Below are 72,089 nucleotides of genomic sequence, written 5' to 3'. Positions count from 1 at the left end.
ATTCGGAGTCCACGCACGGTCAAGAGCGCCACATTCTCCCAGCGTCCATCGCCTCGATTCTCGAGCAAGATCAAATTTGGCGTCGTCTGTGGGAAAGCACCTGCATCTGAGCTGAGAAGATGGAAAAAGCTGGACGCCTTCGCACCGTGAAGCTCACTCAAGAGGAGCTCGATATGCTTATGTAAGCTCGAGCAGCCAAAATAGTCAAGCAACAACAGTAAAAGGCGCTGGCTGATTGACTGGCGCAACAGGCCACGTCAGCGTCAGGAGGCCGAGCGGCGCAAAAGGATGGGTCGGAACAACTCTCCATCTGGGGATAAAATAGAGGGCCGACCGGCACGCAGGGAGAAGCACCCCCTGCGCGGATACCATTCCATCGGGCTCTGTTCTAGATGCCCTCGAAAATCGCACAAGCGAATCAAGAGCGGGGATCTTCTTCGGATGAAGCGCCCGTTCGAGATGCCCAGAAAGGCAAAACGCCGCGAGGTGACACGCCCCCCGAGCAGATCAATCGCTAGTTCTCCGAAGCAATATTGCAGGACCCGTTGCCGAGGCACTATACTCCGCTGACGATCGGAGAGTACAACGGATCAACCGATCCGGATGATCATTTGGGCAAGTTCGACAATGCAGCTACACTTCACCAATACACAGATGGGGTGAAGTATCGGGTCTTCCTCACCACACTCTCCGGCTCAGCGTAGCGCTGGTTCAGAAGGTTGTCGGGCAGATCAATACAGAGCTTTAAGGATTTCCGAACTGCCTTCCTGCACCACTTCACGAGCAGTAGGCGCTACAAAAAAATGAGCATCGGTTTATTTTCTTTGAAGAAAGGACAAAGAGAAGCTCTCCGGACGTACATCTAGCGATTTAACCAGGTAGCTATGGATATCCCTTCGGTCTCATCTGAGACCATGATGAATGCCTTCACCCAAAGGCTCATCGAGGGAGACTTCTTCCAGTGACTCATCTTGAAGCCGCCCCATGACTACGACCACATGCTCAAGAAGATTAATGAGTATATAAATGCGGAGGAGGCCCAGGCCGTGAGAAGGAGGAGGCACCAGCTGAACCCTCGGTGCCAACCGAACGACGACCACCGAGCAGCCACCAACTGCCGAAAGGGCCAAGAGCCGAAGGCCGACCTCACCAGGAAACGAGGGCGTATGCCGTACAGCATGTGACTTCCGACCGGCCAAAGACATCGAAAGGCAAGGTATGGACGCCCATGTTTTGCTCCTTCCACCAGTCGGTGTCACAAAACACACACAACTATCGCGACCTGACGCCGATCGCCCGTCCAGCCCCGAGGGGCTATCGTCGTCGATCGCCCTCTCCTGATCGGCGACACAGGCATCAATCCGCCGGTCGATGGGAGGATGCAAGAAGATCACCCAAGTGACAACGCCACCATCAACAGTCCAGCATCGACCGCCCCCTAGCCTCTCGCAAGCAAAACAGGCCATATGCTCGGTAGGAAGAAAATATAAGCAATATCGCTCGAGGAGAAATAAACATCATCGCTGGCGGGCCGACCAGTGGTGACTCTAACCGAGCCAAGAAGTCATACGCTCGGCGGCTGGAGATTCACACCATAGGTTGTAGCTGAGAGAAGTCGAACGGGCCCGAAATTAGCTTCGGGCCCTATGACCTCGAGGGAGTAGAAGTCCCCCACGACGACGCTCTCATCATCCGAGCGGTAATCACGAATTATACCATTCATCGAGTTTTTATTGACACAGGGAGCTTGGTGAATATAATCTTCAAGAAGGCTTTTGATCAACTCCAGATCGATCGCGTGTCTCCAGCAGAACCACGATGTATTCGCATGGTCGACGCACGAGCTTCTCGGGATCTCCCCAAGCATCGCGCAGCATGAGTTGCACGTCCGACTGGACGCTCGACCTGTAAAGCAGAAAAAGAGAGACTTCAGCACCGAGCAAAACCTAATAATTCGGGAGGAAATAGAGAAGCTGTTGGAGGCTGGCCACATACTAGAAGTGCAGTTTTTGAGCTGGCTCACAAACGTGGTGCTGGTCTCGAAATCGAGCAACAAGTGGTGAGTCTGCATCGACTTCCGGGACCTCAACAGAGCATGCCCAATGGACTTCTATCCACTGCCTTGGATTGATCAGATGGTTGACTCCACCACTGGGTGCGATTTGATATGTATGCTGGACGCGTATCAAGGATACCACCAAGTGCCGCTCGCCCGGGAAGATCAGGAAAAGGCCAGCTTCATTACGACTGACGGAACGTATTGTTATAATGTTATGCCGTTTGGACTAAAGAACTCCGGAGTCACCTATCAGAGGCTAATGAATAAAGTATTCCGATGGCAGATCGACCGCAATATGGAGGTATATGTAGATGACATATTAATTAAATGCCTTCGAGTTGCTAACCTATGTGCAGATATCAAGGAGACCTGTCAGACACTCAGGACATATGGAATCAAACTGAATCCTAACAAGTGTTTGTTCGGCGCAAAGAATGGGCGATTCCTGGGCTGCATCATCATTGAGCAGGGCATCAAGGCCAATCCTAGCAAAGTAAAAGCACTACAAGACATGCCGCCGCCAAGAAATTTGAAGGAAATCCAACGTCTCACCGATCGGATAACATCGTTGTCTCGGTTCATCTCCAAATCATCCGATCGGAGTTTACCATTCTTCAAGATATTGCGCCGAGCCACCAAGTTTCAATGGGACCAGGAGTGCAACCGAGCGTTCGAAGAGCTTAAGGAATACCTTAACTCATTACCTATGCTAGCTAAGCCAATTGTCGACGAACCACTCCAAATTTATCTATCCTTGGCCGAGCACACGGTTGGCTCGGCGTTGGTCAGGAAGAATGGCGAGGAACAACTAGTGTTTTCTTAAGTCATATATTGAAAGACGCTGAATCTCGCTACACCGGTCTTGAGAAGTTGGCTTATGAATTGGTTCTCGCCTCTCGGAGGCTCCGCCCATACTTCCTTGCGCATTCCATCATCGTGATGACCAATAGACCCTTGGGTAGAGTCCTCCTCAATCCAGAGGTGTTCGGTCAGCTTATCAAATGGATGACAGAACTCAGCGAGTTCAACATCCAATATCAACCCCGGACAACCATCAAAGCACAATCCTTGGCAGATTTCGTTACTGAGGTGCAAAATCCTGAGCCGGAAGCCGTTTGGAGGATATATGTGGATGACTCATCCACTCGGCAGGGCAGCGGGGTCGACATATTGCTCATCTCGCCCCAAGAGGAGTGGATGCAGTTGTCCGTTCGACTGGATTACAAAGCCACGAATAATGAAGTCGACTACGAGGTGCTCATAGCCGGCTTGAAGCCGCCCGACACGTTGGAGCCATCAAGGTCCTCATCAACTCGGACTCTCAATTGGTCGCTCAGCAGCTGACCGGGACATTCGAGATAAGTAATGCGCGACTCAAGCTCTATGCTGAAGCCTTCGAAAAACTAAAGGCCAACTTTCGGGAGGTTGTCATACATAAAATCCCCCGATCGAAGAACCAAGCTGCGGACGAGCTGGCCAAACTAGCCAATTCATTATTGCCGATCGTCATACCACAACCGATCGAGCAGGTATGATTAGTGGCTCATGTCGACCTAATGGAACGACTCTCCTTTCCAAGTGACTCGAGAATGGCTCTAGTGGAATTCTTGTGGTCAGGAGCTACACCGTCCGATCAAGAGGAGGCTCGTATATTGAGGAGGAGAGCTGCTCAATTCACCCTGATTGGGGATTAACTCTACAAGAAGGCCTTCTCTAGGCCTCTGCTTAAGTGCGTCAGATCAGAGGACGCCGATTACATACTGCGGGAGGTACATCAAGGGTCCTGCGGAGGACATCCGGGCGGCCGCTCACTGGAAAGAAAGATTCTATTGGCTGGATACTTCTGGCTGCCCCTCCAAGAGGATGTTGCCCGGATGGTGGCCACCTGTCTGTCCTGCCAGAAGTATCATAGCCTCTCACACTGACCAACCTAGGAGATGAAGGTGTCCACGGTCTCTTGCCCATTCGACCAGTGGGGCATGAACATTGTTGGGTCATTCCCCATGACGACAGGATAGCACAAGTTGGTGCAACCTTAGGTCAAGGTTGACCTAGTTGACCAGACTCGAGTTGACTTGACTCGAGTTATGTTTTGATGTTTGATGAGTTATGACGATGTTTGACATTAACAGAAAAGTTGTATCTTGATGTTTGACAAGGATACAAGCTTGGGAGATTGTGGGTGCAACTCGTGGTCAAGGTTGACCTGGTTGACCCGAGGTGAGGTGACCTGACTCGGAAAAGTCCAAGCAGGGAGCTTGGCACGGGAAAAGTCCAAGCAGGGAGCTTGGCATGGGAAAAGTCCAAGCAGGGAGCTTGGCACGGGAAAAGTCCAAGTATGGAGACTTGGCACGGAGAAGTCCAAGTATGGGAACTTGACATGGGAAGACGGAGAGGGCTCGGTAGCTCGTTCTCCGGACAATGGTCAGAGAGGGCTAGGGAGCTCGTTCTCTGGACCGGATGGAAGTCGGAGAGGGCTCGGTAGCTCGTTCTCCGGACTGTGGTCAGAGAGGGCTCGGTAGCTCGTTCTCTGGACCGGATGTGGAAAGTCCTGGTGAGTGGAGCCAGGCAGTTTGGAAGTCCTGGTGAGTGAAGCCAGGCAGATTGGAAATCCTGGTGAGTGAAGCCAGGTAAAAACCCTAGTAAGTGAAGCTAGGTGAAAGTCCTGGTGAGTGAAGCCGGGCAAGGGAAAATCCAGATGGATCAAGGGTGATCGGACATCTGGTGTTGGGAAGTCCAAGTAGATCAAGGGAGTGATCGGATACTTGGCACGAAGAGGAAAGCCCAAGTGGGTCAAAGGGATTGACCGAACACTTGGTGGAGAATTCTAGCAGGTCAAGGGAGTGACCAGATGCTAGGAATGATGAACCAACAGGTCAAGGTTGACCGGATGTTGGTGTAGAAGCCTGAGGTTTAGGGTCGGAGTTTGGATCGTGCGGGACCGATCGGATACATCGATAGCCCGATCGGTCACCGCACCGATCAAGAACCATCCGATTCATCAGAGTTATCGATCGGCCGGAGACCGATCGACAACGATCGAGGCGCAGCAGTTCGGAGAGAGAAGCTCGATCGGTCTACGGACCGATCAGGAGGTTCTCGATCGGCGTGGACCGATCGGAGGTTCCTGATCGTGCGTGGACCGATCGAGAACAAGCGAAGGCTAGGGAATGGATCGGTCCGTGGACCGATCCACATGGAGCCCGATCGGTCCACGCCGATTCAGCACTAATGACGCAACGGCTAGATTTCTTCTGTGTTTCTTCGCTTTCTTCGTAGGTTATAAAAGGAGGGCTGCTGCTGCGAGCCTCCTTCCTTCGTTCTTCTTCTTCTTCCTTGGATTGAAGCTTCTGCTTCTGTGCTCTGAGGTTCTGAGCTTTGTTGAGCTCGCTTCCGAAGCTTCGCGTGAGCTTCCAGTCGTCGATCAGCTGCTGCAGTTGGGTTGTGAAGTTGCTGCTTCATCGCCTCCGGTCGACAGAGAAGGCAAGCGAGTGTTGCATTCATATTGTTGTTTGTATTTGCTTCTTGCTTTCCTTGTACTCCTTTCTTGTTGTTACAAGTATTGTGGCGAGGTTTCTCCACCCACAAGGAGCATTTATTAGCCGGTTCTCCGGGGACTCATCCACCGACGGATTGATAGGCTTCGTCCACCTTACGGACACGCCGAGGAGTAGGAGTTTATCTCCGAACCTCGTTACATCGGTTTGTTTGAGGTTCGTCTTCTTTCCCTTTCGTTTCTGTGTTTATTTTTCGCTGCGCTAACACGTTTTGTAGAAAGAAACGACGATTTGGGGTCGGCTATTCACACCCCCCTCTCTAGCCTCCGTACGAAGGATCCTAACAAGTGGTATCAGAGCAAGGTTGCTCTTCATCGGATTAACACCCGAAGGAGCACAAGCTAGAGAATGGATCGACTCGGAGAAGACATCACGTTTCCACCCTTCTACGAGTGCTGCGACTTCGCGTATTGGAAGGTAAGAATGAGGTATTTTCTTATGACTAACCTTGAAAATTGGAGTTGTGTTCAATTAGGTTTCAAGCCTCCGATGGACAAGAAAGGAGAAACCCTAGAGAAGAAGGAGTGGACCAAGGAGCAAATCCACCAATCAACCATCAATGATGAGGTAACAAAAATCATTGAATTTTCTTTACCTAATGATATTTTGTGTAAGATAGGAGGATACAATAATGCCAAGGAGTTGTGGAACAACTTGGCCAAACTCCATGAGGAGAGCCCCACTTCAAGCCATGAAGAGGAGCCTAGTGAGCCAAGTAGCTCACATCGTGGAGGTGAGGAATTAGAAGTTGAGGGCTACTCAACATCTAAAGAAGAAGAGGAGGTGAGTTCTTCTTCAAGATCGGAGCACGAAGAAGAAGCTTCTACCTCCGGGAGGGATGAAGAAGAGAGCATACATCCATCCTCAACCCTAGGTAACTCAAACACTTTAAGTTCAAGTAAATTGCATATAATGTGTTTTGAGTGTAGGGAATTTGGGCACTACAAGAGCAAATGTCCAAAGAGGATTAGAAAGACTCCACCGACACCAAAAGTCAAAGGCAAGGAGCACGTGGTGTGCTTTCAATGCAAGCGAAGGGGACATTATCGGAGCCAATGTCCAAGGGGGAGGCAACCTCACAAGGACAAGAGATCGAGCACATGTATAGGGGGAGCTAGGGCAAACCCTAAGGTAATCTCTAAGGCACATTCTTGCAATTCTAGTAGGATGCATGCTAGTAGCCTTATTGCTATTGTCAAGAATGATAAGCATGTTAATTCTAGGAACCAATATATGTGCTTAGGTGCCAAAGATGTTAGTCTAGATAAGGATAACACTAGGAAAGCCAACCCTAGGATTAACTCATCTAAGGTAAGGGAAACCTAGATAGAAATCCCAAATCAATTAGACACATGCCTAGGAATACCTCAAAGAAAAATGAAAAATTAAAAATTGAGGTATTAGAGAAGGAGAATCAAGTCTTGAGGTCAAGACTTGATACTTTGGAAAAGACTCTTAAGAACTTGGAGAAGTCATCTCTAGGGTTTAAGGGTCAAAAACCAATGTCCAAGGACAAGAAAGGTTTGGGTCACAAACCTAAGTCCCAAGTGGTCAAGCCCACTTATCACAATGTTCCATTCGATTATGGAACAAAATCTAGGGCTAGGAAGACCATCACCAAGGTCACAAGGGGAGTCACCCCTAGAGTTGATCTTGATGAGTCCCAAATGACCAAGGCTTTAAAGCCTAAGAGGGTCATTAGGAGGGTTGCTAGGGAAGTCATCCCTAGTGAATACTTAGTGAACCCAATGAGCTCCAATAGGTATTGGGTTCCTAAGAGCGTGATTCCATCACGCTAGATGAGTTAGGGTGTGCCAACCTTACTTGGATAGATAGTTAATCTATTCATAGCAAAAGGTGGCATTTGAGGAATTTTCAAGGGGTAATCAAGCCTTGAAAATGAAATTAACAACTATTCCTAAGGTGATTAGAATGTGCCAATCAAATTTGAGGAGTTTTCTAGAGTCAATCTAATTGGCACATAATGATCTAAAAGTCTTGAGGATATGATTTTAGGTCTATCACACTTAGGAATATAGAAATTATGGCAAAATGATCAAAATTATCAAAAATGGCAACTAAGGCTAGAATTATGTATTTTCTATACCTTTATATGTTATTTGTCATGTATTGTTTGCCATATGCCATGTCATGACATCATATTTATTTTATGATCATTTAAAATGTCATGATAATGCTTAGGTTAGTTAAATGTCATGCTTTATTTAAGTTTCATACTTTATGCCATGACATCATGACATTGGCACATGTTATTATGTATGATATCATTTTATGCCATGTCATCATTTCTTGCATTTGTAATCAATGAAATTGATTTAAGGTTAAAAACACAATTTGATATGGAGATCAAATTCATGTTTAGAAAAATGCATGAGAACTTAGATTAAGCTAACCTAAACCCATATCTCACATCAAAATTGACTTGGATGTGTTTGATACACCTTAGATGTGTGTGAGATATTAGGATGATGAGTTAGGAACAAGGTGCATAGTTCTTGTACCTAGATGAGCCTAATTCGAAATTGGGGATCATAGGGAAAGCTTATGTACAAGTCATGTACATTTAGCCCTAAGATTGTGGTCCTAAATTAAAGGGTTAAAAATCATTTCAAAATTGATTTGAAAAACCTTGATGAAGTCATTCTAGTGATAGCATTCATCATTGAGCAAGATGATACAAAGATGAGCTAAACTTTGAACTATTTCAAAAGTTTTTAAACTTTGTATCAAGATTTGAAAATGGAAGTTATTTTCATCTAAAATTATTTTTCCATGATAGTATATGGTATGAGGAATGTATCCTCAAAATTTTACGATTTTTGGAATTTTTTGTAATTTTCTGTGAGTTTCTGAATTTCTCCCGGGGAGAAAAATCAGAAAATCTCTTATTTCAGAGGCTGGATCGGTCACCGGACCGATCCAGAGAAGTCCTGATCGGTCTGGTGACCGATCAGTGACGATCCAGAAAGCGAGGATCGATTTGGGAATCGATCCAAGGGGTTCCTGATCTGTCTGGGGACCGATCAGTGCGTGCCGAATTTCTGATTTTCAGCAGGTGTCTGAAATTTCAGTTTTTGGGAGTTGAGTTTCGGATCTCTAAAGGATTAAAACTCTCCAAGACATTGTTGGTGCAATGGCCAAGGGGGAGTTGGCCTTTAGGGGGAGTTTTACCTATTAGTCAAGGGGGAGTTTTTACTCCTTAAGACTTTTGAGGATTAGTGATAAGGAATTGTCACTAAGTTGAGTGTTGAGTTTAGTATCAAGGGGGAAATTAAGGGTTTCAATGAAAGGTATGAGACTTTCATTGGAAAAAAACTCTTGACCTTGATTCCCTCTTTTTGATGTATGTCAAAAAGGGGGAGAGATGTCCCAAGGGGGAGAATGGGAGAATGTTTTGGAAAACCTAAGTTAGGTTATCAGGTTAACCTAACTTGTTTATGGGTTTTGTCAAACATCAAAAAGGGGGAGATTGTTGGTGCAACCTTAGGTCAAGGTTGACCTAGTTGACCAGACTCTAGTTGACTTGACTCGAGTTATGTTTTGATGTTTGACGAGTTATGACGATGTTTGACGTGAACAGAAAAGTTGTATCTTGATGTTTGACAAGGATACAAGCTTGGGAGATTGTGGGTGCAACTCGTGGTCAAGGTTGACCTGGTTGACCCGAGGTGAGGTGACCTGACTCGGAAAAGTCCAAGCAGGGAGCTTGGCACGGGAAAAGTCCAAGCAGGGAGCTTGGCATGGGAAAAGTCCAAGCAGGGAGCTTGGCACGGGAAAAGTCCAAGTATGGAGACTTGGCACGGAGAAGTCCAAGTATGGGAACTTGACATGGGAAGACGGAGAGGGCTCGGTAGCTCGTTCTCCGGACAATGGTCAGAGAGGGCTAGGGAGCTCGTTCTCTGGACCGGATGGAAGTCGGAGAGGGCTCGGTAGCTCGTTCTCCGGACTGTGGTCAGAGAGGGCTCGGTAGCTCGTTCTCTGGACCGGATGTGGAAAGTCCTGGTGAGTGGAGCCAGGCAGTTTGGAAGTCCTGGTGAGTGAAGCCAGGCAGATTGGAAATCCTGGTGAGTGAAGCCAGGTGAAAACCCTAGTGAGTGAAGCTAGGTGAAAGTCCTGGTGAGTGAAGCCGGGTAAGGAAAAATCCAGATGGATCAAGGGTGATCGGACATCTGGTGTTGGGAAGTCTAAGTAGATCAAGGGAGTGATCGGATACTTGACACGAAGAGGAAAGCCCAAGTGGGTCAAAGGGATTGACCGAACACTTGGTGGAGAATTCTAGCAGGTCAAGGGAGTGACCAGATGCTAGGAATGATGAACCAACAGGTCAAGGTTGACCGGATGTTGGTGTAGAAGCCTGAGGTTTAGGGCTGGGGAGTTTGGATCGGTCTGGGGACCGATCCAGTGATACACTGGATAGCCCGATCGGTCTGGTGACCGATCAGGAGTCGATCAGAAGCCGAACAGGAGCGAGGCGCAAGAGGGGCTGATCGGTCTGGGGACCGATCATCACAAAGCCTGATAGGTCCCCAGACCGATCAGGAAGTTCCCTGATCGGTCTGTGGACCGATCAGGAAGTTCCCTGATCGGTCTGTGGACCGATCAGGAGGTTCCCTGATCGGTCCATGGACCGATCAGAGACGAAACAGAAGCGAAGGCTAGGAATGGATCGGTCTGTGGACCGATCCACATGGAGCCTGATCGGTCCACAGACCGATCCAGGCACTAGCCGTTGCGACGCAACGGCTAGATTTCTTCTGTGTTTCTTCGCTTTCTTCGCAGGTTATAAAAGGAGGGCTGCTGCTGCGAGCCTCCTTCCTTCGTTCTTCTTCTTCTTCCTTGGATTGAAGCTTCTGCTTCTGTGCTCTGAGGTTCTGAGCTTTGTTGAGCTCGCTTCCGAAGCTTCGCGTGAGCTTCCTGCGTTTGGGTTGTGAAGTTGCTGCTTCATCGCCTCCGGTCGACAGAGAAGGCAAGCGAGTGTTGCATTCATATTATTGTTTGTATTTGCTTCTTGCTTTCCTTGTACTCCTTTCTTGTTGTTACAAGTATTGTGGCGAGGTTTCTCCACCCACAAGGAGCATTTATTAGCCGGTTCTCCGGGGACTCATCCACCGACGGATTGATAGGCTTCGTCCACCTTACGGACACGCCGAGGAGTAGGAGTTTATCTCCGAACCTCGTTACATCGGTTTGTTTGAGGTTCGTCTTCTTTCCCTTTCGTTTCTGTGTTTATTTTCCGCTGCGCTAACACGTTTTGTAGAAAGAAACGACGATTTGGGGTCGGCTATTCACACCCCCCTCTCTAGCCTCGGTACGAAGGATCCTAACAGGGTCATTCCCCATGACGACAGGATAGCGCAAGTTCTTGCTCATCACGGTAGATTACTTCTCTAAATGGATCGAAGCCGAGCCGTTGGCGAGAATAACTGAACAGATGGTCATGAAGTTCATCTAGCAGCATATCATCTGTCGGTTTGGCATCCCGAGCCGGTTCATCTCAGATAACGGAAGGCAGTTTACCAGGCAGGGACTCAAAGAATGTGCAGAGGATATGACATTCAGCAAGCCTTCACCTCAGTGGCCTACCCTCAGAGCAACGGGCAAGCGGAGGTCGCCAATTAGGAAATCCTCCAAGTCCTGCGCACTCGGCTCGATCATATGGGAGGTAGTTGGGTCGATGAGCTCCCCAGTATGCTGTGGGTGCTCCGTATGACTCTTAAGGAAGGTACTGGGTCAACTCCTTTCCATCTGGTATATGACGGTGAAGCAGTCATCCCCGTCGAAGTCGGAGTTGAGTCTGATCAGCTACAGGACTATGATGAGGATAACACCGAGCGGAGGCTACTGGAGCTGGACTTGGTGGATGAATCGCGTGCTAAAGTTGTCGTCCGGTTGATGGCCTACCGCCAGAGGATGAAGCAGAACTACAATCGGAGGGTGATCCCGAGATCATTCCAGGTCGGCGATTTGGTATGGAAGAAAGTAAAGTCGATCGGTGACGTCACCAAGCTAGAAGCCTCGTGGGTTGGACCCTTCAAGGTCGTGGAGAAGCTCCGTTCGGGCGCCTATTACTTGGAAGATGAGGATGGACGGTGACTAGAGTGGTCATGGAGCATAAACCATCTCCAGCCTTACCGAGCCGGGTGAGAGTGTGCAAGTGTAATAATCAATGTAGCTTTATATCCCTATGCTCCTTGTCTGCAGAGCAGAAATAAAGGATTCTAATTTGAACTCTGTGCCGAACGACACAACAAATCGTCGAGCGGCGACGTTAAACCCAAGTCTTCGTCAAATCATCGAGCGATGACGTTAAACCCATGTCTCCATCGACGGTTGAGTGGCGATCTTAAACTCAAGTCTTCGTCAAATCGTTGAGCGGCAACGTTAAACCCCTGTCTCCATCGAAGGTCGAGCGGTGACCTTAGACCCAAGTCTTCATCAAATTGTTGAGCGGCGACGTTAAACCCCTATCTCCATCGATGGTCGAGTGACGATCTTAAACCCACGACTTCGTCAAATCGTCGAGCGACGACGTTAACCCCAGGTCTCCATCGATGGTCGAGCGACGACCTTAAATCCAAGAGAGCATAAATCGTAAAGATAGACGATGATTATAGCCGAATGAAAGGAACAGGGTCAGACATGCAAACAAAAGAGAAATATTTTTAAGAGAAAGCCCGCCGAGTGGACAGACAATTCATTAATCAAAAGAAAGGATCGCCGATCGGCGTACATACAATAAGACTTCAAAAATTTCTACAAGACGGGCACTCAGCCTCACTCTATATAATCAAAAACATCAACAGGCATTGAGTCGTTCAGTTTACTGCGACTGATGATGATGTCCGTCATCTCGGAGGGAAGGTGGTCGTCCGTCTTGAGCTACTGAAGCATCCCGTCGATGGCCAGCTCGAAGACATTAATGATCCGCTGGACAACCTTGTCGATGAACTGGTCTGAGCGGAGGTAAACTTGCTTCAGCACCTCGAGACTGTAAGGGATCGGTGGCCGGCTTGAAGGGGGGTTGGATAGCTAGGCCACCCCCAATTCCTTTCTTCTCTATAAGACGTTAGTGTGTAGCGGAAATATGAAAACTAAAACAATGAATATAAACAAGAATACAAACATTAACACGATTCCTTTACGTGGTTTGGAGATTGCTTGCTCCTACTTCACGGCGTGTCCTTGAGGTGGATGAACCCTTGACCCTTCGGTGGATCAATCCCCGGCAATCTCCGGCTAGCTCTTACTCCTTCTCGGTGGAGTACAACCTCTCACAAAGCTCTCTTCCTCTTACAAGATGAAGACTTAGATTAGGAGGAAGAGAATGGCTTGGAAGCTTTGGACAATTGCCAAGGAGTTATTCAACAAGTATGAGTAACCTCCTTCAAGCCCCAAACCTTCCTATAAATAAAAGGAGAGAGTTGATCATCATATCAACTCATCTCGGCACCAGTCGATTGGCAAAACCATCAGTCGACTGGTGCTACCGTTAGAGATAGCCAACGGCTACTTCGTAGCACTAACGGTTGGCCAACGATCATTTACCAGTCGACTGCTAATTTTAGTAGTCGACTGGTCGCTGTCGACTGAGCGAACAGAATGCTTCTGTTCGCTGCCAGTCAACTGCTAAAACATGCAGTCGATTGGTGCAGTCAACTGCTAAAACATGTAGTCGACTGGTGCAGTTGACTGCTAAAAGTTGCAACTGACTGGACCGCACCTTGTTACACATTCACACTTATCCTCTCCGGAGTCACCCTTGAAGTCCTCTTCCTCGACCTTCGTCCCTCAGATACACCCGAGCCCGCAGCTCCTCTCCATGCCATCCTTCGCGTTGCCTTGAAGTCCGCTTCCCTCGGCTCCACTCCGTTGCTCCTCGTCCGGTGGTCACTCGGATGTCTTCCACACCATCCTTCACCGACTCAAGGATCTGAGCCCTAGGATGAGCTTCCCAAGCTTAGCTGCACCAAGCTTCTCATGTGTGTTTCACCAAGTCTTGCAAGACCCAAATACACATATCAAACACATATGAAAGTCTAACTTAAACTCTTTGGCACACACATCAAAACCATGATCATACCGATCAAGCATAGGTTGATTGCACCAACAATTTCCCCCTTTTTGATGTGTGACAATATGTTTAAGTTAGACATAAATAATAACATTGAAAATTAAAAGCAATATGTAAACATGAAGGATAATACACAAGCTCCCCCTTAACACCTTAACATTTGCTCTTTAACCTTAATTTTCAAGTCTTGCACACAATTAGGTTTCTAACTTAAACCTTCCCATTTCTCCCCCTTTGACACCATCAAAAGTTATACCAAACATAGACTCATACCAAGGTATCAATGTGGACTCAAAATGACCCAAAACCAGCTCTTGACAGTGCTAGAAAAGAGCTACCAGTCGACTGCTACCTGTCGCAATCGACCGGCACAAACCAATTCGAATTTTCAACATTCAGAAGCCAACTTTAGAAATGCATAAAAAATTCTAGAAAATTAAAAAAATCATGAAATTTTGAAGACATATTTATTTTAAGGGACTATATCTAGGAAAAATATGTTTTCATAAAAATTCATCATATTTTTGAAGTTTTAATAAAAATTCAAATACCTTGAAAATCACTCAAGTTTGTATCAAATTAAACCTTAGTTTTGAATTTATATGTTTCAAAATAACTATTCACTATAAATAAAACATAGAATTGTTTTCAAAATATTTGAAATGTCTAACTATGATCTATGGGCAAGATATCCTTTAATTAAACATTTTCTTTCCCCATAGTTGACTTATGATCACTAAAAATTGATACATTTCATAACTCATCAAAATGTCATAAGCATATGTGAATTATTTGTATCATTCTAATATCTCACATTTATGGTTAGAAAATAATGCAAATCATTGTGAGATAAAGGTAACCTCTACTTAGCCCTTTTGATCATGAATTTCTATCAAGGCTAAGTGTTCCCCCTTAAGGTCTCAAGTCAATCATTTTCAAGGATTTGAATTATGATTTTCATGGTTGACTTGACCTAAAATCCTCTAACCCTTGAGGATTGATTTTGGCACCCAATAGAAATTCTTTCTAATTAGATTAACCAATATTTCTTGGGGATCCATGTTCTATCTATGGTCTTGGTTTTTGATTGCCCCCTAGCAAGTAGACAATGGTAGGTCTTTTCATTGTTAGGTTCATTGTATCCTAACCCATTTTTCTTAAAACTTGCCCTTTGGCTCCCAATTATCATGTTTAGGGTTTTGGATCCAATTTCAAATTTTCTAAAGGCATTGGTAAGATATTCTACCTTTTCCCTTAATTTCCTATTTTCCTCTTCTAAACATGAATCATTTGAACTTGTAGAAGAAGCATGTATCATTGTCCTTAGAACACATGGATTCTAATTTTTCATTAAGCATGCAAATGCCATTCTTCAAGGTTTTATTTTTCCTTTTTGCCTTGAACAAATCTTCATTTGTACTTTTAATAATCTTAATTAAAACATGAGGAGGAAGATTGTATACCTCACTTACCGAGACGTCCGAATCCAATGTTTGACTTCCCCCTTCACTTGAGCTCCCTTCTTTATCTTCACTTGAGCTCCTTCCTTCTTCTTGTTCAGATGAGGTGGAGGCTACATCATCAATTCTCATTAGAGAAAAATGGGACACATGATGCTCTTCTTCCTCCGATGACGATGGATCATCCCATGTTGCTTTTAGATTTTTGACTTTCTTCCCTTTTATTTTATCTTTTTCTCCTCCTTCTTCCTTCCTTCCTCCTTCTTTAAGAGGGGACAATTATCTCTTATGTGTCCTTCTCCTTGGCAATTATAGCAAATGACCCTCCTTGTTCTACTTTTGATTCTTGAACTTTTCCTAGCATGAGATTTGTTAGTTGAAAACTTTTTAAATGTTCTTCTCATTTTCCTTACCATATACGCCTCTTGATCGCTATCCATTAAGGCGCTTGATTCTTCGGAGTCGGAGGATGGTGGGGATGAAGATTTCTTCTTCTTTCCCTTTCCCTTGTTTCCCACAAGGGCTACTCCTCTTGATCTATGGGCTTCTCCATCTAGCCCTTCAAATCTAGTTTCGTGGAGCTCCATTGTTGAGAAGAATTCATCTAGAGAAGATTTCTCTAAATCCCTCGAGATGTAGAATGAATCTACAATTGAGCTCCAAGTTGTGGTTCTTGGGAAAGCATTGAAGGCTTTCATCATCATGTCACGATTTGAGAGTGTCTCACCTACACTTGTTAGTCCATTAATAATTTCCTTAATTCTAGAGTGTAACATTGATACCTTTTCTCCTTTCTCAAGCTTGATGTTATTGAGTTGAGATCAGAGAAGGTCTCTGTTCGCCAATTTTGCTTCCGAAGTCCCTTCATGAAGCTCCACTAGTTTCTCCCACAAGTCCTTGGCACTTGTGTAGTTTCCAATCCTAGTCACTTCTTGTTGGGGAAGAACATTTAGTAGGTGATGCATTGCTTTGGAGTTTGCTAAATGCTCTTCCTTTTACCTCTTGGTCCATCTTGTTATGTCGATTGTCTCATTGCGGTCATCCTTGGGCACTTTAAGACCACTTCTCATGATTAGCATAATGTCGAAGTTGGTATCGAAGAATACCTCCATTCTCTTTTTCCACCAAGAGAAATCTCCTTCGAATTTGGGTGGATGAATGCTTGAACCAGCCATTTTGATGAATTGCTCTTCTCGGCGATTAGTCCGTTGAAGAGCTTCCTTGCTTTGATACCACTTGTAAGGGATCAGTGGCCGGCTTGAAGGGGGGTTGAATAGTTAGGCCATCCACAATTCCTTTCTTCTCTACAAGACGTTAGTGTGTAGCGGAAATACGAAAACTAAAACAATGAATATAAACAAGAATACAAACGCTAACACGATTTGTTTACGTGGTTCGGAGATTGCTTGCTCCTACTCTACGGCGTGTCCTTGAGGTGGACGAACCCTTGACCCTTCGGTGGATCAATCCCTGGCAATCTCCGGCTAGCTCTTACTCCTTCTCGGTGGAGTACAACCTCTCACAAAGCTCTCTTCCTCTTACAAGATGAAGACTTAGATTAGGAGGAAGAGAATGGCTTGGAAGCTTTGGACAATTGCTAAGGAGTTATTCAACAAGCATGAGTAACATCCTTCAAGCCCCAAAGCTTCCTATAAATAAGAGGAGAGAGTTGATCATCATATCAACTCATCTCGGCACCAGTCGACTGGCAAAACCATCAGTCGACTGGTGCTACCGTTAGAGATAGCCAACGGCTACTTCGTAGCACCAACAGTTGGCCAACGATCATTTACCAGTCAACTGCTAGTTTTAGCAGTCGACTGGTCATTGTCGACTGAGCGAACAGAATGCTTTGTTCGTTGCCAGTCGACTGCTAAAACATGCAGTCGACTGGTGCAATCGACTGCTAAAACATGCAGTCGACTGGTGCAGTTGACTGCTAAAAGTTACAACCGACTGAACTGCACCTTGTTACACACTCACACTCATCCTCTCCGGAGTCGCCCTTGAAGTCCTCTTCCTCATCCTTCATCCCTCAGATGCACCCGAGCCCGCGGCTCCTCTCTGTGCCATCATTCACGTTGCCTTGAAGTCCGCTTCCCTCGGCTCCACTCCGTTGCTCCTCATTCGGCGGTCCCTCGGATGTCTTCCACACCATCCTTCACCGACTCAAGGACCTGAGCCCTAGGATGAGCTTCCCAAGCTTAGCTGTACCAAGCTTCGCATGTGTGTTTCACCAAGTCCTGCAAGATCCAAACACACATATCAAACACATATGAAAGTCTAACTTAAACACTTTGACACACACATCAAAACCATGATCATACCGATCAAGCATAGGTCGATTGCACCAACAGAGCCTAGCCGGCTCAGCTTCCTGGTTGGTCGCTAGAGCCAAGCGGGAGGCCTCCAGGGCGTCCTCAGCATCTTTAAGCTGCCCATTCAGAGAGGCTTCTCCAGCCGTGCGACAGTCCTGCACGGTGATCAGGTAGTCCTCGGCTTCTTTGAGCTTTTAGGAGAGCCATTGAGCCTCCTAGTTCTTTAACTCTAGATCAGAGATGGCTCATTTCTTCCTTGTCGTGGTCAAATTGATCTTTTTATCATAAGTCTTCACCTGTGCCTCGAGCTGGCCCAGCCGGACTTCCTGATTGGCAAACTTCTTCTACTCAGCCTCGAGAAGCTTCTGGGCCTTCTCCAGATCGGCCTTTAACTCGGCGACTGATGGCCCCTGGGAGGAAGATGCATCGCCCGAGATCTTGAGCTTCTTCAGCTCATCCTCCATGAAGGCAAGCCCCTGGCACATGATCATGCTCCCCACCCAGTACTGCAGATAAACATGCAAATGTTAAGCACCGATCGGAGGTAAATTATGAATTGATGAAATACGTACCCCAGTGGACATCTGCAGGTGGTTGTTGCCAAGCGCCCCTGGTGACATCGTTGCCGCTCGGGCCCTCGCTTCCTCCCAAATACCGAAAAGTGGCTCGCGGATTAGAATCTTGTGCTCGGGGATATTCAGATGGGTGCACTGCTCGAGGTAGTCCTCTGTTGGAAGGTTGAGGACCGCCATCACGGATCGCCGGCTGCTCGGGTCCTACAAGGAGGAGGCCACCGGATCAGAAGGAGCGGCAGCAGACACGGGATTGATCCTGGACTGCAATGGTCTCCGTTGGGTCGGCGATAAAGATGCGACCGGTGGGCAGCAAGGGTCTCTGGTGGCAACTCGACCAAAGACGAGGTCCGGTGGGATGAAGTAACCTCCACCGTTGCAAGGAGGGTCACGCGAGAAGAGGTGTTGACCCTCTCGGCGACCCCCACCGCCGAGGTGGTAGAGCGGGGTGGATTGCCCGTGCGGCGCCTCTTGCACCTAGTAAGTGGCACTTCATCACCGGAAGACTCGGAGCCTCCGGTCCGAGCGGCGGGCTGTGCTTCAGGTGTTGGGAGCGGGTCACCAGCCGCTTCAATACCGACCGTTTAGTCGGTGGTACCTTCGACCATAGCGGGTGCCTCCCCTGTAGGTGTGCCCTCGTGGGAGTCGACCGGCTCTAAGCCGAGGCTCGCCAACTCCTTTGTAACGACCGCCTCAACCTCGGCATCTTTAAGCTTACTATAGCCGGCCACCCATGCTCGCATCATGATTTGGGCTACAAAGGGAAAAAAGGGAATCAGTTAGACTCAAAGGAAAGAGCCCAAGAAGTTTCTTACCTAAGCCACGTGGGAGTCGAGATCGGATAGGACTCAGGCCGAAGATGTACATGACACCTTCCAGCAGCAGCTTATGGATGTCATATTTCTGGTCGGCCAGCATGGTCGCTTCATGAAGGTGTAGGACTGTTAGATTCGATAGAGGGGGGTGAATATCGATTCGAAAAAACACCGAGTAAAAATACGCAGCGGAAAAGTAAATGAACACAGTTGTTTTTTACTTCGTTCGGAGCCTGTGACGACTCCTACTCGAAGGCCCGTGGTCCTTGACCACTTTCGTTGGGCAATCACTAGCAATTCGAATATAGTTACAAGATGAATACAGGAAATGCTAATGAAACAAAGTAATACCGACAAAGATATAAACCAAAAACCGAAGGAGCACTTTGTCGGAGCTTTGTCGGCATCGCAGGAACGTAGAGCAGCAGGATCAGCAGTAGAAGAGTTCTCAGATTGATGATTGATTCTGAAGCTCCTGCCTGGGGCTTCTTTTATATGTTGCTCCGGGCGCCTGGAATGTGACGTAGCTACACAAACCGTGATGCTCCACGTGGCGACGACTCGGCTGGATATAATTTGCCTTCCGGGCGCCCGGACCTCCGGGCGCTCGGATCCCCTCCGGGCGCCCGGACCACCTTGTTCCAGAAAACTCCCTTTTCCTGCAAAACAAAGTTAGTCCGAGGCAATATATACCCTGCAACATAGATTATTAGCACATTTATAATAGTATGAATTAGCACAAGTTAGTATGACTTAGATTCCGTCTTTCCGAGACCGGAATCTATTCACGATCTCGACTTAGATATCCGAAATGGATCTAAGCCGGATCGACGCCTAATGTTCCCTTCCCGGGAACGCGTCCTCGCAGTCACTCCCCTCTAGTGACTTATCTCACTTACCTGTCAGACGTCCGGTCAGTCCTTCGACCCGTCTGGACTTCTTGCCAGCTATCCGGTCAGCCCGTCGACCTAGCTGGACTTCTTGCCAAGCGTCCGGTCAGCCCGTCGACCCGCTTGGACTTCTCGCCAGCTATCCGGTCAGCCCGTCGACCTAACTGGACTTCTTGCCAAGCGTCCGGCCAGCCCGTCGACCCGCTTGGACTTCTCGCCAGCTATCCAGTCAGCCCGTCGACCTAGCTGGACTTCGTGCCAGACATCCGGTCAGCCCGTCGACCTATCTGGAATTCTCCTGTACACTCGATCAGAGTGTTAGATCAACAATAGACTAACTTAACCTGATTTGTCATTCATCAAAACCTGGGTTAAATCGTTAGTGCTAACCGCACCAACAATCTCCCCCTTTTTGATGGAATGACAACCTGGTTAAGTTAGTGAAAACATATGCAAGAAAAAATAAGCATTTAAAGGGTTTTTAAGTTAGTTTGTATTTTCAATTCTGGTTTAGCTAACTTAACCACTTAACCCTCCCCCTTTGGCATTCATCAAAAATAAGCATGGATTAAGTAAGCATAGACTTCAGACAAAGAAAAAATGCAAGATAATCTGGGGGAGTTTAAACTTTTGAAAACTTGTTTAGAGCATTAGCTTTTAGATTTTAGAAAAATAGCTAAGTTTAGATAAACAAAATCTCAAGCACAAGTGTATAAGTTCTAAATTTCAAGATCAAATTTTAAATTTTCAAAACAAGTTTCAATTATGAAATGCTTTTCAAATAAGTTTTCAAAAATTCCAAGACTGAGTTTAAAAAATTTATTTTTCAAAACTGATTGAAAAATACTAGAAAAGTTCAGTTTTCTAGAATACGAGAAAAGTACTAATTTCAAAATCATGGTTTAAAATACTAGAAAAGTTCAGTTTTCAAGGACTAAGTAAAAAGGATAAAAAGTTTGCGATTTAAAACAAACAATTGTGAGTTGATTTAAGAAATTTTTCACAATTTTAAACATTTTGAAAATTGATTTTTAAACTTTGATTTTCAAAATTAAGTTTAAAATTCGATTTGAAAAACTGAATTAGTTTTATTTCTCCCCCTGAACCTGACATAAAATTTTGAAAATATTTGCTAAATATATTCAAAGTAGAAAAAAAATTGAGGTAGAATTTTATAGAGAGATTTTAAAGAGAAGATTAAAAAATAACACTTAAGGAGATAATTAAACATCTCCCCCTGAATTTGATACTCCTTTAATTTATTAATCCTCCTTATTTATTACTCCCCCTTAATATAAAATTTTAAGACCGTAACATATTTTCGTACCTAAGTGTTTTAGGCGATTGTATAATTATCTTTATAAAATTGTTTATTTAAATTTGACTAAACGTAATTAACGTTAGATTCAGTTGAAATGAGTTAACCTTTAGTGTAATGTTAAGTAAGATAAGTTGTTATTAATTCAATAATTAATCAATATTAATAATTTATTGATTAAATTTTGCTTGATTCAATAATTTAATATAATCTAAATTTTGTATTAATTGATGAAGGTGTTAGTTATAATTTAACTTTTCATTTACTTCCTTTTAAGTTGGATTAACTCAGTTTAAAGTTGGTAGTAATTTGAAGTTAAACTCGTTATTAAACAAGGTTAAGTAAGGTTCAATTTAAGTCAAACTTTAATTATGTTTTAATAAAAATAATTAATATTTTAAAGGTTGATAAAAAAATGACTTAGAGTAATTTTAATATTTTTACTAAGGTTAAACCTAGGTTCTAATCAAATCAAGCTTAGTTCTCAAATAAAGTAAAACTTAAATAGTTAAGTTCTACTTATTAATTACATAATTAAGTTTAAAGTTAAAGTTAACGGAATTTAAGTTTTTAAGTTAGATGTCTAAGTTTTAAATGAATTTAAAAGAATTATAATAATTAATGTTTTTAAGGGATTTCTAACAAGATTTTAAAATGATTTTTATAATTATTTAATGACAATTAATATACGTTCAATTCAGTTTTGATTTTAGATTAAAATTAACATCAGTGATTAATTTAGATTTAAGTTTTAAGTTTAAGTTAAATTTTTAAGTTTTAATTTAAGTTTTAATTTTCAGTTAGGTTAAATTAAGTTGAAAAGTAATGTTTAAATTAAGTTTTAATGAGTTTTAATTTAAGATCTAATTTTCAGTTAAGTCAAATTAAAAATTAATTTTAAGGTTAAAATGATGTTTAAGATTAAAAATGAGTTTAAAGTCAAAACAATAATTTTTAAAGTGAAAATAATCTATAGAAATAATTTATTATTACTATTTTTAAGTTAACAAAATTTCATTATAGTGAAAAAATAAGAAGAATTTTTCAAAATGATACAAAATTTTTAGATAGTTTTAAAATGATTTTTAAAATATTTTTTAAATGATTTTTAAAAGTTTATTTTTTAAAATAATTTTTGAAATAATTTTTAAGTTAAAATAATTTTAAAAATATAATTTTTATATTAAAATAATTTTAAGTTAAAATAATTTTTAAGTTAAAATAATTTTTAAGTTAAAATAATAATTTTTAAATAACAATAATTTTTAAAAGGTTTTAAAATAATTTTTAAAGTTTTTAAAATGATTTTTAAAAGAGTTTTTAGAGAATTATTAAAACAGTTTTTAAAGAATTTTAAAAAATAGTTTTTAAAGAATTTTTAAAAAGTTTTTAAAGAATTTTAAAAATAATTTTTAAAGAATTTTAAAAAAAATTTAAAGAATTTTAAAAATAGTTTTTAAAGAAAAAAAATAATAATTTTTAAAGAATTTTAAAAAAAGTTTAAAGAATTTTTAAAAGAGTTTTTAAAGAATTTTTTTAAAAAAGCTTTTAAAGAATTTTTAAAATAGTTTTTAAAGAATTTTAAAAATAGTTTTTAAAGAATTTTTAAAATAGTTTTTAAAGAATTTTTAAAATAGTTTTTAAAGAATTTTAAAAATATTTTTAAAAGAGTTTTTCAAATAATTTTTAAAGAATTTTAAAAATAGTTTTTAAAGAATTTTAAAAAATAGTTTTTAAAGAATTTTTTTAAAAAAAATAGTTTTTAAAGAATTTTTTTTAAAAAAATAGTTTTTAAAGAATTTTAAAAAATAGTTTTTAAAGAATTTTAAAAAATAGTTTTTAAACAATTTTTTTAAAAAATAGTTTTTAAAGGATTTTAAAAAATAGTTTTTAAAGAATTTTAAAAAATAGTTTTTAAAGAATTTAAAAAAATAGTTTTTAAAGAATTTTTAAAATAGTTTTTAAAGAATTTTAAAAAATAATTTTTAAAGAATTTTAAAAAATAATTTTTAAAGATATTTAAAAAATAGTTTTTAAAGAATTTTAAAAATAGTTTTTAAATAATTTTTAAAAGAGTTTTTAAATAATTTTAAAAAAATAGTTTTTTAAAGAATTTTTTTTAAAAAATAGTTTTTAAAGAATTTTAAAAATAATTTTTAAAGAATTTTAAAAAATAGTTTTTAAAGAATTTTAAAAATAATTTTTAAAGAATTTTAAAAAATAGTTTTTAAATAATTTTAAAAATAGTTTTTAAAGAATTTTAAAAAAGATTTTTAAAGAATTTTAAAAATAGATTTTTTAAAGAATTTTTAAAATAGTTTTTAAAGAATTTTCAAAATAGATTTTTAAAGAATTTTTAAAATAGTTTTTAAAGAATTTTCAAAATAGATTTTTAAAATAGTTTTTAAAGAATTTTCAAAATAGATTTTTAAAGAATTTTTAAAATAGTTTTTAAAGAATTTTCAAAATAGTTTTTAAAAGTTTTTTTTTTAAAAAGAATTTTTAAAATAGATTTTAAAAGTTTTTTAAAAGAATTTTTTAAGATAGATTTTTAAAAATTTTAATTTTAATTTAATTTAATTTTAATTTCGTTTGAAAATTAATTAATTTAATCCTTATTCATCTCACCCGATCTAGATTATCAATCAGGGAATCTTATAATTTTGTGAGATGAATTAGATTTAATTACAGAGTTTGGTTTAACTTGTGTTTGATTCAGGTTTAGCTTTGGTCTCAACAAATAGACATTCTTCGGATAAACTTCTAAACTTGGTGAGTCACTTGGACGTCATTAGAAGTAACCAACCTTTCGAGGTTTTCCGAATAGTCCTATCCACGGAGCTTAGTATTAAACCTTGGTCTAACTAGTTAGGATCCATTTAAAGGTAGCTTCGGTCGGTTCCACTTGGCCAAATGCACCAGATTGAAGTCATATCTTTCTAGACATACGATGCCCAAGTTTTCCCAACGTACTATCATCAAAAAACTTCACCAGTACCATGATTCAAGTTAAACTTGAACCCTCTTTAACTAGTCCTAATTACCCTGTCGGGTAGGTTGATTAGGGTTACCCTGTCGGGTAGGTTAATTTTGGGGGTTCCAGCTAGTCTGGAGCCTCCCCATGAATTATTGGCCATTAATTTAAGATTTTTGTATAATTAGAGTTGGTTTTAGTTAAGTTTTAATGTTTAGTTTGTAATTTAAATTTAAGTTTTTAATTTTGAATTAATTAAATTGGTCAAATTATCTTTCTTTAATAGCTTATTTTTAAAGTTTAAGTTTTTATTTATTTTTAAATTTGAATTAACTAAACTGTTTGAATTATATTTTCTTAACATTTTATCTTTTATCTTTTTATTAATTATTAATTATTAATTTTGAAATTTCTAGATTATTTTTGTTTAATTTGTTATCTTTAACATTTAATTTTAAGTTTGTTAAATTCCGTTTTGATTTTATCAAAGTGTTTGATTTTATCCTTATATTTTCTTTGCCTTTTAAATTGATATGGTTAATTGAATTAGTTAGATTAGTTTTATCTTTAAAGTTTAAATTTTTATTAATTAAATTATCTTGGTTTTGGATAGCATTTTCTAGACTGATTTTATCTTGATTATTAAATATTTTATCAAGGTATTTACTGATTTTATCCATTTTCTCATTTTTAGTATTTTAATTCAAATTTATTTTAATGTTTGACTTATTTATGTCTAAATGCTCACCTAATTTTAAATTTTCTGAATTAATTAAATTATTTGAATTGATTTGATCATTGTTCTGTTTGACCAAGTCAAGGTTGATGTCAAATTGACCAGAGTCCTGATTGACTTGATCAGAATCTAGATTATTTTGTGATTTTGAATTTATATCATTTAAATCTAGATTATCATGCATCATACTTGGACTAATTTCATACTTATCATCATGCTGATTATTTAAGCTACTATTAGCAGGGGTATTTTGATAAATACTACTAACCTTGAGCGCAACCCCTAATTCAATAGGCTTCTCCGTTGGATTTAACTCGAGTCCATATTTGACTTTAACTTGATCTTCTAGCTCCATCGGCGTCTCGTGAAGCTTGATCAACTGGGTCCACAGCTCATACGCATTCTTGTACTTTTCTAATCTGTATAAAATATTGTTAGGTAAAACATTACAAATAATGTTACTTACCTTTTTGTTCAGTTCCGAGTTTTGAGAAGGTTTCCTCAAAATTAGCATATAATCGATGTCTACACTTCCTAAGAAGCATTCCATTAATCGCTTCCAATAGTTGAAATCTTGATCGTATGGTGGTGGTTCGTGGGGGTTCCGTCCTTCTTGAAGAGTCATTTTTCTTGCACACAAAGAAATAGAAAAAAAATCCCAAGACTTGGTCTTGGATTAGTAGTGCTGAAAAAAAATAATACTTCACTATTTTCGGAAAAAAATAATAAAATAATAATAAAATAATAATAAAATATTTGAAAAAATATTATTTCAAAATTTTGAAAATGTAATATTTTTTAAATACTAAACAATGGTGAAAAGATGACGATGTATTTTTCAAAAAACCGTTTTGGAGGGAAAAAAACGAAAGGCGTGGCGACTCCCCTTTGCTTGATTGGTGGTTGCACCAAATCAGAGCGGTACCTGCTCTGATACCACTTGTAGGACCGTTAGATTCGATAGAGGGGGGTGAATATCGATTCGAAAAAACACCGAGTAAAAATACGCAGCGGAAAAGTAAATGAACACAGTTGTTTTTTACTTCGTTCGGAGCCTGTGACGACTCCTACTCGAAGGCCCGTGGTCCTTGACCACTTTCGTTGGGCAATCACTAGCAATTCGAATATAGTTACAAGATGAATACAGGAAATGCTAATGAAACAAAGTAATACCGACAAAGATATAAACCAAAAACCGAAGGAGCACTTTGTCGGAGCTTTGTCGGCGTCGCAGGAACGTAGAGCAGCAGGACCAGCAGTAGAAGAGTTCTCAGATTGATGATTGTTTCTGAAGCTCCTGCCTGGGGCTTCTTTTATATGTTGCTCCGGGCACCTGGAATGTGACGTAGCTGCTCAAACCGTGATGCTCCACGTGGCGACGACTCGGCTGGATATAATTTGCCTTCCGAGCGCCCGGATCCCCTCCGGGCGCCCGAACCACCTTGTTCCAGAAAACTCTCTTTTACTGCAAAACAAAGTTAGTCCGAGGCAATATATACCCTGCAACATAGATTATTAGCACATTTATAATAGTATGAATTAGCACAAGTTAGTATGACTTAGATTCCGTATTTCCGAGACCGGAATCTAGTCACGATCTCGACTTAGATATCCGAAATGGATCTAAGCCGGATCGACGCCTAATGTTCCCTTCCCGGGAACGCGTCCTCGCAGTCACTCCCCTCCAGTGACTTACCTCACTTACCTGCCAGACGTCCGGTCAGCCCTTCGACCCGTCTGGACTTCTTGCCAGCTATCCGGTCAGCCCGTCGACCTAGCTGGACTTCTTGCCAAGCGTCCGGTCAGCCCGTCGACCCGCTTGGACTTTTCGCCAGCTATCCGGTCAGCCCGTCGACCTAGCTGGACTTCTTGCCAAGCGTCCGGTCAGCCCGTCGACCCGCTTGGACTTCTCGCCAGCTATCCGGTCAGCCCGTCGACCTAGCTGGACTTCGTGTTAGACATCCGGTCAGCCCGTCGACCTGTCTGGAATTCTCCTGCACACTCGATCAGAGTGTTAGATCAACAATAGACTAACTTAACCTGATTTGTCATTCATCAAAACCTGGGTTAAATCGTTAGTGCTAACCGCACCAACAGAAGGTAGTACGGCTGGCTCCTGTACTTCTTCAGATTAGGCTGAGGGGGCAAGCCGACCTGCCAGCGCGTTCGGTAGTAGGGCCGCTCGGGGAGATGCAAAAAGAAAAAATACTCCTTCCAATGCTTGTTAGAAGTAGGCATCTTGTCAAAAAAGAGCAGCCCGACCCACGACTGAAAGAGGAAAGTCCCCATCTCAGATTGCTTGGGATAGTAAAAATAATGGAAGGCGCGTGGGGTCAGGGGAATGTCGTGCAGCTGAAACAAAACTATGACACCGCACAACAAACGGAAAGACTTTGGTACGAGTTGTGGAATGGGAACACGAAAATAGTTACAAACTTCGATGATGAAGGGGTGGATCGGGAATTGAAGACCGACCATAAATTGGTCTCAGAAAAGACAGATAGTGTTGGTCGACGGGTTATTTGGTGGATCAGACGGGGAGGCTAAGATTATATCATGATCAAAGGAGATATCAAAGACATTCCTAAGATTCTCAGCGTCGCCTGCATCAAATCTAGTTTCCATAGTACTATACCAGAGACCAGGAGCGGGGTCAGATGATCAAGAAGAGCTAGCCATTGTCAAAAAATAAGAAAACAGGATTTCGACAGAAATAGAGATGGACGGAAAGCACAACGAGCACGGAAAAGAGGCGATGATCCAAAAGAACTGCAAAAAGATCGAGGAGAGCTTACAGAAAGAGCAGAAAAGGTCGCCGCAGAAGAAGATGGAAGTCATTGGAGCACTGATCGCACAGAAATTGTCGGACACGAGCAAAACGCAAAGGTAAAGGGGGAAGGGAGCTCTGCGAGGCTATAAGCCTTCGGCTTGGCCAAGCAGAGCCGTCGGATCTAGGGCATAAAACCCAAGACGCAGATCCAGTAGTCGAATTCAAACCGCCAGACGTCGTGTCAAAGCCTGTCGCTTTGGGAGTGCGGCGACTGCGGCAGCGACGCGTGGCATTCCCTCACTGGCTCACATTTAATGGGCGCGTGCTCGATCCTAACGGGGGTGATCTGCATGAATTCTGAAGAGATTCTGGTGACGTCAGCATTGACCGCACATGTCCGAGGACACTGAAGGAGAAAGCCCAAGTGCAAATACTTGGATCACCGATCAGCTACAAGGATCGGTCTATGGGACGACCGACACTCTTTGACGAACCGAACAGAGTTCTACCAATATGATGGTAGATTGACCAACCGATCTCTATGCTTCTTTTTGTCCAGTCAATCAGACTTGCAGTCTCCTTCGATTAGACTTGAGGGGGAGACATGTGATTCTCTAATACGGGTCCACCCCTCAAAGGGTCGTTGCCACGGTGGAAGTCAAAGCCTAGGCAGTCAACGCCCCTGTATCGCTGGCCGATCGGACAACCCACTTGTCCGACCGAGGCGAAGGAGAGCCAGGCCGATATCAACCCAATGTTACCACAGCTCGGTCGTATACCGAGCTTCCGACGCTCAGAAAATCATGTGTCGGCGAGGCACACGCCGAGCGACCAGCTCGCTCGGACTTAAGTCAAACCTCAGAGCCGGAAAAATAGGAGCGCAACCGAGCAGTCACACTCAGATATATCTCTACACAACAGCGGAGCTCGGACAGTGGAATGTTGGCCGAGCGGTCATCCCATTCGGCCCAAGGGTTAGACACCCGGACAGCTGAGGACCGACCGAGCGGCCATCCCACTCGACCCACTAACAGACAAAAGGAGGATCAGTCGATATCCTCGTGGGAACTCGTGCCATTGACAGACAACATAGTTGGCAGCATGGCCGGGCAGAGGATCGTACGACGAAAGCTTCCACTATCATGTCAGAGATATGCTCGGGTCATTGAGGTATAGTGTCAGAGACGCTTTCCTGACATGCCTTTTCAAGGAAAGCTTTAAGAAGCGTGCACGCCTCGAAAAGCATGCACGCGCGCTCCCGGTAGCCCTATATAAGGAGCACCAAGCTTCAACAGAGGTATGCATAATTTCTACTGTAGCTATACTATTACTCTACTTCTTCGCTTCCTTACTTACACATCGTCGGAGACTGACTTGAGTGCCAGAGGGCCATTGTCAACCCCCCCTAACTCGGCACTGACGCTGTTGTAGTTGCAGGTTCGCCCTATTCGGAGTCCACGCACGGTCAACAAGAGCGCCACATTCTCCCAGCGTCCATCGCCTCGATTCTCGGATAGGATCATCTAGAATATATGATAGAAGCATGGCCGACCAATTGGCACGAAAGACATTGTACCTCAAAAAAAAAAGATACTAAGAAAAAGAAGAATCAAAATCTTCAGAAGAAGCAATTCCAGATAATATAGTAAGAGAAATCAATGAATCAGATGTGAAAAATAGTATTTTGAAGAATCGGGGTTATCTAAAAATAAAGAGATTTCAATAAATTATTTGATATCTCATAAAATATGAGATCGAAATAATACAACCATTGATGATGTTTTGCTTTCAATATGAACCTTGACATCGTGCAAGGTGATGAAGATCCTGAACCAAAATTGTTAAAGATTGTAAAGCAATAACCGACTAAAATGGAAGGTAACTATATAGGCTAAATTAGAATCTATAGAGAAACATAAAGTTATACGTAGTTTGAACATCTAAAGATGTAATCCCAGTATGATATAAATGGGTGTTTGTACAAAAAAAAATGAAAATGATGAAATTGTGAGAAACAAAGTTAGACTTGTTTCCCACAAAGACCTAGAATAGATTATGAGGAAACATATTTACCTATGATGGATGTCACTACTTTCAATTCTTGATTAGTTTAGTTGTATTAGAAAAATTGAACACACGACTTACAGATGTGGTCATCGCATATCTATATGATTTACTCGATAATGATATATACATAAAAATTCCTAAAGAATTCAAACCACTAAGCAAATGATAAACCCTCAAAATGATGTTCTTAGTAAAGCTACAAAATGGTTACATGGATTTTACAAAAAAAAAAAAAAATCATTACTATTTTTGTAATAATAATAATCGTTACATGGCAATTATACCACGTGGATTCCTAAAGAATTCAAACCACTAGAATATACTGTCATGATTGCATAACCTTTTTGAATACTTATTACAACAACATTATACAAATAATACTATTTATCTATATGTTTTTACAAAAATGACATAAGAAGGTTTTACCATCCTGACAGTATATGTCAATAATTTAAATCTTATAAGGGCTTTGAAGAGTTCAACAACTCCTAATTATTTTAAAAAATAAATTTAAGGTGAAAGATTTAAGATTGACAAAATTTTATATTGAATTATAAATTAAACATTTACAAAAGGAATATTTGTTCATCAGTTCTCATATAAAAAAAATACTAAAATACTTTTATATGAATAATGTACATCCATTACCTTCATCAATCCATTGTCTTTCATTAATGATTGTTCAATCACTTGACATTAAAAAAATATTATTTTCATCCACTCGAAGATGGAGAAAACATTATTAGTCAAGAACTACCATATGTTAGTACAATTAGTGCATTATCATATTTTGTCAATTGTATTCGCCTAGATATTACATTTTCTATTAATCTTCTAGCAAGATATAGCTCTTCTCCAACCCAAAAATATTAGAAAGGTGTAAAACACATTTTATTACCTTCTTAATACAATAGTCATGAGATTATTTTATTCGATAAGATTACATTTATCTTTAGTTGAATATTCAGATGCAAGTTATCTTTCATATCCATATAAAGTTAGATTATAAATAGGTCATGTGTTTACACGAGGAGACACTGCTATATCATAGAAGTAAGCAAAACAAACTTTAACAATGATATCATCAAATCGCAACATTGTCAAATCGCTCTGAAGTCATTGCAATGAATGAAGCAAGCCGAGAATGTATATGGTTGAAGTCCATAATGCTACATATTTAAGAATCATGGGACTAGCAACAACTAAAAGATAGTTATATTAAAGGGAATATAACAAAGTATATTTTATCAAAAGTAAACTACACACAAGAACTCTAAACAAAAATGATATTGATATCCAACAAATTAATTCGAGTGATAATGTAGCTTATTTATTCATAAAAGTATTACTGACGTTAACATTCAAAAAATTAGTACACAAAATAGGAATATACCAATTAAAAGATATTTAGTGATTGAAATCAGAAGAAGTGTTTACTATACTCTTTTTCCTTCGTTCAAGATTTTCTCACTACTCACTAGGTTTTATTGATAAAGTTTTAACGAAACACCTAAGAGGTGTTGGATCATCCAATCATATTATGATGATCTGACAATTAAAAGGAGCTCTGACAATTAAAAGGAGCTCCCACCTGGGAGGGAGCTCCATCCAATAAACTCTTGGGAGAGGCTCCCTAAATAGGGAGCCGTTCCTCATGATTTTTTTTTTAAAAATTAAATGATTTTAAGTAAACTACATGTTTGATAAAATAATATTTTTTTATAAAGAAAGAGTGAGACAAATGTTGTTTAAAGATTTTTTTTTTTTTATAGTGAAGATATAAATAAGATTTTTTTGGACGTAACGTTGATGTGATATTATAGGTGATCCTGTTCGAGCGCTGAGTCGACGGACGTTGGGGACGTGACACTCTCCGCTGTCCTCTGATGATGGTGTAGACCTCCGGTGAACCTGTAAAGAAGCTGAGCCGGGAGGGGTTTCCCGGTGACGACCCTCCGACGCTCAAGTCAGGCAGTGAAGAGGAAGAGGAGCAAAATAACGCTACTGTGGCTACAGTGATCAGAATCGCATACCTCCGTCGAAGTCTGGGGGTCCTTATATAGGACCCCGGGGAGGCGCAGGCACGCTTCTCGATGCGTACACGCTTCCCCAAACATACCTTAGTAGGGTTGTGTCAGAAAAGCATGTCTGACGTCATTCCGCAATCGTCCCAGCATATCCCTGATGTTGTTGATCCCCGGGTAGCTTCTGGAGTATGCAAACTGATCGTTGAGGCTAGTGTTTGACACTATCTCCGTAAACGATATTGCTCCGCTACGGTGCTTAACGGATTGTTGCAATTCGTTCCCAAGATACAACGACGAACGTCTCGGAATCGTAGCACTCCGACTTCCGAGACCAGCGAACCTTTTAGTAGACTTCTTGGACTCTTGTATGCACAAGATGAGATGAATGCTTGAGGAAGAGAAGAGAGGATTGAGTGAGTATTCCATCATCTGGAGGGTTCTATTTATACTGAAAGAAGAGGTTGAGTGTCCTTTGGGTGAGTGGATGTGTTCCTTGGGCTGGATCGATCTAGATCATCTATTCTGAAGGGTTGTAACCCTTCACCAAGCCCACTTCAATCTCATCCATCAGATCTGAGGAGTTGTGACCCTCAGATCCGCCTATTGTCATCGGCCATCGGATCTGGATCCATTAATTCGATGCTTCAGATCAAGTCTCATCCCAGGCCGTCAGATCGTTACTCTTTGCGATCTAACGCTCTAGATCGCATCACAAGCGATCCATCATACCTATTTGATCAACGTTGATCAACGGTAGCCATCCATTCCCTAAGTCAACTGTCCAGTCATCTCCCTTTGCCCACGAGGATGCCGCGTAGGTACTGCCACGTCAGGTACGAGCCTGACACGTCACCCGAGTGCCACGTAGGCACTGCAATGTCACCTGCTCCTCGCGATGATGCGTACGTGCGAAGTGCAAAGTGCGCCTACAAAGCGCCCATTGCGCACGTGGCGGGTGGCGGGCTCACAGGTGCGAGCACCTGCTCGCCCTGGGCTAAGGGGTCACCTGTCCTTTTATTTTTTGTGTTAACTCCATTAACACATCTTCATTAATAAGTAGAGAATACACATCGAGAATTTTCGATGCGGAACTATTCTCCCATGCACTTTATTAATGAATAATAAATGTTATTTTGTGCTGACTTTAAACATTAATTTCCCATTCACCCTTAATCGGTTTTGAGCAAATTAATAGTCTAAATCTATCTACGCGAATCGTAGATTTCAATTTGAAGTCAATTACGACTTTCAACAATTGATGACTTCCTTCCTCTAAATCGTTTTGGTCCATTTAAGGCCCTAATATCCAACAATCCCCCACATGAATGGAAATTAATGCAATGCGTGTATGCATGCTGACATTTTACAAGAGTCCAATCGATAAGTCACTGCATCGGGAGAGGTAGCTTGTGGCTTTGAACCTTCCGTAGTGAAATGCTATTGAGTATACTAGGCTGCACAGTAAATGTGATATCTTGAACTTCTCAGCTGTTGGTGTATACTTAGACAATAACACCCACACAGAGATCTATCTCACATACTTTAGGTTCTCATGGTTGGTTCCGTTTCGGCCATGGATATCATCTTGGATTCATGAGTGTTTCGTTGAAGCGGCCTGTCTTCACACTCACATAGGTGACACTTCTATCAAGAGTATCCTACCATACTCCACCTTATCAGGTATAGAAGTCACTAAAAGCATAAGCTTAACCTCACTACATGAGGTAGGACAGCACAAATTCATCCTAGGATTGGGATAGAGATAAACTATCTAATATGCTGGACCACAACTTCTGTAACTTCGTTGTCCCATTGAACCAAGATCTTGGGATCTCCAGTCAACAAGGTTGGGTTACCGCTACAGTCGTTTTTAGTTGTAGATTTTTAATCCCATTCCTCTTGATGAGCAGTATACTTGATCTCGACTCAACCCCTTCGTTAGAGGATCTACCAAATTATCTTTGGACTAACATAGTCGATTGCAATCACTCCATTCGAGATCAACTGCCTAATGGTATTATGTCTACGACGTATATGTCGTGACTTCCCATTATACATATTACTCTGTGCCCTTCCAATCGTCGATTGACTATCACAGTGGATTAGTACGGCAGGCACAGGTTTCACCCAGCTAGGAATATCTTCCAAGAAATTCCGCAGCCATTCAGCTTCCTCAGCTGCTTTGTCTAGTGCTATAAACTCGGATTCCATAGTTGACCGAGCAATGCAAGTCTGCTTAGTGGATTTCCAAGATACTGCTCCCCCACCGATCATGAATACATATCCACTAGTGGATTTGGAGTCTTTTGTATCTGATATCCAATTAGCATCACAATAGCCTTCCAATACAGCGGGATATTTTCCATAATGTAATCCATAGTTCATAGTATATTTCAAATATCTGAGAACTCGCATCAATGCTTTCCAATGGGTGTCGTTTGGATTACTCGTAAAACGACTCAGTTTGTTGACCGTACAGGCAATATCCGGACGTGTGCAGTTTGTGAGATACATCAAACTGCCTATTATCCGAGAATATTCCAACTGCGATATGGTCTCACCATGGTTTTTCGCTAAGTGTTGACTTAGATCCATAGGTGTTTTCACTGAAGAGAGATCGTACGCATTGAATTTTTTCAATACAGATTCTACATAATGGGATTGTGTTAAAACTATCCCTTCTGATGTCCTGAGAATTTTAATTCCCAATATAACATCTGCTTGACCCATATCTTTCATATCAAAATTTCTGGTCAACATTTTCTTTGTAGTCATGATTACATCATGATTACTGCCCATTATTAGCATGTCGTCTACGTATAGATAGACAATTACATAGCCTTCAGGTGTGTTTTTGACATAAATGCATTTGTCACATTCATTTATTCTGAATTCGTTTGACAGCATTACTTTGTCAAATTTTTCGTGCCATTGTTTAGGCGCTTGCTTAAGTCCGTACAACGACTTAACAAGTCGACACACCTTTTTCTCATTTCCAGGAGCCATGAACCCTTCGGGTTGCTCTATATAAATTTCTTCTTCCAACTCACCATTTAAGAACGCAGTCTTAACATCCATTTGATGTATTTCAAGGTCATACAGTGCTGCAATGGCTATTAGCACTCGTATGGACGTAATCCTTGTCACCGGTGAGTATGTATCGAAGTAATTAAGGCCTTCCTCTTGCTTGTACCCCTTGGCTACAAGTCTGGCCTTATACTTGTCAATTGATCCATCAGCTTTATACTTACGTTTTAGTATCCACTTACAACCTAATGGTTTATTACCAGAAGGAATGTCTACTAATTCCCAAGTATGATTATTCATGATAGACTCAATTTCACTATTGACAGCTTCTTTCCACATTGGAGCATCGGGTCTAGAGAGAGCTTCACTTAATGTTCTTGGTTCCATTTCTGACATGAAAGTCATGAAATCTGGCCCGAACGATTTCTCAACTCTAGCCCGTTTGCTACGACGTAGCTCTTCACTTTGATCGTCAATAGTCCTTTTATAACAGCTAAGTTCGGTAATGTCATTTTTGTTTGAACTTCCGTTGTTATCACTTTCAACGTTTCCCTTTTTATTTGGGAATACGTTTTCAAAGAATATCGCATTCCGAGATTCTATGGTTGTTCCCACATGTATATCAGGAATGTCTGATTTGTGAACTAGGAAACGATATGCACTACTATTATGGGCATATCCGACAAATATCGCATCGAACGTTTTAGGTCCGATCTTTACTTGCTTTGGTTTAGGTACTTCGACCTTTGCCAAGCACCCCCACACTTTCAAGTATTTGTACGATGGCTCGCGGCCTTTCCATAGTTCATATGGAGTTTTTTCATTTTTCTTATGAGGAATTCTGTTGAGAATGTGATTTGCCGATAATATTGCTTCCCCCCACAAGTTTTGAGGTAAGCCTGAATTTATCAACAAGGCATTCATCATTTCTTTTAGTGTCCGATTTTTACGTTCGGCAACACCGTTTGATTGAGGTGAGTAAGGCGTCGTTGTTTGATGGATAATGCCAGATTCTGTACAAAATTCATCAAACGGTACACCATATTCTCCACCTCTATCGCTTCGAATTATTTTAATTCGTTTGTCAAGTTGGTTTTCAACTTCTGTTTTATAGGTTCTGAACGCCTCTAGGGCTTCGTCTTTACTTCTTAAAAGAAAGACATAACAGAACTTTGTGCAGTCATCGATAAAAGTAATAAAATATTTTTTACCTCCTCTAGTTTGCACAAATTTCAAGTCATATAGATCACTATGTATTAACTCTAGAGGAGTTGTTGTCCTTTCCACCGAATGAAAAGGTAGTTTCGTCATTTTCGCTTCCACGCACACTTCACATTTGTGTGTTCCGTCAACATTGACGTTTGGTAATAAATTTAATTTGACGAGACGTTTGAGAGTATTATTATTCACATGTCCGAGTCGATCATGCCATAAATTAAAACACTCAACAACATAGCTGGAAGCATTTATTTTATTACCATCAAAATTTCGGAGTACAGACATTACAACCATTTTGAATAGACCCTTTCCTACGAAGACATCATTCTTCGTAAGTACAAAGTTGTCTGACTGGAACACTAGCCTAAATCCGGCCTTGACCAATGCCGCTCCAGAAACTAGGTTCTTACTGATGTCGGGAACATGGAGTACATCAATGAGTGTTAGCTCCTTTCCGGACGTCATCTTCAGAACAACCTTTCTGAGTCCAACAATTGGCGACGTCATGGAATTACCCATATAGAGCTTTCTGCCATTTATCGGAGTATACTTGGAGAATATCGCTTTATCGGAACATATATGACGAGTTGCTCCAGTATCAATGAACCACTGCTTCGGGTTGGTATCCACCAAGTTGGCTTCAAATACAACCACAGTAAGATCCAAGTCCTCAAGAGAGGTTGCGACATGATTCGCAACATCCTTTGGCCCCTTGGTTGGCTTCTTTGGGCGTCTGCAGTCCTTGGATAAGTGTCCTGCCTTTCCACAGTTGTAGCAGGAGCCTTTGAACTTCTTTGCTTGAGCCTTCTTTTTGAACTGCTTCGGCTTTTTGGCGTTCGGCTTGACCAGGTTGGACATTTCGTCTATAGTCCGCTTGGTTCCTCTGGAGTCGGATAACTTTCGATTATCCTCCTCTATTCGTAGCCTCAGGATCAGGTCTTGCAGCCCTATTTCCTTTTGCTTGTGCTTTAGGTAATTCTTGAAATCCTTCCATGATGGAGGGAGCTTCTCAATTACCGCAGCAACTGCGAATGTCTCGTTTAGCTTCATGCCTTCGGCGTCTAGATCATGCAGTATTAATTGCATATCTTGGACTTGAGATGAGACGCTTTTTGAGTCCACCATCTTGAAATCCAGAAACCGACCGACGATGAATTTCTTCAATCCAGCATTTTTGGTCTTGTATTTCTTCTCAAGGGATTCCCACAAAGATTTTGCCGTCTCCAGAGAACAATATACGTTATATAACGTGTTGTCCAAGGCGTTGAGTATATAATTGCGGCATAGAAAATCTCCATGAGACCACGCATCGCTAGCAGCCTTACTACCTTCCGTAGCGGCTGGCGTGTCTTCGTGCAAAAACCGTAGAAGGTTTAGCGTTGTTAGATAAAACAACATCTTCTGCTGCCATCTTTTGAAGTCGGTTCCGGTGAATTTCTTCGGCTTTTCTCCGTGCGGAATGGTTGTCGGAACGACGGTCGGAACGGCCGTCGGAATGTCGTTGGTAGCCATATCAGTTTGCAGGGAATATCGTTTACGACTGTTGATCCCCCGGTAGCTTCTGGAGTATGCAAACTGATCGTCGAGGCTAGTGTTCGACACTATCTCCGTAAACGATATTGCTCCTCTACGGTGCTTAACGGATTGTTGCAATTCGTTCCCAAGATACAACGACGAACGTCTCGGAATCGTAGCACTCCGACTTCCGAGACCAGCGAACCTTTTAGTAGACTTCTTGGACTCTTGTATGCACAAGATGAGATGAATGCTTGAGGAATAGAAGAGAGGATTGAGTGAGTATTCCATCATCTGGAGGGTTCTATATATACTGAAAGAAGAGGTTGAGTGTCCTTTGGGTGAGTGGATGTGTTCCTTGGGCTGGATCGATCTAGATCATCTATTCTGAAGGGTTGTAACCCTTCACCAAGCCCACTTCAATCTCATCCATCAGATCTGAGGAGTTGTGACCCTCAGATCCGCCTATTGTCATCGGCCATCGGATCTGGATCCATTGATTCGATGCTTCAGATCAAGTCTCATCCCAGGCCGTCAGATCGTTACTCTTTGCGATCTAACGCTTTAGATCGCCTGACACGTCACCCGAGTGCCACGTAGGCACTGCAATGTCACCTGGAGCATAAATTTAAGCTCCTCAATGCTCCTCGCGAAGTGCAAAGTGCAAAGCGCCCATTGCACACGTGGCGGGTGGCGGGCTCACAGGTGCGAGCACCTGCTCGCCCTGGGCTAAGGGGTCACCTGTCCTTTTATTTTTTGTTTTAACTCCATTAACACATCTTCATTAATAAGTAGAGAATACACATCGAGAATTTCCGATGTGGGACTATTCTCCCATGCACTTTATTAATGAATAATAAATGTTATTTTGTGCTGACTTTAAACATTAATTTCTCATTCACCCTTAATCAGTTTTGAGCAAATTAATAGTCTAAATCTATCTACGCGAATCGTAGATTTCAATTTTGAAGTCAATTACGACTTTCAACAATTGATGGCTTCCTTCCTCTAAATCATTTTGGTCCATTTAAGGCCCCAATATCCAACAGATGTGACAGTGAAAACTTCCACCGTACGATACTCTGTCCGCTCCGACCGCCGACCATGCTGTTTGTCGACGGCAGGTGTCTCGAGGATGAAGTTACCAGCTGTCCTTTTTGTCTCTTTGCGCTCTTACTTGTTCCCGGGCCGAGCGGACCAGCCGCTCGGCGCTCCTGGCCTTCGGGAATGCTCCGGTACCTCGGATCGGGCGGGGAAGCCCTGCTCATGTGCTCGGATGGGATTGCGCCTTATTGTCCTGTGGCTCGGCCGGACGGCCTATCCGCTCGGCCCAGAGACTCTTTTACCTTGAGCATCGGAAACCCGATCCCTGGTCGGGCTATCTTTCGTCCGACCTGGGAGACCCATGGCTGGATATTCGGTCGGCCGGATGCTTGGTCGGCCCGCCAGTCCGCTCGGCATGACCTCTGTCCGCTCGGCACGACCTTGGTGTTGACCCTCTTGACCATTGACCTTCACGTGTCGTTGATCTCCCGTCAACAAGGATCTCCCGTCCTTATCACTGGATCAATAGGAATCATAAAAAAAAAATCTCCCAGGAACTTCTACTATTAGAGTCTTGGAGATACTTTTATAATAACTAATTGATATAATTTAATTATTAATATTCTTTTATTTCTATATCACACTAGTTATCCAATAAATATGGGTGGGTGTTAGATAACATTCTCTCCTCTTTTAAAATTATAACATTAAACAATTTTTTAAGGAATTATTCAATTTTAATTCATTTGTTATCATATTTTTAACTTTTTATACACATACACTAAGAGGACATAAATTTAGTAAATCATATTTATGTGCAAATTTAGATAATTTTAAAAGTTTTTATGGATATTTTTGTTAGATAAATTAAACAATTTTTTATAAAAAACAAAAATCCGTGTCAATATTTTTAATAAAAAAAATAAATAATAAACTCAGTTAATTTTATTGACTATCTCTTAGGGTATGTTTAGTTGGGGATTATTCTTGATAATCTTGGTTATCTATCAAAGGTTATCAACAAAAATCCTATTTGGTTTAGGTAATTGATGATTCCTGAGTAATGTTTCATGTCCGATACGTCAGCAAAAGGGGCATGCAATCAGGAATTGGAAAACCTCAAAAAATTAAGATTTTTCTTGATTCCGGGTTATCGAATTTTCTTACCCAAAATATCTTCGGATAAAAGAAAATGTGAAAAAAGGTAAAATGTAAAGAAAAAAATGGAAAATATAAAAAGTAAAATAAAAAAAAACGTAATTTTTTTTAAAAAAATAAAAAATCATTAAAAAATAAAAAATGGTAAAAAACTTTAAAAAAATAAAAAAATTAGGAAAAAACATTAAAAAATTAAAAAAAATACAAAAAAAAACATAAAAAATAGAAAAAAAAAACGAAAAAAAAATTAAAAAGTAAAAAATAATAAAAAATGTTAAAAAAATTAAAAAATTGGAAAATGTAAAAAACCCTAAAAAATTTAAAAAACCTAAAAAATAAAAAAAAGGTTAAAAAGTTAAAAAAAAAATTAAAAAAATTAAAAAACATAAAAAATAAAACAAAATTAAAAATTAAAAATATATATAAAAAAAAAAACGTGAAAATATAGTAAAATATAATAGAGTTTAAATAATAATAATAATAATAATAATAATATTATTATTATTATTATTATTATTATTATTATTATTATTATTATTATGTATAGTTGGTTTTGTAACTAAGGGTAATATAGTAAAATACTAAACTAGGTTATTCATTAAAACCTTCAAACAAACATGTTTTTGTTGCATTACAAAGATTGAACCAAACAATATTTGGTTATGTTTTATTCCTCATAATCTTGGTTATGTGATTACCAGGTAATCACATAACCAAGGTTATACATGATAACTTGAACCAAACGCACTCTTAGGATGATCGATTCGGCCCCATCAAAATTTCCTATCGACCACTAATAAATCGAAAAGCGCATATAACGGTCAGCCTCTAAACTCAATATATTTGATTGCACCCCATTTGAAAAAAAAATACATCTTCAATAAAAAAAAGAGATGCTCTTTGGATGTTGTGCTCAATAATTAACGAATGGAGACCAATAAATGCTTTCAATCAGACTTCATGACTAAGGGAAATAATAGCTTCGCAATGTTTATCGTCTGTGTTACCAAACAACATATTATAGAAATCGAGATTGTAACTCAGTTCATAGTTGCGGAAAAGATGTTTATGAACTACCTTCGCACTTGAATAGTCGATAGCTTGTCTTGTGAGTTCCTACTCGCAAGGGTCGATTTGGAGGAGATGACTCTGTAGCCCTTGGCTCATGTCCTGATTGGAAACTTTCTCCTCCTTTTTGCCCCATAGGACCAAGTAAAGCCCAAACACAATGATAATTGATCCAACAACCCTGAAAGCAAGATAAAAGAGCAGTTAAAATCCATCAATACAGTTGGCGCAACCATACTCAAGAAGTTATTCACCCTCCCAAGTATAACTGATCGTTGAAGATGAGAACCGACACAATGGCCACAGCCACAATTTGCACTGGCCCGAAAACAGCAGTGAAAAGAGGACCACCTTTGTCTATGCACCATATCAGAAGAGCAATGGCAACGCCCGAGACGACAAGCCCCTTGTTCCCATAAGACAAAGTAGTCGAAACTCAATTCGTGTTTCGACACATAAAAGAAGCAAACTGAGAGGCAAATGACACATACAGAATAGAGAATTGTACAGAGCTGTTCTACTGAATGCACTTTCCACTTCTCGCTGTCAGTTTCAGAAATGCATGCTACGACAAGGCATTGCAGAAACCCGAAGAAGCAGATGAAGGCACTAAATGAGAGCTTAGCTGGGTACTTCTTCACCACTGGAACCTGTAAACAATGAGATTTCCTAATTTTGATTGTAGCATATAAAAGTGAAAGAGAGTTGCGTATAATAGATCTAATCTCTGAGACCCCGTATTTGTAAGAGCTTCGTGTACAAAGCTACCCCTTTTAGCATACAAACGTGTTGTTGCACTGATTACCTGAAGCACAATCCAGGCAGGCCATATAGTGCAACTTCCAAGTATGGAGGCACAACCCAGTGTCCAGTGTAGTATAGAGTTTGAAATTATGGGAGTGGCTAAAACATTTGTCGAAAGAGGGTGAGGCAGCAGGGGATGACCCTTGTATAGAGTGACGACAGTGGCACCTCCTATGCTAGTAACCGTGCCGAGCACCTTTGCTAACCCATATCTCTTTGCGATGTGGACTTGCTCAAGCCTGAAGAGAGATGTTCATGAAGCCACACAAGATCACTGCACACTTGAGCATGGTTTTAGGATTACCCGAGAGCTGCAGCCATGGCAAATGTGAGTGCCGGGCCCAAATTCTGGATCGCAACCGCATAAGTTGTGGGCACATAGCATAAGCCGATGAGTAAACATACTTGAGCGATTGTAATCCTTCAAAGAAACAAAAAGTTAAGTATCACAAACAATGAGAAATTGTTGAGATATTGTTTCATTGCTCAAAAAGTCCTAGTGACCAGTATATGTGTAAATGTAGAAATAGATTTGCTTACCCAAACGATGCAAGAAGGAAGAATTGAAACAGCAAAGAAAGAGATAAAGATGGTCGGACTTCCCTAAATGTGAAAAAAAAACATAAACTAGTGTTGCACTATGAATACCAATTGTGTCAGTGAATTAGTGAACTGAGATGACTTACTTCTCGAGAAAGTATGCAAATGGAGCTAGCAACAAGAAACCGATAACATTCGTATACACTGGAAAGACAAATTGGCCGACGCCCTTGTCGAGTGCAACCTTAGCAGCTATATTGTACCCTGCATAACATAGTTGTAGTAGAAGCACAGCTGCAAGAAGCTTAACCTTCTCTGAGGAAAATGATTCTCCTCCTCTCATTTGCTTCTTAGCTCCCAAGTCTAACAAATGAGAGTATAAACAACAATTTTGTAGAAGCAATTGCACATGTGGTCTTGTTCTTGGGTGGACCACTGTCCATGAAAACTAGACTTAACTATATTGTAGTGACATGAAGTAAAGTTTGTAAGACTTAAATGCAATTTATGAAAAACATGATTGAAGAAGAGAAAGTAATACAAAAGGTTTACAAAAATTATAGAGATTCATATATAATTGTATTATTAATTATCTCCTCTTTATTTCTTTTTTTTTCAAATAAATCGCCTTTTTAGTTACAGTCATGTCTACACGTCTTATTAATGATAGTGAAGCTATTTTTTTTAAAAAAAAATTACAAGTCTCTACTAATTTGATAAAAATATTTTAAATAGTATTTTAATTTCATTTTTAATTCCTTAAAAGTATTGGAGGGTTAGGGGTTTAGTTTTAGAGTTTATATTCCAATTTGATAAAAATTTAATTATTGCTTGCTTATACTAGGCTCATATGTTATTCTTCAAATAATTTTTATATTGGTGCTTCTGCTAGGTATTATTATCCCAGCACCCCCGTTAATTCGTCTCAAGGCTAGAGAAGGTAAATCACGGATGACTACTATCCATTAATGCATATGACCAAGGCATGAGGAGGGCATGCTCGGACGCGTCGAGTTTCGATCCTAAGACCTCATATGACAATACCTCATGCCTCAACCATCGCACCGGATTGCCCTGAGGGGATTCAAATAATTCTTCTATTGTAGTAAAAGGTGGAATCCACCATCCTAGCGGCCCTACAAGGTCGACCCCACGACCATCTGTGAGGAGATAAATCGGGAAACTGTAGTTGGCTAGTGCGGGGAGGGCTTTTTCCTCGACTTTATTGAGATTTGAACTCTTGCCCTATTATAACAACTCTACCTTGTACTAGCCAACTCAACCTTATCCCGGGGCCAAATAATTCTTCTATTGCACTTTGTTGTGATGACACTATTTCTCATTTAGAGTATAATCATGTTGCTTATACTAATTTGATTACGTTGAATGTGAAACTATCTTCCATCTAGAGAATGAACGAAAGACTATCTTCTCGGACAATGCTATCTAGCTACACGAGTCACAATGGAAGTCTCGTGGGTTACCTCATCTTTGCATGTGTTACTGTTGTTGAATGAAGTCTCTCGTGATTTATCTATCTATATTTAACCAGGGCACCAACGATACTAGGTCATCTAGAATGAATGTTATCACCTTTTGCCACAAATAGATACTCTGAGTCACAAAGTTCTTGCAAGATATCAAAACTTTAGAGTTCTGGTCATTGTTGGAAATTGCTGCCACACATTTATTGGTAGCAAAAAAAAAAAAATCGTCACCTTGGTGGCTCCATGATAATCCACATTTAGATACTTGATTTTATTGTGAGAAATCAGTATTTATATTCTTTTGTTTATTCAAAAATATATTTTTAGTGTGTTTTATGAATTTATATCTTTGTTATTTTTCATTTTAATTCCTAAATATTTTTTAAAAATATTTTAGATATTATGTGATTATATTTTATTTTATAAGAATTTAGGGAGATAATTAAGGAGAAGAGCCTGATTTAGTTCAATCATGATTTGTTTCAATCACCAAAGATTTAGAGGAGAAGAAGCAACCTAAATCGAGAAGTCTAGATTAAAGCCACTCAAAAGAGCCCAATTTCAAAGCTCAAGAAAAAATTACAATTGAGCTGATTTATTTTGGTTCAGAGGTTTATTTTTTGGTTAGCAACCGGTTCAGTCGAACTGGTCCGATTCAATTGGAGATTAAAAGGCAATCCCGGTTCAAGGAGAAGTGAGCTCGGGCGAGCACTGTGCACGTCTCCTTCCTCATCTCCCGAGCGCCCCCAAGCTAGGTCTCGCGATTTCTCCAATCTGACGACGACAACATCTCTGGCGGATCCTGTGAAGGCGACGAACTCATTCGGTGTCCTCTGCTGGCGAAGGGTAGTGCGGCGAGTTTCCTCCCGATCTACTCCAATTAGCGGCGACAAGGTGAGATTAAACCTAGGGTTTTCATCGGAGTGGTTCTGCTCCGGTGGTCCCTCCCCTTTCCTCCCTAATAAGAGTATAAATTGCGAACGTGGTTGTGAACACAGAACAACTCCAAGGAGCAAAGGAGGCGTCGGTGTTCTTTCTTCTTTTCTGGCTGGTTGCTAGTTCTTCATCTTCTCCGATGATACAATGATAAGGGAGAACCCACCTGTCACTGGTCAATTGATACGATGTCGGTCAAAGTTAAGGCGGTCAACGCCGGGCTTACAGTTATCCTAGTTTGCAAAGGAATGGCCGAGCGGACATCACCCAGCCGGTCGGAGAACATTAGCCGGTCAGCAGGGAAATGAGTCACTCGGACCGCCCATCCGACGCAAGGAATGACGTCATATAGGAAGAGACAAGAAAATAAAAAGGAACACACCGTCTATCATTAAATACGAGGAAGTCAAGGTAAAAGATGAACACTACATTTATCCTTACTGCACAGAAATCAAGACAAATAAGCCTTCCTTTGACAATTAATATCATTAAATAAGGGCAGATGAACGATCATAGAGAAAGGTATAAAAGAGGACGCTAGGTATGAGGAAGGCAAGATTCTGTTCTTTTTTCTGATTACTTCATTCTCTTCCTAATTTTGACTTGAGCATCGAAGGGCCAACGCCAGAGACCCCTTCCCTGGTTTTGGTTTTATTTGCAGGAGCGAAGTCTTCATCCCGTCAGCGGTCACCCCATCCCCGGCTTTCCAGCTTCCTTCATTCGGACAGGATCAATTTGGCGTTGTCTGTGGGAACATTACCTGTATCCGAATAAGAAGATGGAAGACGGTGGACGACTCACAACGGTGGCACTGACGCAAGAAGAACTCGATAAACTCATACAAGCTTGAGTGGCGAAAATACTGGAGCAACAACAACAAGTGCTGGCCGATCAGCCAATACATGAGCCAACTGCCTCTGCAGCAGGTTGGCAAAGTGAACGAGAAAGAGAAAGAGAAAGAGAAGATTGAGTAGATCAATTTTCCTCTCGGGAGCCAAATAGGAGATTGATCAGCTCCTATGGGGATGCCCGTAATGGCCAATCCCCTTTAACTGCGCACCATCATGAGCTCCCCCAATTGAAAGAGGTTGAGCGGATAGAGACCGAGGCTCCTCACATGAGGTGCCTGCTAGGGATGCCCGAAAAGGAAAAGCACCGAGGGAAGATGACTCACACGAGCGGGTCAATCAACAATTTTCAGAGGGGATCCTAAATGACTCTCTGCCAAAGCATTATACCCCATTAACGATCGGAGAGTATAATGGAACAACCGATCCCGACGACCATTTGGCTAAGTTTGACAATGCGGCCACCCTTCACCAGTACATGGATAGGGTGAAGTGTCGGGTCTTCCTCACCACGCTATCTAGATCGGCGCAACGGTGGTTCAAGCGGTTACCGAATAGCTCTATATATAGCTTCAAGGACTTCCGAGCGGCATTCCTACACCATTTTGCTAGTAATCGCCGACACCAAAAGACTAGCGTGAACCTATTCTCGCTGAAGCAAGGGTCCCGAGAGGCCTTGAGGGCCTATATACAGTGCTTCAATCAGGTGGCGATGGACATTCCAATAGTCTCCTCAGATGTATTGGTGAATACCTTCACCCAAGGGCTCACAGAGGGAGAGTTCTTCCGATCACTCATTCGTCGACCTCCGAAGGACTTTGGTCGCCTCCAAAAGATGACCAACGAGTACATTAATGTGGAAGAAGCTCAGGCGGCAAGGAAGAAAGAGACGACCGCCAATCCCACAGTGGCATCCTAGCGGCATCAGTCGAGTAGTCACCAACCACCAAAAGTACCTTGGTCGGGAGCCCCTTCACACTAGGAGACTAAGCCAGATGTCGTACAGCAGGTGGCGACCGCCCGTCCAGGAAGCAAGAGGTGGGCACCAATGTTTTACAATTTCCATCAGTCAACCACGCACAACACCAGGGACTGCTACGACCTGGCAGCTAATAGGTCGATTCCACGCGTATATTGCCATTGTTTGCCGTTGTTCACCGCCTCCAGTTCGGCGTCATCGAAGTTGATCTGCAGAATGAAGGAAGGAAAGGACCGAGCCATGCCACCACCATAAGGACCGAATCCCTGCCCAAGCACCTTCCGAACGGACCAGACTGTCAGCGAGGGAAGAAGAGAACTGGAGTAATGGCGCTCGAGGGGAGATAGGAATGATCGTCGGCAGGCCAACTGGTGGAGATTCTAATTGAGCAAGGAAGTTACATGCTTGGCGGCTCGAGATACACTCTGTTGGCTGCAACAAGGAAAAAGCTGAGGGAACCGAGATTAGTTTCTACCCTAGGGATATGGAGGGAGTAGAGGTCCCCCATGATGATGCATTAATCATCTGAGCGGTAATCTCCAACTATATAGTCCATCAAACTTTTATTGATACAGGGAGCTCGGTAAATATCATATACAGGAAGACCTTCGATCAATTACAAATTGATCGGAGTCAACTGCTGCCCATGTCAACACCACTCTTCGACTTCACGAGCAACGAAGTATTACCGATCGACCAGATCAAGTTGGCCATCTCACTTGAAGAAGAACCCTTGAAGCGGACAAGGACTACCAATTTCATAGTGGTAGATGCGCCCTCGGCCTACAACGTTATTTTGGGTCGATCGACACTCAATGAGTTCCGATCGACACTTTCTAGGCTCTTGGACCACCCTCGAGCACCTCTATTAAGGCCTATCCGATCCATCTTCGTCACTGAGTTTATCCACTTCCAAACGCTTGGACCACTCCCAGGCTCCCGAATCGATGACGTGGCTATACCTCAATGAAGCTCTATCCATTCTCGAAAGCCTAGACCACTCCTGTGCACCTGGACGCTGACATGCTTCGGCCAAATAGAGTGTGTTAAATCAGCTACTCATGTGGCTGGATTCAGGCCATTCTGGGCGCCTAGATCCATCTGGTCACCCTAATCTTCGGACGCCTGGATCCCTTCCAGGTGACTGGAATGTCCTAACTCCAACTTTATTTTCCTACATCACAGAGTTGACATAACATACATAATATAAAATATAAGTATTAAACATTTAGATAGTCTCAGGACTATCCGATCCTGACTATGGATTTCACTGAAATCTTAGGTCAGACTGATATCTACTATTCCCTCAGCGGGGAACACATCATCACTGAATCTCTCTCTTCCATTGCTTGCCTCCACTTACCAATTGCAGACTTTACTTGAATTTGATCACTTGACCTACCAAATCTTTTTGGTAGATGTCCCATTGGACTTTAGTCAGTTGTTAGGTCCTGCCCATGCAACTAGATTTCCTGCTAGATATCAGGTCCTCTCTTGACCTATTTGGACTCCTTGCTAGTTATCATGCCCTTCAGACCTAATTGTACTTCAGTCTAGTGTCAAGTCCTCTAGATTCATCAAGTCTTTCAGTATTGTACACCTAGTAAACATATTAGAATATACAAAATCTAACTTTATCCTTTTGTCATACATCAAAATCTAAGTTTGATTATTAGTGCTAACTGCACCAATAGTTATCAGCATGATCCTCTTCAAGATATGAACTCATAAATATTCTTAGTCTTAGTCTTTATGTATGCCCTCGAAATAGCACAAATTTTTAGTTTTATGTTTATGCCTTTAGTTTTATATTAATGCTCTTAAAGTAACACAGTATTTCGATTTAATATTTTTGCTCTTGAAATAACACAAATTCTAAATTTACATTGATGCACTTGAAGAAGCACAACTTGTAATTTTATATTAATGCTAGCAACCCATTAGTTAGATTTAATATTGATGATCTCGAAGTAATACAAATCCTGAATCTATATTGATGCTCTTAAAGAAGCACAACTTTTAATTTTATATATTAAGGTTCTTGAAGAAGCATAACTTTTAGTTCTATGTTAATGCTCCTAAAGTAGCACAACATGAATTTATGTTGATTTCATGATAAATTGATAATTTAAAATATAAAGATCTAAGATTTATCAATATTTCTAAAGACTATTGATCTAAGATATAAGTTTTATAAATGTTTCTAATAACCTGACACATATCAATATTCTTGAAAAAATTTGATTAAAGATATAAGATATAATAGTATTCCTAAAAACATTAAAATATATATCTTAGTTTTGATCATATTATGACATGATTGTTTGGTATTTAATTCCTTTTAATTTTTGTTGCTATAATATTTTTGTGTGGATACAAATACTTGATTGCTTCATAACTATGACAACATAACATGTTTTGATCATATTATGACATACTTGTTTTAGTATTTGTTTTCTTTTAATTTTTATTTCTATAAATTTTTTGTGTGAACATGAATATTTGATTGCTTCAAATACTAACACAATTTTATTTTATAAATGATAATACTCTAATTATTTTCTTAATTTTCTTTTATACAGTGGTTGCTATAACAAATATTACAAAGCTTGCATTTGAAGCACTTGACTTAACTGAAAATAAAATTATTTGTCATGGATTTTGGATGCAGAGATCCATCTTGTCTGGATCTCTTGCCTCCAAGATCTTAAGAGATACATAAAAACAAAAAAAAAGAAGGAAACAATGAATTGCTTCAAGATCATGCAAAAACACTTATTTTCCTTTGTCGTCATCTTGATGATGGATTGAATGTTTAGTGTCTCAATGTGAAAAAAATCACAATAACTTTGAAAACATTTGAAAGAAAGGCCATCAAAGAACTATAGTTCTCCCAAGAGCCCATTATGAATGGATGCATCTTCGCCGATAAGATTTTAAATATGTAAGCGTTTATAACTCGACACTATTCAAGATTAATTCCAAACTCACACTTTATAGAGATAAAATGATTATCAAAATTTATTAGAAAAACTTTGTCTACTTTTCATGCATCGAATGTGTTCCTGCAACAATAATATCATGAGTGTGGATTTTAAAAAATATTTTGAGAGTATCTCATATTTGCTAGTGTTGGAACCCCAAGAGTGTTTTGATGTGATCAAACAAGTTAAGTTAGGTCATGTTTGGTTTAACCCTTGTGTCTAAGTGTGCATGGGCTTAGGAGCACAGGAAGTCGAGCGGAAGACACGGCTAGCGAAAAAGACGACACGGGAGAGAGCCGACGGACTCGGTGCCTCCGAGGGATGAGGTGCCATGGAAAAGTACACCGGTGGACGAGAAGAGCGTACGTGACATTCGAGGGACAAGAAATCGGGGAGGAAGGTTGCTCGAGGAGAAGGTCGAAAGTTGGGTTCGGGTGAGCCCTATTCCGGATGGCCGAGATCACCCAAGCTAGCGGAGTCGGAGCGGAAGACCCGGACCGAGACGAGAAGAACCGGAGCAGAGGAACTGGACCACAAAAAGTCAACCTTATTGACTTTTGTGGTCCGGGCGCTCGGAACCCAGAGTTTATCACAAGTGACGTGGACGTTGACCGACGCGTCGGGGATAGAATTTTATCCCACTCCAGGCGCCCAAAACCCTTCCAAGCGCTCGGAACAGTGCTATAAATATATCGTTGATTTCAGCAGTTAGTATAACAACTTGTAATTCCATTCTTTCTGTTCTACTTTTGTTTGTGAGTTGTTAACATTGTAAGAGGTTACTTTGCCCAAAGGAGATCTTCAGAAAAGTGCGCTTCATTCTCCTTGGATTAGCAATCTTCTGATTGCAAATCAAGTAATTCCTCTTGTGTATATTTCTTTTTAATTAGTCTCTTTATTTTTAATTACAAGTGTTCTTATTCAAGCTATAAGTCGAGAAAGGGTTGATTTGTTTTTGTAGGGTAATTCACCCCTCCCCTCTTGCCGGCCACCAAGGGACCAATAGCTAGTTGCTGAACAAAATAATGAGCTACTTATGAAAAATCATCAATTGAATCCAACTGGATCTACATCATTTTCTGAAGCAAATTGAACATCATTCCTTAAAGTGAATGTTAACTCATCTCAAAATCTAAAATTGGGACAAGTCGTGGGCGTGACTATGAGCATGACCAAAGGAAAGATTATTAGTAACAAAATGGTAAAAGATTTAAAACAAACCATCAATAGTGGAGATCAAAAAATGAAGAAGTAAAAGAGAAAAACATGAAAGAATATGAAGATAAGTGTTATAAATATGGGATGGAAGGACATTCGTCTCATACCTGTTGTACATCAAGGCATCTTGTGGATCTATACTAAAAATCAATCAAAGGAAAAAAGAAAATTAGAGATAAATGTTGCTGACGATTATGATGCAATTAATATAACCCATTTGTATGTCTTTGATTTCTTTACTCATCCAGATGACAATATTGATCATTTGATTGGTGGTAGTGCGCTAGAAAATATGGAACGATTGTCCTTCCATTTCAATGTCCTTTCTATTTTGAAGTTCAATTTTCTTTTAAGTTGTCAATAGAAGATACTACTTTAGATCTTTATTTAATAAAGTGTTTCATTTATAAACATTGTATGAAATTATATTGGAACTATAACTCTTTTACTTGTATAGTTATTCTTTAAGATTAATGATGGAATATTAAGACAAATGTCTAGTAGAAAGTGGTACAGGCATCATTCTTTAAAGCAAAAAGTAATTTTTAGAGTTAACGTTAGCTGAAAATAATGTTATAAAAATATTAGATGCATCAAAAATTATTGAACTCCATGGAAAAGTAAAACTTTTTTTTTTTTACAAAATGATACAAACCTATATATTTAAAATGCACTCTATGCTAGCAAATCTAATAGAAATTTATTTAGCTTTAAAGATATTCGTCGAAATGAATATCATATCAAAACATTGAATGAAAATAATATTGAATATCTTTGCATTATATCTAGTATATTTGGTCAAAAATAGATAAAAGAAAGATTGCGTGGACTCCTGTCTCTGATGTATTATACAACAATAAAAAATAGTTGAGACAAACATAGTAACAAATTCAAAATTTGTTGACAAGCATGATTTCATATTATGGCACTGCCTACTTGGTCATCCTAGGGCAACAATGATGTGAAGAATAATAAATAATTCACGTGGACATTCTTTAAAGAACCAAAAGATTTTTTTACATGATAATTTTTCATATGTGGTTTGTTCACAAGACAAACTATTTATAAGACCGTCCCCCACAAAGATTGATGTTGAAACTCTAACCTTCTAGAAAAGGATTCATGGAAATATTTATGGACCTATACATTTACCATATGGACCATTTCAATATTTCATGATATTGATGGATACTTCAATTAGATGGGCACATGTTAGTGTGCTTTCATCTCAAAATATAACCTTCTCTAAACTACTAGGACAAATTATTAAATTAAGAGCTCAATTCTCTGATGACTCAATCAAAATAATCTACCTTGATAATGTTGTTAAATTTTAGTCATAAGCATTTGATGACTATTGCATATTAATTGAAATTTTAATTGAGCAATAAATTGGCCATGTTCATACACAAAATGTCATAGCAGAATCATTTATTAAACAGTTGCAATTAATTGCTAGTCCAATACTTATAAAAATAAAACTTCCATTTTCTGCTTGGGGTCATGCCATAATATATGTTGCATCATTGATTCATGTAAGACTAACTAATTATCACCAATTCTCACCATTACAACTTGTCTATGGTCGAGAACCAGATGCTTCTCATCTTCGAGTATCTGGTTGTGCGGTACATGTCCTTATACCACCTACACAACAAACCAAAATGGCTCCACAATGTAAAATTGATATTTACTTAGGAAATGATTCGCCATCCATTATTAGATATTTAGAACCTTTAACAGATGACTTGTTTATTGTAAGATTTGTAGATTGCCACTTTGATAAAACAAAATTTTCAACGCTGGGGAGCAAAGTTGTTTTATGAAGAACAATGAAAAAAATTGTTGGAATAAAAAAATATTATCTCATTTTGATTCCCACAATAGTCAATGTGAGCAAGAAATAGAAAGAAGTATTCACTTGCAAAGAATTGCAAACCAATTGCTTGATGCTTTTGTTAATACCAAATATATGACAAAGTCATACATACATACAATTGATAGATCGTTTGAAGCGATAGAGGGGGGTGAATATCGCGCTTTTTAAAACTATTCTTTTCGTATTTTGAAACCAAAGTCGTGCAGCGGAAATAAGAAAAAGAGACAAGGTATTTACTTCGTTCGGAGCCTAGCTCGATTCCTACTTGAAGGCCCGCGATCCTTGACCGTACCGATGGCAAAGCACTATAATCCTTCTTTCCGAAATCCTTGGAAAGTAGTGAATCATACAAGTACAAATATGTAAGATAGTAACACTCCTACTATCTTACAGAAATTAAGTGCAGTACTAAAAATATATACCGATAATAGAGGTAGTAAATTGTAGCTTGGTCGGCACTGTTGGATAAAGTCGCTTGCAAACTTGATGACGACGTGTAGCGTGAGCAGCTAGCAGAAGAGCACAAGAGTTGATCAGAAAGTTCTTCCTGGCCTCTGACTTCGAGCCTCAATTTATAGGTATGATGGATGTTCGGTCGACCGATCCCTCTGTTCGGTCAACCGAACCAGCTCTTATCCCTTCTAGTTGGAGTCTGACGCTGGCTCGATATTTTGCATTAACTGGACTTCAATGGTTCAGTCGATCGATCCCTCTGTTCGGTCGACCGAACAGGCTCCTTCCCTGTTCGTCGAGATTTGCAGTGATCTGCATTTACTGCGCCTTTAATATTGATGGTTCGGTCGACAGATCCTCGAGTTCGGTCGACCGATAAGTGTAGTTTCCTTCTACATCTAATCATTGCTGATTAAACTGATCTGTGCTGAGTCATCTTGGTTCGGTCGACCGATCCTCTGGTTCGGTCGACCGATCCGGCCAAACCTACAACACAGTATTAAGCAAAGTATCCTTGCAACACAAAGGTTAGCACAGTAATATATAATGCATGAGTATGATAGTTAGGACTGTCTTGATCTCAACTTAGAAACCTTCCCGGTTTCTTTAGTTGGATCAGCGACCTTAGGTTGTTCCCTTTAGGAACCCGACCTCACTGTCGCTCTTCCAGTTGCATACCTCAACTTACCTACCAAACATGATCCTCCAGACATGTTTGATCTTTTGTCTGCTCAGTGTCCGATTGCCTGATCCACTAAGACTTTTCCTGCAAAACCATATTAGCCAACAACAATAATAGTAATACAGAAAACAATGGTAAACCTAAACCTAGATTTACCGAGATCCGCTGGTCCAGTCGACCGCGCGCGGTCAACCGGAAACCATCCGAACAACCTTGCTTGGAGTTCACTCCTCCAAGACTTCTCGTTACCTAAGGTTACCACCCCCTAGGATTTTCTCCACTTGGCTTCACTCACCAAGACTCAGTATTCGACTACCCAGGGATCAAGTCCTCCAACCTATCCACCTGGCTTCCACGACATACCGAGATTTCCCCTATCATCCCAATCCATTCCAGTGCTATGTTGTTAGGGTTTGGTAAACCTTTTTAATCTAACCATTCTAAATTAAGAAAAGATACATGACATGTTAAATAATAGATAAGTATGCATGAACATGGCAAGTCATACAATTCAAACAAATCATGCATAATATAAATTGTTTGTGTTGTTGATGTTGTCGTTATTGTATATTTAATATTATTGTTTTATTATTGTTTGTTTTAATATTACTGTTTTTATTATTGCCCATTAATGATGGTTGTTGCTTTGTTTAGAATTATAGTTATGATTATTTAGTATTGTTATTATTATTATTATTATTATTATTATTATCAATATTGATTAGTTTCATAATTAAAGGGTACATGATTATAATGAAAGTTTTATTTTAGATTTGATTTTGATTTATAACTTAAATCTAGATTTTGTGAGTTAATAAAATTATTAATAATGTTTTCTAATTTATTAATTTTATTTTTCAAAACATTATTTTATTTTTCTAATTTTCTAAACTTTGATTTATAGTTTAGTTTCTTATTTTTATTTAAATTTTTTAAATTATGTTTATTGTTATTTAATTCTAGATAATTATTATTTTGATTCAAAATATCTTGAATATTTTGATTAACTAGATCTGAGTCTTGATTACGATTTGGGTTGATTTGGTCCATTATAGTTATATTCGAATTAATTAATTTTTTATTATTTTTGTTAAGTAATGTTAATGTAGGGTTTTCATGCATTTTTAATTTCATATTACAATTCAAACAAGAAGGATCTAAAGCATGAAAATTTTCATATAATTTAAATTTATTTACCATACTAGCTCCCCCTGAATCCTTGGGTCTTCTCTCCGGGCATTGAGATTTGTAGTATCCCATCTTTTTGCACTTGAAACATTCGATGTGGTCATTCCTTTTCCGGACTCTAGGCATCGGTTCCTCCTTTGCCTCCGGTTATGCAGATCGATTCATCAAACATTTATTTTTGTAGTATCCTTTTTCTCTGCAATTAAAACATGTTATGTGTTCTTTAAATTTTGAATTTACAATATTACCTTCTGAATCCTTATTAGGATTCTCCCCCTTGACCATTGCCGTTTTAGATTCAGACTCGATTGTTTGGTAGAACTCGGGTTCAGATCCAACAGCCTCCTCCTTAGCCACTAGTGCAATGAAGCTGATTTAGTCTTGTTCTTCTAGATCTGGCTCTGAGGATAGCTCTGCGGATTCGGACTCGGATTCGAACTCACTTTCATCTTGATCTTCTAGCCTCGACGGAGTCTCGTGAAGCTTGATCAATTTGGTCCACATCTCTAATGTGTTCTTGTAATTTTCTAATTGACACAAAATTTTGTTAGGTAAAACACTAATTAATATATCTATTACCTTTATGTTCGATTCTGAGTTTCGAGAAGGTTGTCTTAATGCGATCCAGTTGTCGAAATTGTTACTTCCAACGAAGCATTCCATCATTTGCCTCCAGGAATTGAAGTAGACTTGATCATACGGAGGAGGGTCGTAGATACTTCGTCCTTCTTGATATGATATCGACATTCTTGCAAGAAAAGATTTAAAAAAAATATTTTCAAGACTTTTGTCTTGGGATTAGTAGTGCTTGAAAGATAAAGATACGAAGAAAAAAGAATATACTAAAAGAAAAGAAAAAAAGTTTTAAAATGCTTTGAAAAACGGTTAAGTTATTTCAGAGCTAATGAGGCTCTGATACCAATTGATAGATTGTTTGAAGCGATAGAGGGGGAGGGTGAATATCGCGCTTTTTAAAACTATTCTTTTCGTATTTTGAAACCAAAGTCGTGCAGCGGAAATAAGAAAAAGAGACAAGGTATTTACTTCGTTGGGAGCCTAGCTTGACTCCTACTCGAAGGCCCGCGGTCCTTGACCGCACTGATGGGCAAAGCACTATAATCCTTCTTTCCGAAATCCTCGGAAAGAAGTGAATCGTACAAGTACAAATATGTAAGATAGTAACACTCCTACTATCTTACAGAAATTAAGTGCAGTACTAAAAATATATACCGACAATAGAGGTAGTAAATTGTAGCTTGGTCGACACTGTTGGATGAAGTCGCTTGCAAACTTGATGACGACGTGTAGCGTGAGCAGCTAGCAGAAGAGCACAAGAGTTGATCAGAAAGTTCTTCCTGGCCTCTGACTTCGAGCCTCAATTTATAGGTATGATGGATGTTCAGTCGACTGATCCCTCTGTTCGGTCGACCGAACCAGCTCCGATCCCTTCCAGCTGGAGTCTGACGCTGGCTCGATATTCTGCATTAACTGGACTTCAATGGTTCGGTCGACCGATCCCTTTGTTCGGTCGACCGAACAGGCGCCTTCCCTGTTGGTCGAGATTTGTCGTGATCTGCATTTACTGCGCCTTTAATATTGATGGTTCGGTCGACCGATCCTCGGGTTCGGTCGACCGATAAGTGTAGTTTCTTTCTGCATCTGATCGTTGCTGATTAAACTAATTTGTGCTGAGTCATATTGGTTCGGTCGACCGATCCTCTGGTTTGGTCGACCGATCCGGCCAAACCTGCAACACAGTATTAAGCAAAGTATCACTGCAACACAAAGGTTAGCACAGTAATATATAATGCATGAATATGATAGTTAGGACTGTCTTGATCTCAACTTGGAAACCTTCCCGGTTTCTTTAGTTGGATCAGCGACCTTAGGTTGTTTCCTTTAGGAACCCGACCTCACTGTCGCTCTTCCAGTTGCATACCTCAACTTACCTGCCAAACATGATCCTCCAGACATGTTTGGTCTTTTGTCTGCTCAGTGTCTGATTGCCTGATCCACTAAGACTTTTCCTGCAATACCATATTAGCCAACAACAATAATAGTAATACAGAAAACAATGGTAAACATAAACCTAGATTGACCGAGATCCGCTGATCCGGTCGACCGCGCGCGGTCGACCGGAAACCATCCGAACAACCTTGCTTGAAGTTCACTCCTCCAAGACTTCTCGTTACCTAAGGTTACCACCCCCTAGGATTTTCTCCACTTGGATTCACTCACCAAGACTCAGTATTCGGCTACCCAGGGATCAAGGCCTCTAGACCTATCCACCTGGCTTCCACGACATACCGAGATTTCCCTTACCTAGCCTACAACTAGGACTCAGTATTCGGCTACCCAGGGATCAAGTCCTCCAGACCTATCCACCTGGCTTCCATGATATACCGAGATTTCTCTCCTTGCCTAGCCTCCAACTAGGACTTCTCTTGCCTAGCCTACAACTAGGACTTCCCTAGATCAAACTCCATACTTAAACATACTTAAGCATACTTAAACATATTTGTCTGACATTAAAACCTTGGAGGTCGATTGCACCAACAACAATTAGAGATAAAAATCGATGTCTCTATAGGACCATCTATTACTCTACCTACAAAGATATCTAGTGATCCGGTGATAAGGGCCCACCCCTCAAAGGGTCGTTGCCACGGTGGAAGTTAAAGCCTAGGCAGTCAACGCCCTTGTATCACTGGCCGGTCGGACAACCCACTTGTCCGACCAAGGCGAAGGAGAGCCAGGCCGATATTAACCCAATGTTACCACAGCTCAGTCGCGTTTCGAGCTTCCAACGCTCAGAAAACCATGTGCCGGCAAGGCACACGCCGAGTGGCCAACTCGCTAGAACTTAAGTCGAACCTCAGAACCGGCGAAATGAGAGTGCAACTGAGCAGTCACACTCAGATATATATCGTCACAACAGTGAAGCTCAAACAGTGGAATGCTGGCCGAGCGGTCACCCCACTTGGCAAAAGGGTCAGACACCCGGACGGCTGAGGGTCGGCCGAGCGGCCATCCCGCTCGGCCCACTAACAGACAAAAGGAAGATCAACTGATATCCTTGTGGGAACTCATGCCATCGACAGACGACATAGTTGGTAGCATGGTCGGGCAGAGGATCGTATGACGAAAGCTTCTACTGTCATGTCAGAGATATGCTTGAGTCATTGAGGTATGATGTCAGAGACGATTTCCTGACATATCTTTTCAAGAAAACTTTGAGAAGCGTGCATGCCTCGAAAAGCATGCACGCGAGCTCCCAGTAGCCCTATATAAGGAGCACCAAGCTTCAACGGAGGTATGCATAATTTCTACTGTAGCTACACTATTACTCTGCTTCTTCGCTTCCTTACTTACACATCGCCGGAGACTGACTTGAGTGCCGGAGGGCCATTATCGGGGAACCCCCTCCCTGGCTCGGCACTGACGCTGTTGTGGTTGTAGGTTCACCCTATTCGGAGTCCACGCACGGTCAACAAGAGCGCCACATTCTCCCAGCGTCCATCTCCTCGATTCTTGAGCAGGATCAAATTTGGCGCCGTCTGTGGGAACACTCATGCATCCGAGCTGAGAAGATGGAAAAGCTAGACGCCTTCGCACCGTGAAGCTCACTCAAGAGGAGCTCGATATGCTTATGTAAGCTCGAGCAGCCAAAATAGTCAAGCAACAACAGTAGAAGGCGCTGGCTGATTGACTGGCGCAATAGGCCACGTCAGCGTTAGGAGGCCGAGCGGCGCAAAAGGACGGGTCGGAACAACTCTCCATCTGGGGATAAATTAGAGGGCCGACCGGCACGCAGGGAGAAGCACCCCCTGCACGGATACCATTCCATCGGGCTCTGTTCTAGATGCCCTCGAAAATCGTGCAGGCGAATCAAGAGCGGGGATCTTCTTCAGACGAAGCGCCCGTTCGAGATGCCCAGAAAGGCAAAGCACCGCAAGGTGACGCGCCCCCCGAGCAGATCAATCGCTAGTTCTCCGAAGCAATATTGCAGGACCCGTTGCCGAGGCACTATACTCCGTTGACGATCGGAGAGTACAACGGATCAACCGATCCGGATGATCATTTGGGCAAGTTCGATAATGTAGCTACACTTCACCAATACACAGATGGGGTGAAGTATCGGGTCTTCCTCACCACACTCTCCGGCTCGGCGTAGCGCTGGTTCAGAAGGTTGTCGGGCGGATCAATACAGAGCTTTAAGGATTTCCGAACTGCCTTCCTACACCACTTCGTGAGAAATAGGCGCTACCAAAAAATGAGCGTCGGTTTATTTTCTTTGAAGAAAGGACAGAGAGAAGCTCTCCGGACGTACATCTAGCGATTTAACCAGGTAGCTATGGATATCCCTTCGGTCTCATCTGAGACCATGATGAATGCCTTCACCCAAAGGCTCATCGAGGGAGACTTCTTCCAGTGACTCATCTTGAAGCCGCCCCATGACTACGACCACATGCTCAAGAAGATTAATGAGTATATAAATGCGGAGGAGGCCCAGGCCGTGAGAAGGAGGAGGCACCAGCTGAACCCTCGGTGCCTACCGAACGACGACCACCGAGCAGCCACCAACCGCCGAAAGGGCCAAGAGCCGAAGGCCGACCTCACCAGGAAACGAGGGCGTATGCCGTACTGCATGTGGCTTCCGACCGGCCAAAGACATCGAAAGGCAAGGTATGGACGCCCATGTTTTGCTCCTTCCACCAGTCGGTGTCAAAAAACACACGCAACTGTCGCGACCTGACGCCGATCGCCCGTCCAACCCCGAGGGGCTATCGTCGTCGATCTCCCTCTCCTGATCGGCGACATAGACATCAATTCGCCGGTCGATGGGAGGATGCAAGAAGATCACCCAAGCGACAACGCCACCATCAGCAGTCCAGCATCGACCGTCCCCTAGCCTCTCGCAAGCAAAACATGCCATCTGCTCGGGAGGAAGAAAATAGAAGCAATATTGCTCGAGGAGAAATAAACATCTTCGCTGGCGGGCCGACCAGTGGTGACTCTAACTGAGCCAAGAAGTCATACGCTCGGCGGCTGGAGATTCACACCGTAGGATATAGCTGAGAGAAGTCGAACGGGCTCGAAATCAGCTTCGGGCCCTATGACCTCGAGGGAGTAGAAGTCCCCCATGACGACGCTCTCATCATCCGAGCGGTAATCACGAATTATACCATTCATCGAGTTTTTATTGACACAGGGAGCTTGGTGAATATAATCTTAAAGAAGGCTTTTGATCAACTCCAGATCGATCGCGTGTCTCTAGCAGAACCACGATGTATTCGCATGGTCGACACACGAGCTTCTCGGGATCTCCCCAAGCATCGCGCAGCATGAGTTGCACGTCCGACTGGACGCTCGACCTGTAAAGAAGAAAAAGAGAGACTTCAGCACCGAGCAAAACCTAATCATTCGGGAGGAAATAGAGAAGCTGTTGGAGGCTGGCCACATACTAGAAGTGCAGTTTTCGAGCTGGCTCACAAACGTGGTGCTGGTCTCGAAATCGAGCAACAAGTGGTGAGTCTGCATCGACTTCCGGGACCTCAACAGAGCATGCCCGATGGACTTCTATCCACTGCCTTGGATTGATTAGATGGTTGACTCCACCACTGGGTGCGATATGATATGGATGCTAGACGCGTATCAAGGATACCACCAAGTGCCGCTCGCCCGGGAAGATCAGGAAAAGGTCAGCTTCATTACGGCTGACGGAACGTATTGTTATAATGTTATGCCGTTTGGACTAAAGAACTCCGGAGTCACCTATCAGAGGCTAATGAATAAAGTATTCCGATGGCAGATCGGCCGTAATATGGAGGTATATGTAGATGACATATTAATTAAATGCCTTCGAGTTGCTGACCTATGTGCAGATTGTTGGTGCAACCTTAGGTCAAGGTTGACCTGACTCAAGTTGACCTGACTCAAGTTATATTTTGATGTTTGACGAGAATAGAAAAGTTCTATTCTGATGTTTGACGAGAATAGAAAAGTTCTATTCTGATGTTTGATGAGAATAGAAGAGTTGTATCTTGATGTTTGACAAGAATATTGGAAAACTTGGGAGGTTGTGGGTGCAACCCTTGGTCAAAGTTGACTTGGTTGACCCGACTTGAGTTGATCTATTTTGAGAAGTCCAAGCAGGGAGCTTGGCACGGGAAAAGTCCAAGTATGGAGACTTGGCACGGGAAAGTCCAAGCAGGGAGCTTGGCATGGGAAAAGTCCAAGCAGGGACTTGGCACGGAGAAGTCCAAGTATGGAAGCTTGGCATGTGGAAGTCAGAGAGGGCTTGGTAGCTCGTTCTCCGGACTGTGGTCAGAGAGGGCTCGGTAGCTCGTTCTCTGGACCTGATGGAGTCGGAGAGGGCTCGGTAGCTCGTTCTCCGGACTAGGTCAGAGAGGGCTCGGTAGCTCGTTCTCTAGACCAGGAAGGCAGATAGAAAATCCTGGTGAGTGAAGCCAGGTGAAAGTCCTGGTGAGTGAAGCCAGGCAGACGGAGAAATCCTGGTGAGTGAAGCCAGGTAAAAGTCCTAGTGAGTGAAGCTAGGCAGTTTGGAAGTCCTGGTGAGTGAAGCCAGGCAGACTGGAAATCCTGGTGAGTGAAGCCAGGTGAAAACCTTAGTGAGTGAAGCTAGGTGAAAGTCCTGGTGAGTGAAGCCGGGCAAAGAAAAATCCAGATGGATCAAGGATGATCGGACATCTGGTGTTGAGAAGGTCAAGTAGGTCAAGGGAGTGACCGGATACTTGGCACGAAGAGAAAAGTCCAAGTGGGTCAAAGGGATTGACCGGACACTTGGTGGGGAGTCTTGGTCAAGGGTGGCCGGATGCTAAGCATGATGTATCAACAGTCAAGGTTGACCGGATGTTGGTGTGAGAGACTTGGGAAAAACCAAGCTCCGGATCGATCTGGGGACCGATCCGGTGATACGACTGATCGGTCCGGTGACCGATCAGTAACCAAACATCTGCAGTTCATCGCCGCTGGAGAAGAGAAACGAAGAAGAAGGAGAAAGGGTTTAAGGCTTCAGTGGAGAAGAGAAGAAAAAGGAGGAGGTGGGGGAAGGGGCGTGCACGTGGGTAGGCATGGGTTTTTTTTTTTATTTTTTTTTCACACTTAACAATCACGCCCGTGTTGGGCAGGCGACCGGATTCCGACGCCATAGAGTCAAGCGACTCTACAGGACCTCCTTCTTGCTTCTGCAAGTTCTTCCAGGTTCCTTCTGCGAGCTTTGCTGAGCTCGTACTTCTTGAAGCTTCGCGTGAGCTTCCCTGCTGCTGGCATCCGTGAAGCTGCTGCTTCATCAACGGATCTCCAGACGAGAAGGCAAGCTTGTTTGTTTTACATTCATATTGTCTTGTGCTTCTTTGTATTTTGTGTACTTCTATCTTGCTGTTGCAAGAGTTGTTGTGGCGAGGTTTCTCCACCCAGAAGGAGTTCATATTAGCCGGTTATCCGGGGTTTCATCCACCGACGGATTGATAGGCTTCGTCCACCTTACGGACACGCCGAGGAGTAGGAGTATCATCTCCGAACCTCGTTACATCGCTGCGTCTAAGGTTTGATCTTCTCGTTCTCGTTTCTATTATTTTATTTCCGCTGCGCTAACCTAATTCGTAGGAAGAAACGAGAAATTGGGGTCGGCTATTCACACCCCCCTCTCTAGCCGCATCCGAACGTCCTAACAAGTGGTATCAGAGCAAGGTTGCTCTTCGTCGGATTAACACCCGGAGAAGCACAAGATAGAGAATGGATGGACTTGGAGAAGACGTCACGATTCCACCCTTCTACGATCGCGATGACTTCGCGTTTTGGAAGGTAAGAATGAAGTACTTTCTTATGACTAACTTAGTTAATTGGAATTGTGTACAAGTAGGTTTTGTTCCTCCAAGGGATGAAGAAGGAGAAATTCTTGAGAAGAAGAGGTGGACGAAGGAACAAATCCACCAATCCGTAATCAACGACGAGGTAATGAAAATTTTTGAATTCTCATTACCTAACGATATCTTGTGTAAGATAGGTGGTTACAACAATGCCAAGGAATTGTGGAACAACTTGGCCAAGTTCCATGAGGGAAGCTCCAATTCAAGTCATGAAGAGGAGTCAAGTGAGTCAAGTAGCTCACTTCATGGAGGTAAGGAATTAGAAGTTGAGGGCTACTCAACATCTAAGGAAGAGGAGGAGGAGAGTTCTTCTTCAAGATTGGAGCAAGAAGAAGAAGCCTCTACTTCCGGAAGGGATGTAGAAGGAAGCATACAACCATCCTCAACCCTAGGTAACTCAAGCAATTTACTTTCAAGTAAATTACATATAATGTGCTTTGAGTGTAGGGAATTTGGGCGTTACAAGAGTAAATGTCCAAAGAGGATTAGGAAGACTCCACCGGCGCCAAAGGTCAAGAAAGCCGAAGTCCCGATACGTAAGGGTAAGGAACATGTGGTGTGCTTCCAATGCAAGCGAAGGAGACACTATAGGAGCCAATGTCCGAGGGGGAGGCAATCTCACAAGGACAAGAGACCAAGCACGTCTATAGGGGGAGCTAAGGCAAACCCTAAGGTAATCTTTAAGGCACATTCTTGCAATTCTAGTAGGATGCATGCTAGTAGCCTTATTGCTATTGTCAATAATAATAAGCATGATAACTATAGTAACCGATACACGTGCTTAGGTGCCAAACATGTTAGCCTAGATAAGGACAATACTAGAAATGTCAACCCTAGGACTAGCTCATCTAAGGTTAAGGAAAACCTAGGTAGGAATCCCAAAACAACTAGACATATGCCTAGGAATACCTCAAAGAAAAATGACAAATTAAAACTTGAGGTATTAGAAAAGGAAAATCAAGTCTTGAGGTCAAGACTTGACACTTTAGAAAAGGCCCTTAAGAATTTGGAGAAATCATCTTTAGGGCCTAAGGGTCAAAAGCAAAAGCCCAAGGACATGAGAGGTTTGAGTCACAAACCTAAGTCTCAAGTGGTCAAGTCCACTTATCATAATGTTCCTTTCGATTATGGAACAAGACCTAGGGCTAGGAAGACCATCACCAAGGTCACAATGGGAGTCACCCCTAGAGTTGATCTTGATGAGTCCCAAATGGCCAAGGCTTTAAAGCCTAAGAGGGTCATTAGGAGGGTTGCTAGGGAAGTCATCCCTAGTGAATATTTAGTGAACCCAATGAGCTCAAATAGGTATTGGGTTCCTAAGAGCATGATTCCATCACGCTAGATGGTTTAGGGTGTGCCAACCTTACTTGAATAGGTAGTTAACCTAATCATGGCAAAAGGTGGCACTTTAGGAATTTTCAAGGTGTAATCAAGCCTTGAAAATGAAATGGAAAGTTATTCCTAAGGTGATTAGGATGTGCCAATCATATTTGAGGAATTCTCTAGGGTCAATCTAATTGGCACATAGTGATCTAAAAATCTTTAGTATATGATTTTAGGTCTATTACACTTAGGAATATGGAATTTATGGCAAAATGATCAAAATTATCAAAAATGGCAACTAAGGCTAGAATTAGGTATTTTCTATACCTTTATATATTATTTGTCATGTATTGTTTGCCATATGTCATGTCATGACATCATATTTAATTTATCATTTGAAATGTCATGATAATGCTTAGGTTAGTTAAATGTCATGCTCTATTTAAGTTTCATACTTTATGCCATGACATCATGACATTGGCACATGTTTTTACCTATGATATCATTATATGTCATGTCATCATCTTTTGCATTTATAATCAATTAATTTGATTTAAGGACAAAAACACAATTTGATATGGAGATCAAATTGTTGTTTAGAAAATTCATGAGAACTTAGCCTAAGATGACCTAAACCCATATCTCACATCAAAATTGACTTGGATGTGTTTGATACACCTTAGATGTGTGTGAGATATTAGGATCATGAGTTAGGATCAAGGTGCATAGTTCTTGTACCTAGATGAGCCTAATTCGAAATTGAGGATCATAGGGAAAGCTTGTGTACAAGTCATGTACATTTAGTCCTAAGATTGTGGTCCTAAATTAAATGGTTTAAAATCATTTCAAAGTTGATTTGAAAAACCTTGATGAAGCTTTTCTAGTGATAGCATTCATCATTGAGTAAGTTGATACAAAGATTGATTAACTTTGAGTTATTTCAAAATCTTTTGAACTTTGTTTCAAGATTTGAAAATGGAAGTTATCTTCATAGAAAATTATTTTTTCTTGATAGTATATGTTATGAGGAATGTATCCTCAAAGTTTTACAATTTTTGGAATTTTCTGGAATTTTCTAGGAGTTTCTGAATTTCGGGAGGAAAATCAGAAATTCTGATATCAGTCTTGTGGACCGATCAGAGAGGATTCTGATCGGTCCAGGAAAGTGTGGATCGGTCACTAGGACCGATCCAGGAGAGTGTGGATCGGTCTGGTGACCGATCCAGTGAAGGCTGATCGGTCTGGTGACCGATCAGAGCGTGCCAAATGCTGATTTTTCGACTGTTGACTGAAATTTCAGCTATGGAAGTTGGTGGTTTAGATTTCTAAAGGTTTGAAACTCTCCAAGACATTGTTGGTGCAATGGTCAAGGGGGAGTTGATCTTTAGAGGGAGTTTTTACTCCTAAAGACTTGAGTGATATGAGATTATCACTAAGTTAATTGTTGACCTTAGTATCAAGGGGGAAATTAAGAGTTTCAATGAAAGGTATGGGACTTTCATTAGGAAGAAACTCTTGACCTTGATTCACTCTTTTTGATGTGTGTCAAAAAGGGGGAGAATGGGAGAATGTCCAAAGAATGTTCAAGGAAGAACATTGGAAAACCTAAGTTAGGTTATCGGTTTAACCTAACTTGATTATGGTTTTGTCAAACATCAAAAAGGGGGAGATTGTTGGTGCAACCTTAGGTCAAGGTTGACCTGGTTGACCTGACTCGAGTTGACCTGACTCGAGTTGTATTTTGATGTTTGACGAGAATAGAAAAGTTCTATTCTGATGTTTGACGAGAATAGAAAAGTTCTATTCTGATGTTTGATGAGAATAGAAGAGTTGTATCTTGATGTTTGACAAGAATATTGGAAAACTTGGGAGGTTGTGGATGCAACCCTTGGTCAAGGTTGACCTGGTTGACCCGACTTGAGTTGATCTATTTCGAGAAGTCCAAGCAGGGAGCTTGGCACGGGAAAAGTCCAAGTATGGAGACTTGGCACGGGAAAGTCCAAGCAGGGAGCTTGGCATGGGAAAAGTCCAAGCAGGGACTTGGCACGGAGAAGTCCAAGTATGGAAGCTTGGCATGTGGAAGTCAGAGAGGGCTTGGTAGCTCGTTCTCCGGACTGTGGTCAGAGAGGGCTCGGTAGCTCGTTCTCTGGACCTGATGGAGTCGGAGAGGGCTCGGTAGCTCGTTCTCCGGACTAGGTCAGAGAGGGATCGGTAGCTCGTTCTCTAGACCAGGAAGGCGAGAGTAGAGGGCTGGGAAGCTCAAAGTCAGTGGAGCGGTCAGTGACGGATCTCGTGAGTAAAGCCAGGTAAAAGTCCTAGTGAGTGAAGCTAGGCAGTTTGGAAGTCCTGGTGAGTGAAGCCAGGCAGATTGGAAATCCTGGTGAGTGAAGCCAGGTGAAATCCCAAGTGAGTGAAGCTAGGTGAAAGTCCTGGTGAGTGAAGCCGGGAAAGGAAAAATCCAGATGGATCAAGGATGATCGGACATCTGGTGTTGAGAAGGTCAAGTAGGTCAAGAGAGTGACCGGATACTTGGCACGAAGAGAAAAGTCCAAGTGGGTCAAAAGGATTGACCGGACACTTGGTGGGGAGTCTTAGCAGGTCAAGGGAGTGACCGGATGCTAAGCATGATGTATCAACAGGTCAAGGTTGACCGGATGTTGGTGTGAGAGACTTGGGAAAAACCAAGCTCTGGATCGATCTGGGGACCGATCCAGTGATACGACTGATCGGTCTGGTGACTGATCAGTAACCAAACAGAATGCTTCTATGGATTATCTGATCGGTCTGAAGACCGATCAGGAAGCAAACAGAAGAGAAGAAGGAGAAAGGCTGATCGGTCCAGGGACTGATCAGACTCCTCCTGGACCGATCAGGACATAGCCTGATCGGTCCAGGCTTAGCCTGATCGGTCCCAAGACCGATCAAGGACAGTGTGGACCGATCAGGTTGGAGCCTGATCGGTCCAGGCCTAGCCGTTGTGAGTGACAACGGCTAGATCTCTGTCTTCTGTGTCTTCTTCTGCCTTCACAGGTTTGCAGGTTCAGCTATATAAAGAGTCAAGCGACTCTACAGGACCTCCTTCTTGCTTCTGCAAGTTCTTCCAGGTTCCTTCTGCGAGCTTTGCTGAGCTCGTACTTCTTGAAGCTTCGTGTGAGCTTCCCTGCTGCTGGCATCCGTGAAGCTGCTGCTTCATCAACGGATCTCCAGACGAGAAGGCAAGCTTGTTTGTTTTACATTCATATTGTCTTGTGCTTCTTTGTATTTTGTGTACTTCTATCTTGCTGTTGCAAGAGTTGTTGTGGCGAGGTTTCTCCACCCAGAAGGAGTTCATATTAGCCGGTTATCCGGGGTTTCATCCACCGACGGATTGATAGGCTTCGTCCACCTTACGGACACGCCGAGGAGTAGGAGTATCATCTCCGAACCTCGTTACATCGCTGCGTCTAAGGTTTGATCTTCTCGTTCTCGTTTCTATTATTTTATTTCCGCTGCGCTAACCTAATTCGTAGGAAGAAACGCGAAATTGGGGTCGGCTATTCACACCCCCCTCTCTAGCCGCATCCGAAGGTCCTAACACAGATATCAAGGAGACTTGCCAGACACTCAGGACATATGGAATCAAACTGAATCCTAACAAGTGTTTGTTCGGCGCAAAGAATGGGTGATTCCTGGGCTGCATCATCATTGAGCAGGGCATCAAGGCCAATCCTAGCAAAGTAAAAGCACTACAAGACATGCTGCCGCCAAGAAATTTGAAGGAAATCCAACGTCTCACCGATCGGATAACATCGTTGTCTCGGTTCATCTCCAAATCATCCGATCGGAGTTTACCATTCTTCAAGATATTGCGCCGAGCCACCAAGTTTCAATGGGACCAGGAGTGCAACCGAGCGTTCGAAGAGCTTAAGGAATACCTTAACTCATTACCTATGCTAGCTAAGCCAATTGTCGACGAACCACTCCAAATTTATCCATCCTCGGCTGAGCACACGGTTGGCTCGGCGTTGGTCAGGCAGAACGGCGAGGAACAACTTGTGTTTTCTTAAGTCATATATTGAAAGACGCTGAATCTCGCTACACCGGTCTTGAGAAGTTGGCTTATGCATTGGTTCTCGCCTCTCGGAGGCTCCGCCCATACTTCCTTGCGCATTTCATCATCGTGATGACCAATAGACCCTTGGGTAGAGTCCTCCTCAATCCAGAGGCGTTCGGTCAGCTTATCAAATGGATGACAGAACTCAACGAGTTCAACATCCAATATCAGCCCCGGACAACCATCAAAGCGCAATCCTTGCGGATTTCGTTACTGAGGTGCAAAATCCTGAGCCGGAAGTCGTTTGGAGGATATATGTGGATGACTCATCCACTCGGCAGGGCAGTGGGGTCGACATATTGCTCATCTCGCCCCAAGAGGAGTGGATGCAGTTGTCCGTTCGGCTGGATTACAAAGCCACAAATAATGAAGTCGAGTACGAGGTGCTCATAGCCGGCTTGAAGCCGCCCGGCACGTTGGAGCCATCAAGGTCCTCATCAACTCGGACTCTCAATTGGTAGCTCAGCAGCTGACCGGGACATTCGAGATAAGTAATGCGCGACTCAAGCTCTATGTCGAAGCCTTCGAAAAACTAAAGGCCAACTTTCGGGAGGTTGTCATACATAAAATCCCCCGATCGAAGAACCAAGCTGCGGACGAGCTGGCCAAACTAGCCAATTCGTTCGAGCTGGCCAAACTAGCCAATTCGTTATCGCCGATCGTCATACCACAGCCGATCGAGCAGGTATGATTAGTGGCTCATGTCGACCGAATGGAACGACTCTCCTTTCCAAGTGACTCGAGAATGGCTCTAGTGGAATTCTTGTAGTCAGGAGCTACACCGTCCGATCAAGAGGAGGCTCGTATATTAAGGAGGAGAGCTGCTCAATTCACCCTGATTGGGGATTAACTCTACAAGAAGGCCTTCTCTAGGCCTCTGCTTAAGTGCGTCAGATCAGAGGACGTCGATTACATACTGCGGGAGGTACATCAAGGGTCCTGCGGAGGACATCTGAACGGCCGCTCACTGGAAAGAAAGATTCTATTGGCTGGATACTTCTGGCTGCCCCTCCAAGAGGATGTTGCCCGGATGGTGGCCACCTATCTATCCTGCCAGAAGTATCATAGCCTCTCACACCGACCAACCTAGGAGATGAAGGTGTCCACGGTCTCTTGCCCATTCGACCAGTGGGGCATGAACATTGTTGGGTCATTCCCCATGACGACAGGATAGCGCAAGTTCTTGCTCATCACGGTAGATTACTTCTCTAAATGGATCGAAGCCGAGCCGTTGGCGAGAATAACTGAACAGATGGTCATGAAGTTCATCTAGCAGCATATCATCTGTCGGTTTGGCATCCCGAGCCGGTTCATCTCAGATAACGGAAGGCAGTTTGCCGGGCAGGGACTCAAAGAATGGTGCGGAGGATATGACATTCAGCAAGCCTTCACCTCAGTGGCCTACCCTCAGAGCAACGGGCAAGCGTAGGTCACCAATTAGGAAATCCTCCAAGTCCAGCGCACTCGGCTCGATCATATGGGAGGTAGTTGGGTCGATGAGCTCCCCAGTATGCTGTGGGTGCTCCGTATGACTCTTAAGGAAGGTACCGGGGCAACTCCTTTCCATCTGGTGTATGACGGTGAAGCAGTCATCCCCGTCGAAGTCGGAGTTGAGTCCGATCAGCTACAGGACTATGATGAGGATAACACCGAGCGGAGGCTACTGGAGCTGGACTTGGTGGATGAATCGCGTGCTAAAACTGCCGTCCGGTTGATAGCCTACCGCCAGAGGATGAAGCAGAACTACAATCGGAGGGTGATCCCGATATCATTCCAGGTCGGCGATTTGGTATGGAAGAAAGTAAAGCCGGTCGGTGACGTCACCAAGCTAGAAGCCTCGTGGGTTGGACCCTTCAAGGTAGTGGAGAAGCTCCGTTCGGGCACCTATTACTTGGAAGATGAGGATGGACGGTGACTAGAGTGGTCGTGGAGCATAAACCATCTCCAGCCTTACCGAGCCGGGTGAGAGTGTGCAAGTGTAATAATCAATGTATCTTTATATCCCTATGCTCCTTGTCTGCAGAGCAGAAATAAAGGATTCTAATTTGAACTCTATGCCGAACGACACAACAAATCGTCGAGCGGCGACGTTAAACCCAAGTCTTCGTCAAATCATCGAGCGACGACGTTAAACCCATGTCTCCATCGACGGTTGAGTGGCGATCTTAAACTCAAGTCTTCGTCAAATCGTTGAGCGGCAACGTTAAACCCCTGTCTCCATCGACGGTCGAGCGGTGACCTTAGACCCAAGTTTTCATCAAATTGTTGAGCGGCGACGTTAAACCCCTATCTCCATCGACGATCAAGTGACGATCTTAAACCCACGACTTCGTCAAATCGTCGAGCGACGACGTTAATCCCAGGTCTCCATCGATGGTCGAGCGACGACCTTAAATCCAAGAGAACATAAATCGTAAAGATAGACGATGATTATAGCCGAACGAAAGGAACAGGGTCAAACATGCAAACAAAAGAGAAACATTTTTAAGAGAAAGCCCGCCGAGCGAACAGACAATTCATTAATCAAAAGAAAGGATCGCCGATCGGCGTACATACAATAAGACTTCAAAAATTTCTACAAGACGGGCACTCGGCCTCACTCTATATAATCAAAAACATCAACAGGCATTGAGTCGTTCAGTTTACTGCGACTGATGATGATGTCCGTCATCTCGGAGGGAAGGTGGTCGTCCGTCTTGAGCTGCTGAAGCATCCTGTCGATGGCCAGCTCGAAGACATTAATGATCCGCTGGACAACCTTGTCGGTGAACTGGTCTGAGCGGAGGTAAGCTTGCTTCAGCACCTCGAGACTGTAAGGGATCGGTGATCGGCTTGAAGGGGGGTTGGATAGCTAGGCCACCCCCAATTCCTTTCTTCTATACAAGACGTTAGTGTGTAGCGGAAATATGAAAACTAAAACAATGAATATAAACAAGAATACAAACATTAACACGATTCCTTTACGTGGTTCAGAGATTGCTTGCTCCTACTTCACGGCGTGTCCTTGAGGTGGATGAACCCTTGACCCTTCGGTGGATCAATCCCCGGCAATCTCCGGCTAGCTCTTACTCCTTCTCGGTGGAGTACAACCTCTCACAAAGCTCTCTTCCTCTTACAAGATGAAGACTTAGATTAGGAGGAAGAGAATGGCTTGGAAGCTTTAGACAATTGCTAAGGAGTTATTCAACAAGCATGAGTAACCTCCTTCAAGCCCCAAAGCTTCCTATAAATAAGAGGAGAGAGTTGATCATCATATCAACTCATCTCGGCACCTGTCGATTAGCAAAACCATCAGTCGACTGGTACTACCGTTAGAGATAGCCAACGGCTACTTCGTAGCACTAACGGTTGGCCAACGATCATTTACCAGTCGACTGTTAGTTTTAGTAGTCGACTGGTCGCTGTCGACTGAGCGAACAGAATGCTTCTGTTCGCTGCCAATCGACTGCAAAAACATGTAGTCGATTGGTGCAGTCAACTGCTAAAACATGCAGTCGACTGGTGCAGTTGACTGCTAAAAGTTGCAACTGACTAGACTGCACCTTGTTACACATTCACACTTATCCTCTCCGGAGTCACCCTTGAAGTCCTCTTCCTCGACCTTCGTCCCTCAGATATACCCGAGCCCGCAGCTCCTCTCCATGTCATCCTTCGCGTTTCCTTGAAGTTCGCTTCCCTCGGCTCCACTCCGTTGCTCCTCGTCCGGCGGTCACTCTGATGTCTTCCACACCATCCTTCACCGACTCAAGGATCTGAGCCCTAGGATGAGCTTCCCAAGCTTAGCTGCACCAAGCTTCTCATGTGTGTTTCACCAAGTCTTGCAAGACCCAAATACACATATCAAACACATATGAAAGTCTAACTTAAACTCTTTGGCACACACATCAAAACCATGATCATACCGATCAAGCATAGGTTGATTGCACCAACAATCTCCCCTTTTTGATGTGTGACAATATGTTTAAGTTAGACATAAATAATAACATTGAAAATTAAAAGCAATATGTAAACATGAAGGATAATACACAAGCTCCCCCTTAGCACCTTAACATTTGCTCTTTAACCTTAATTTTCAAGTTTTGCACACAATTAGGTTTC

General features: G+C 41.9%; 1 protein-coding gene across 3 annotated transcripts; it reads right to left on the bottom strand.

Annotated features, from left to right (window-relative positions):
* Positions 1–40,559: 40,559 nt before the first annotated feature.
* On the bottom strand, positions 40,560–42,382 carry LOC122014782 (auxin-induced protein 5NG4-like). Of its 3 annotated transcripts, none has more exons than XM_042571208.1 (7): positions 42,176–42,382; positions 42,030–42,092; positions 41,794–41,910; positions 41,491–41,728; positions 41,177–41,335; positions 40,940–41,091; positions 40,560–40,866 (listed from the first exon to the last, which is right to left on the bottom strand). In XM_042571208.1, the coding sequence occupies exons 1-7, from the start codon at positions 42,370–42,372 to the stop codon at positions 40,734–40,736; spliced, it is 1,059 nt and encodes a 352-aa protein (XP_042427142.1). In that variant the 5' UTR covers positions 42,373–42,382; the 3' UTR covers positions 40,560–40,733. The 3 variants fall into 3 exon arrangements, with proteins under 3 accessions (XP_042427142.1, XP_042427143.1, XP_042427144.1); XM_042571209.1 differs by having other exon boundaries at positions 40,955–41,091; XM_042571210.1 differs by having other exon boundaries at positions 41,037–41,091.
* Positions 42,383–72,089: the final 29,707 nt, after the last annotated feature.

The sequence above is a fragment of the Zingiber officinale genome, chromosome 8B (assembly GCF_018446385.1).
Source record: "Zingiber officinale cultivar Zhangliang chromosome 8B, Zo_v1.1, whole genome shotgun sequence".
NCBI classification, from domain to species: domain Eukaryota; kingdom Viridiplantae; phylum Streptophyta; class Magnoliopsida; order Zingiberales; family Zingiberaceae; genus Zingiber; species Zingiber officinale.
The sequence above is the reverse complement of the archived record's forward strand: the minus strand, read 5'-3'. Positions and strand labels throughout refer to the sequence as shown.

Coding starts and splice junctions, on each gene's coding strand:
- LOC122014782 (XM_042571208.1), bottom strand. CDS start 42,372: ATGAGAGGAGGAGAATCATTTTCCTCAGAGAAGGTTAAGCTTCTTGCA. Junction 41,336..41,490: donor CTGCCTGGATTGTGCTTCAG/GTAATCAGTGCA, acceptor CATTGTTTACAG/GTTCCAGTGGTGAAGAAGTA. Junction 41,092..41,176: donor TCTGTACAATTCTCTATTCT/GTATGTGTCATT, acceptor TATGGGAACAAG/GGGCTTGTCGTCTCGGGCGT.